At 38.1% G+C, this 60,948-nt stretch overlaps 3 protein-coding genes across 15 annotated transcripts; 1 reads left to right on the forward strand and 2 right to left on the reverse strand.

Moving 5' to 3' along the window:
- Nucleotides 1-6,180: 6,180 nt before the first annotated feature.
- Nucleotides 6,181-13,915, forward strand: LOC105047737 (uncharacterized). 12 transcript variants are annotated; one of them, XR_012141958.1, is made up of 9 exons: nt 6,181-6,339; nt 7,975-8,246; nt 8,334-8,994; nt 9,138-9,337; nt 9,412-9,656; nt 9,734-10,194; nt 10,315-13,081; nt 13,163-13,219; nt 13,329-13,915. XR_012141958.1 is itself a non-coding variant. In XM_029265331.2 (7 exons), the coding sequence occupies exons 2-7, from the start codon at nt 7,975-7,977 to the stop codon at nt 10,546-10,548; spliced, it is 2,073 nt and encodes a 690-aa protein (XP_029121164.2). In that variant the 5' UTR covers nt 6,181-6,339; the 3' UTR covers nt 10,549-13,915. The 12 variants fall into 12 exon arrangements, 4 of the variants coding, with proteins under 4 accessions (XP_029121164.2, XP_073114933.1, XP_029121165.2 ...); XR_003801203.2 differs by having other exon boundaries at nt 10,315-11,486; XR_012141959.1 differs by having other exon boundaries at nt 10,315-13,465; nt 13,555-13,915.
- Nucleotides 13,916-28,253: 14,338 nt separating this feature from the next.
- Nucleotides 28,254-30,825, reverse strand: LOC105047736 (leucine-rich repeat extensin-like protein 4). Its single transcript, XM_073258834.1, has one exon. The coding sequence runs from the start codon at nt 30,776-30,778 to the stop codon at nt 28,652-28,654; it is 2,127 nt and encodes a 708-aa protein (XP_073114935.1). The 5' UTR covers nt 30,779-30,825; the 3' UTR covers nt 28,254-28,651.
- Nucleotides 30,826-43,206: 12,381 nt separating this feature from the next.
- On the reverse strand, nt 43,207-60,243 carry LOC105047735 (coatomer subunit beta'-1). Of its 2 annotated transcripts, none has more exons than XM_010926792.4 (26): nt 60,048-60,243; nt 59,748-59,768; nt 59,546-59,607; nt 59,324-59,378; nt 58,054-58,090; nt 57,652-57,977; nt 57,403-57,534; nt 57,176-57,324; nt 55,662-55,730; nt 55,222-55,372; nt 55,072-55,137; nt 53,321-53,509; nt 52,222-52,362; nt 52,047-52,121; nt 51,776-51,952; nt 51,595-51,686; nt 51,394-51,510; nt 50,798-50,912; nt 50,614-50,685; nt 49,141-49,337; nt 48,909-49,002; nt 48,614-48,720; nt 47,293-47,425; nt 44,505-44,695; nt 43,627-43,678; nt 43,207-43,498 (listed from the first exon to the last, which is right to left on the reverse strand). In XM_010926792.4, the coding sequence occupies exons 1-24, from the start codon at nt 60,048-60,050 to the stop codon at nt 44,549-44,551; spliced, it is 2,727 nt and encodes a 908-aa protein (XP_010925094.1). In that variant the 5' UTR covers nt 60,051-60,243; the 3' UTR covers nt 43,207-43,498; nt 43,627-43,678; nt 44,505-44,548. The 2 variants fall into 2 exon arrangements, with proteins under 2 accessions (XP_010925094.1, XP_010925095.1); XM_010926793.4 differs by having other exon boundaries at nt 43,627-43,739.
- Between the last annotated feature and the right edge of the window lie 705 nt (nt 60,244-60,948).

The following is a 60,948-nucleotide window of genomic DNA, read 5'->3' on the forward strand; positions in this document are numbered from 1 at the left end:
GTTCCACCAAAGAAAGAAGAGAGAAGAAAAAGAATAAAGAAAGATAGAAAGAAGGAAGAAAAAAACAAAAGAAAAAAGAAAAAGAGAGAAAGTTTCTTTCTCTTTTTGTTCTTCTCCATTTCCCTTTCTTCACCATTCTCTCTCCACTTTTTCTCTCTAATTTCTCTCCCTATATTATTTCTCTCTCTTCATAGATTTTTCTCTCAATCTTCTATTGAGGCCTCTTGTAGATCCATATAGCCTCTCTTTTGAACTACAAGATCATGTAATTCTCTTATTAGTACTACAGCTATCTCTATTGTCAGATAAACCAAAGGTCTCTTTTCTTTCAGCTTCTTAATTCGAGCATCCTATAAAGAAGGAAAAGAGAGAATTCCTATTATAGATTTCTCTCAACAACCCTAATTTAAGCATCTCCTAGATTGTTTCTTTTGGATTTTAGTAGTTTAAATATGAATTTATTAATTAAATTTATTCTGCAATTTGCTTTATAATATCGTAATGAGATGTCTTTTATATTTATAAAGAGAATTTTCTATGAGTCTGCAGCAATCATTATAACCCTTAGCTCATGAATCTTAGGTCTAGAGCATGACACAACTAAAGTACAATAAATTATGCAGCAACCTAACCTAGTGGCGTGAGGATTCTTCTAAAGTTTGAGAATACAACCAAGCATCCCATAGATAAGCAGTGCACTGAGTTCAATAATATATTAGGCAACATGATAAATCTGTTGCACAAGATTAGAACAAATCACACCCAATACCTAAATTCAATATCAGCATTTGCATTACGTAGATGACCAATAAACACATGAGAGATTCTACCCTACAACTGATTAACATCCATTCCATGCACATGAACACCGCTAAAGATGAAAAACTAAGTAGGATAGCAAATAAACCACCTTCACATGATTCCAAAAGAAACTCATAAGTAAAGGGGTGTTTGGTTCGCAATCGAATCGGAATGGATTGGAATCAAAATTAGAATGGCCAAATCTTCTGATGCATTTGGTTCGTAACAGGAATAGAAATTAGAATCGAAATTTAAATCTTTAGGAGAGAGTAGCGATTGAGTTTTAGGTAGATCGAATCATTCTCATTCCGCTTCAAAATTGGAATCGAAATCGGAATGAAATTCCTTCCAACCAAATGATTAGAATGGGAGTCATCCATTCCTATTCTGATTTCAAGGCCCAACTCCCCCCAACCACCATCCAGCTGAGTATAATTTGATGACAAAATATAGGTGTAGAGGTCAACACTTGTAGAATCCAGATACTAGCAACTCAATACAAGACCATAATACTGATGTTGAAAACAAATATACAGCCCAGCAAGCGCAACAAATATCCATGTATCTTCAATTGTAATATAATAAGAAAGAGAAATCCTTTGTGCATCGTGAGTGGTGTAGAAAATTCGACGTAGAGTGTATCGTCTCATCCGATTGGTCTATGTAGTCACCGTTTTTCAACGTATATTTAATATTTACAGATCAATTTTTTTATTTAAAAATTTTATATGATAAAAATATCTCTATCTTTTGAAAAAAATTATGACATTCCGTGGCTTAATATAGCCCAAAATGTTATAATATAGCCTCGGATATCATAATATGAGAGAAATTTTTTTGTCCAATCACTTTTCAATATGCATTTAATACCTGCAGGTCGGTTATTTCGTTTGAAAATTTTGAATAACAAAAATATCTATATTCTTTAGAAAAAAAATTATGACATCCTATGCATATTATAGATGCAGGATGTCATAATATACACAGAGAATGTCATAATTTTTCTAAAAGATAGGAGCATTTTCGTCATATAATTTTTAAACGAAAAGACCGATCTACAGATATTAAATACGTATTGAAAAATGATGACTACGTAGACTAATCGGATGAGCCAATGCACTCCGCATTGGATTTTCTACACTGCTTGCCGTGCACAAAAAATTTTGCTAGTAAGACAATCGTAACATGATTACCATATATAAACCAAGAGCTGGACATATTACAGAAGACCACACATAGCACAGCATGGATGTCAACAACACAATAAGAGAAAGAAAAGAACCAGCATCCAGCGGTTCTTTGATAAATATAAGAGTAAGAAAAGAACCAGCATCCAACGGTTGCTCATCTCCTCCGTATAATTGCTATAGACCTGCAGTCAGCTGGCAGAATACCTACAAAGGTTGGATCAAAAACATTCCCCTCTGACCCATTAGAGCACAATTAGACGTGTAATTAGCAACTTCGTTAGCCTCCCAATATGTATGAGAGATAAGGAACAAGCTTCTAGTCATCTTTCGTTATAGAATATCCTTAAGAGGGGCAAATGCTGTTGCTTCAAATGATTAAACTTAGAAATCCAACTATTTACCATTAGTGAATCACCTTCCAATTATATATGCTAAGCGTACAACTCAACCACAGAACATGGAGGCTCAACTCAGCATAAGGGACAGAACAGGACAACAATCTTTTGCTACCAGCTCTTATCACCTTGCCTTTTTATTTATTGAGCAAGTTCATTTATAGCATGAGTAACTCATGATGCTCACTCATTTGATAGCCCTAGCTACACGAAGGAATTTGTGTTTCACATTAGGACATGTTAAGATGTGGCCCTCTTTTGTTTTGATGCTCGTAGAATAGTTTGCTAGCCCACCATCTGCTTCTTATGTAACTCAGTAGCTCTTATTGAATTGATAACATTATGATAACTAGATGCTCACTTTTCTTCTTTACTTCAGTATTTTAATTTTAATTTTTTTTTTTGATATTTACCCATCTAACTTCTAGTATATATCAATTTATTAAAGGTTAATCCATGCACACATGAACGAACCCCCCGATAAAAAAATGCTTTGCTGACTTTTGAAAAGATTTAATAGTATAAGAATTCTTAATTATATTAAAATTCTTTATGATAGTCATATGATAGGGTCAATGGATAGGTGTCCATCTTTTGCATGTTTTCAAGTACAAGCACCATTATCATACAATTATTGAGGATTTTATTAAATTGTGAAATATACGAATCCCTTTGCATTTTCTGAATTTGAAGGTTTTTATTTTTTATTCTCCCAGGTCCTTTCCTTGTCAGAATATAAACTTTTCAATCAATCAGCTGTAGCTTAAGATCTAGTTGGTTTAACACAAAGGCATTGTTCCTGAAGAGCATAACAAGGTGAGGAAAAATCAATAAACTTACAGTATCGTTAAGTATGATAAGAGTGATTTTTTTTTCCTTAAAAAGGGCAATGAACAGCACAATAAGATATAGTTTATGGATATAATTACTCAGTTAACTCCTGCCAGATAAGTTTTTTTTTGGTCCACTTGCAAGTCAAGTTTTTTCAGTAATTCACTTGGCAATGATGCATAGCCACATAATTGTTCACCAGTCTATTGCTTGATGCAATGCATTGATCATTTCTCTCACAAAATTTCAATAAACATGCATTAGCGACTAAGACCAATAAATGTGCATTGGCCAGCGAGTGCACAAGCTAGTTACATCTAGCGTTATTATCAGTGTCGCATGTAATTCATTCACTTGTGATAAATAATTAATTGTAGCGATCCCCCCGCAACAAATATTGGGATGGGATTTTATGATTTGAAAATGGAAATGTAAGTGGGTGAGGGGATTTGCTTCTTTTTAGCTTTTTTCCATTTAGAGAGAGAGAGAGAGAGAGGAGCACATCTCCAGAATCTTACTGAGAGATTGCTTTTTTAGAGTCTTATGGAGGCTTGCCAGGAGAAGGGAGGTTATGTAGTTTAATCTTTGTTTCTACACACACCTATCATGCCAAAGGGAAGCCACTCATTTGATTTTTTTTTTTTCAAAAAGTTTTAGGCTTCCACATCTATCCATGAATGGATTTTGCTACAGTACTTCAAAGGATAGTTTAATCTTTTTATTTTTGATCGTCATATTAAAGATAGATGATTTGGATTTCTCTATTAGTAAACAGTTAGAACAGCAAATATGTATGACTAGTACAATAAATATCTCAAAGATCAGGATTAAACTGAATACCAAATTTTTTTTTCAAAAGCCTTCTCGCTACCCCTCCTCTCTCAAATCATAATTTTTCGACAAAGGTAGATGGTAGAGTTAGAGAAGGCCTGACGAGGAGGAGTGGGGGGGGTGTGCACCGAAGGCTAGAGTTGTTAAAGTGGGCCTAAAATTTGATGGATTGGGTCGGATTAGGCCCAGCCAAGAAATGGGACAGCATATAGCTGGCCCAGCCCAGCCCTTTAAAGACCATGGGCTGGGCCGAGCCAACCTATCAAAATCTTTAAAAAAATGTATAACGGTTATAGGTAACAGTTGTAGGTAATTGCTTTATTTCTGTACATGGATATGTTTGCTTTGTGCAGTAGTTGGATTATGTTTGAGTTATATTCATCTTTCTTTTTATACAAAAAGTCCTATAGCTTAATTAGAAGGGGTTGTACATTGTGATTGGACTCAGAGGCGGCGACAAGGAGGAGGGAGAGGAGGGGAGGCAGAGATCGAGTGTGGGAGGGCGTCGCCGTGGTCGGATCTGAGAGCCCGAAGCTTGGAAGGGGCATGAGATAAGACTGAGAGCGAGAGAGAGAGAGACCCCAAGGGATTAAGGCAGCGCCGATGATGGGGAGGAGGAGGAGGGGGAGGAGAGGCAGAGATCAGGCATGGGATGGCATTGTCACGGCCGGATCTGAGAGCCTGAAGCTTGGGAAGGGGCGTAAAACGAGATCGAGAGCTTGAGAGAGGGAGACACCCCAAGAGATTAAGGCGGCGCCAATAAGAAGGATGGGAAGGAGGGGGAGGAGGGGAGCGGAGATTGAGAGTGGGAGGGCATCACTGCGGGCCACAGTCGGATCTAAGAGCCTGGATGGAGCTTGGAGGGGGCGTGCGCATGAGACGAGATCAAGAGGCGAGAGCTTGAGAGAGACCAAGGGAATAAAGTTTAATAGATCGTGGATTAGGATTCGTGGGATGGATCTCAGGACTCAAGAGTCAAGACTTGGTGCATGGTATTGAGTGCTTGTGGTTTCATTGACCCAACCAGGCTAGCCCAGCCCAACCCACCTCAGCCCTTGGGTTGAGATGGGACGGGCCAAAAAGCTCGATTGTTATTTGGGCTAGTAATATGACAGCCCAGCCCATCCCATTTTCAGGATTGGGTCGGGCCGGCCCTATGGGCCAAGCCTATTTTGACACTTCTACCAAAGGCAGAGGAGAAAGGGTGGAGCAGGGCCAAGGGCAGAGAAAGATGGCGGGAGGAGGAGGTGGGGTTGTGCACAAAGAGCAGATGAGAAGAAGCGGGCCGTCGGGGTCGTCACCAAGGGTAAAGGAAAGAAGAGAGGGGCAGGGGTGCAATGGAGAAAAAGAAAGAAGGGGGGTACATCAGAGAAGAATAAAGAAGAGGGGGACGGGTGCAGCGAAGAAGAAAGAAGAGAAGAGAGGGGGCTGTGGCAAAGAAGAAGAAAGAAGAGAGGATGGGGGATGGGGGGCTACGGCGGAGAAGATAAAAGAAGAGTGGGTGGGGGTGAGGGGAGGCTGGTGTGAGCAGGGAGGCGATGCGATCGCGAGAGAGGGGTACGGTAAGGAGGTGGCACGATCGTCGGTTTGGAGGTTGCGGTGGAGAAGAAGAAAAAAAAAGAAAAATGGGGGTCACTGGCCGAGTCTAGCTGTTCAGGGCATGCTCCCTTGCTTATGTTGACTATGCGATCGTATTCTTGCATTAAAATCAGATGGGGCCATAAATTTTGAGCTCAACGCAAGCTGCACCGGTGCCAGCAATTTGCAAGTTCTCATTAACCTTGATTTTAAATGATCAAGCTTGTTTAAGGCCAGGCTTAGGCTAGGGATGGTCAAGCTCACATGACTGTTTATTGACCTCTTACTCATTGAATCTGATGGATTTGATGATGTGCCGAAGGTTTAAAATCATAGTTAAGAGTTTAACCCTTGAACTTTGCGATATTCAATTTTTTTTTCAGGCTCTTGCGCTATCTTGTTCGGAATACCCATGACGCTGTTCCTGCGGTCCATCCTTTTTGTATTGCCGATTTATCATACATCGTGCTAGACGTCACAGGTGGACGGTTAGGATGGATTGAGAGGTTTCCTCGCTGTTCAGAAATAAACAGCAAGTCTCACTCTCTCTGCCTCCTTATTGCCTCTCCTTTCCGTCGGAGGAGGAACGTGTCAGCCTAGCTCTGCGCTTCTGCCATTAACTGGAACGAGAAACCCTATCTCGCGGCCTTGGCCAATTCCGCGAGAGCTCTCTTCCTCCTCTCCTGTTTCGAGCTCCTTTCCTCTCCCTCCAGGTATATTTGAATCCTTTTCTTGCATTTTCCCTTCCCCCGTTTGTAGGGTTTTCTCCATGCGAAAGGCTTCTTCTTGTCCTCCTCCTTCAATTTAGTGGGATGACTACCGGAAGCGAATCTTGTTGTCTGATTCTTGATTTCTTGCTGAAGGGTTTAATAAGCTTTTTTTTTTTTTTTTGCCCCCTCTTTGTCAAAGTTTCGTGCATGTTGAAAATGGTTTCTTGCAACTTTATTTGATTACGTGCGATGAATTGATTATCAGAGTTCAAGAATTCTTCAATAGCGTTGTTCAAGAATATATCTTTTTAAACCAATTTCCATTCCATTCAAGTTCTCAACCGTTCACAAAGACCAGCAATAACTATAGATAATTTACTAATGAATATACTTATTCATGGACATGCTTAGCTATGAAATTACAAACTCTATATGATTATTGCTATTTGTCTTGATTATATGTTCTCCTTAATCATAATCCCTGCTTTGACTGTTACATTCTTATCGGCCACTGGGCTATGACATGATGGGAATGAAGTGTAAGTGATGTAGAGGCAATTAAATGAACTAATCAAGTATAAAGTATATATCATACTGTACCATCTGAAACAATTTGTCGCAGTGAGTGACCTTGACCTCGTAATTGTAAGCCTCAATTTATTGTATAGTCCAAAAACTTAGCTTTTTCTCCCCTCAATCTTTAGCTCTGTTTCCCACTGAACTAGCTGACTGTTGTATTTGGATTGTTTGGGAAGACATGAAATGCTTTGGAGAATGAGAGAGGGGAGGACTGTTGTGTTGGGAAAGGAGATGTAGATGAAAATTGAAAGATGCCTCAGTCATTATTCTTTTTCCGTTTTGGTTTCCATTCAGATTGATTGGGAGAAGATGGAGAGGTGAAGTAATCTTGAAATAAAACCTAAATAATATTGAAATATTACTAAACTTGTAACATTCCTGTACTCGACTAAGTAAAAGACATTTGTATGCATATGCAGTTTGCTGGGCTGACAATTTGATGCAAATCTATTTATACATTGCATTACATCTTAGTCTGCGCTTACAACACTACTCTATTGACCTAACCTGCCTTACATTGAGTCTGCATTACGAATACAAAGCGATTATTGCAAACTGCAGAAATAATCTCTGAGAAATTGAAATAGAGGTGTTTCATCATATATTTGCTCGCCCACATGAGCCACTTATACTTTAGGTTTTTTCTTCAGCTGGACCACACATGAATTTCCTTTTTGGCATAAGAGATGTGCTCCTATTTATCCTATTTAAAAATTGCTATTTACATTTTCTTTCCGAAAATGTGACTCTGGAAAGTAGGTAGCTATCGAGTGCCCCTTCTTTTGTCTGGAAGCTTTAAGATGTAATCAGTGAGATCCCACAGCTCCTCTCAGCTAAACTTGAATTCTGAACTTGGATGTACAAGATTCTGCAGTGTACCACTACCACCCACCTCCACCACCTCCCCTCCTGTCCCCCAAAAAACCACTTCTTGTGATTGGTAATTGATCCAGGCCATAGTAAAAGATTTAATCTAATCTGAATATTTACAGTAGTCATTCATGGAATACTAGAGAGTTCCAATGCATATGTTTCAATTATCGGGTTTGTTATTTACAGATGCCACGTATGGAGGACATTCTAAATCTTCCTGTTCAAGATCCTCCGCTTTTTGAATTTTCTGCCGCTAATTTGAACTGGATAAAAGTAGATGGAGGTCGCCAGGGTGGTGATGATATTGCTCTGATTCCGTTCTCCCGAGTTGACGATTTTGTCAAAGGTGAATCATCAAATGCAGAATGCCCTGCAAGTTTTCGTATTGAGTCAAGAAGAAAGCGATCTGAAGGAACCGTTACCAAGCCTAGGATTGATGCTTATATCGAATATACTCTGTATGCTTTCAAGAAATTTGTTGTGTATGCATTTTTTATCTCATTGCCTCCAAAATTTTAAATATATGTTTTTAAATCATATTGTAGATATTGGTGCTCTTATGGTCCTGAAGACTATCGTCGTTCTGAGTCTAGCAACAGCGATTGCCCGAATAATAAACCATTATCAGGGAAAGGTAGCAGGCCCGGTAGGCGGCACATGATGAGAGGCTGTCTCTGCCATTTCACTGTTAAGCGCTTGTATGGTCGTCCACTTCTAGCACTCATCATCTATAACCAGCAAAATCATGTCGATAAGACAGGGGCACCCTGTCACGGTCTACTGGATATGGATGCTGTAGGAACCCGAGCTATGTATGCTCCATGGATTTCAGATGGACTGCGGCAAAAAATAATATGTATGCTTTATGTTGGTATGTCTTTAGATAACATCATTCAACATCATGTAGAAATGGTGGAGAGACATGGTGGACCTCGTAATCGTGATGATTTTCTGACAAGAAATGATGTTCGTAACATTGAAAGGGTAATCCTCCATTCTACATACAAACTGCATGCTGATGATGCATTAAGCCTAGACATGTGGGTGCAGCGCCATCAGAAGTATGTTTTTTTCTTCCGAGGCAACTGTGAAATGGAACCATTTGTTTTAGGCATACAAACGGAATGGCAGTTACAGCAGATGCTTCATTATGGGCATAATGGTTGCGTGGCTTTACATTCATCTTTTGGCTTGAAGAAGCTTCGGGTATATGCTTTCTTTTCCATTTCCTATATCTCATTTGGTAAATGTTCCTATATTAATAAAGTAAAGTTTTGTAGGTTATAGCTTGTCACTCCTTTGAATTATATGTATGTGCACTTTCACCTGATACTTTGTCCTTCTTACAGCATCCCTTGCATACATTATTAGTTTTTGACTCATGCCAAAATGCAATTCCTGTTGCATGGGTCATCAATTCTAGTTTTGATGGTCCATATATACATAACTGGATAGATGCCCTTGTTGAGCGAGCACGAGCAAAGCATCATAGATGGAGGCCAAATTCCTTTTTAGTCGATGATCCATCTCTTGATGTTTTCATCATCAGGTACTTCTCCTAAACCTGTTATTATACATTTTGTGTTACTATGCTGACAAATTTGAAACATCATGGGCATGCAGAGAGACATTTCAGTGTCAGGTCTTTTTATGCCTTTGGCATGTACGCCGAGCTTGGTTTAAAGGACTTTTGAAGAAATGCTTCAATTTTGATGTGCAGAAGGAAATATTTAGGCTGCTAGGACACATCTTGTACTGCCCAAAAAGTGGCCAAAATGTCATGGATATAATAGAAGAGTTCATGCAAATATTTATTGATCAGCATGAATTCATGGAGTACTTTAAGAAACGATGGTTGACAAGAATTGGTATCCAACCTTACCTTCATCTGCACTGTATGTTCTTTTTCTGATAGTATGCTTATTACTCCCTTGTCTGTTCTCAGACATGTGGATCGCTGCTGTGGGGACTCTTCCTGTTTCAAAGCAAGAACTTGATGCTGCAATCGAGTCTTACCATTTAAAATTGAAATCGAAACTCTTAAGCGATGTGCATGCCAATTCATGGCATAGAGTCGACTGGTTGGTGCACACGCTAACCACTGAATTTCACTCCATATATTGGTTTCACAAATACACTGAAGAATGTGGTCCTTTAAGGAATCACATGGAGGAGTTTCTTCCAACCAATTCATGGTATCGGGCACTGCAAATTCCAGATCTTGATGTGTTATTGGATGAGGAAGACCTTCACCCATCAAAGGTTGTTTCCCAATCTGATAGGAGCCTAGCATACACAATATGGAATCCTGGTTCAGAATTTTCAATCTGTGATTGCCCTTGGTCGAGGATGGGTAATCTTTGCGAGCATGTGATTAAAGTAGGTATTTTCTGTAGAAATCAGCAGGTATCAAGGCCATCATCAGCATCCCAAATATATCTTTGAACATTAATTAACCTTTTGGAGAATCCTCCAGATTATCTTCTAATTCTTGATCATGCTATTTTTCGTGCTACCTGCATGCAGCATCACCTCAAGGGCTTGGAAGATTTATCCAACGGTGCCCTTCTTCAGCCATCATCTGCTTTAGATGCAAGTGCTTTTTTCCATGAAAATATTTCACCACAAACGAGTATGCCCAGAGAACAGATTTTGGGTACTAGGAGGCAAAGGACTTTGAGCAGACAGTTGAACAATGGGGGCTTACAACTTGATTTTCTGGGGAGGAACACTTGTAAATATTCAGGTTCCAACTGGTAAAATGAGAGAGGTTCTTCAAATATTTAGAGTGCCCAACAAATCAAATATGGTTAACCCCATCATTTTTCAAGCGATCATGGGCCACTGTAAGTTGATTTGAAGGATGTTATTTGAACAGCTTAGGATACAGAAGTGATTCCAACGCGACTTATGGTATGATTAACTATTACTTTTCAGCATGGTTATGGGAATTTGTCTTGCTTGTGATTTCACTGTCGGTGGAGACCTAGAGAAGCATCTTTCACCTGGCAACTTAAAAGTACAAAATTTGGTAATTTTTGCATGACTTGGCCACTGCACATCTAATCTCAGATGATTGGATTGGATCATCACCACATATGGGATTCTTTGGTCAATCAGGAATTCTGGATCATGAAAGTTTAGTTATCTGGAATACAAGAGTCAAGATTCATGTTGCTTTTGGTGTGAATTGCTTCCACAATGAGTGAAGGATTTATGGTGCTTGCAAGGATTGATCCACTTGTCCTGGGATGATCACCACCTGCTGATGAGACCTGGGGATGATTTGAGAAGTGAACAATAGGATTGACTATGCTGCATCAGCCATTATATTTAGCTATAAAAGGGGTGCAAATACCTACTAATGTAACAAAAATTATAATGCTGATGTCGGTACATGAGTAAAATCAGCTACATTAAGGGGATATTAAGACTTGCATCAATTGAACACCAATGAGGGTAAAGGTCAGAATTGTATGTTATGGTCTGTTTTCAATGAACTCAAAACTAGAAGTTGAGCATGTCATATTTACTAATGCTGCTGAAGGATCCTTCAAGCTTGTTAGTCAAGGATCTGTTTCTTTAGTCTGTCCTTTGGTGAGCTCCTGTTCGATTTAGGAAACTGCTTTGTTAGCGTGCCGACTGAAACAATGCTTCAAGCCTAGTTTGTTGATCAAGTTTCTTCTCTGCTTTTTGAGGTGTGGATCTTAACTTTGATTTTGATAATGTATTGATGTTTCTACTGTTATCTGAACTTAGCTGTTGCATGCATATTTTATGTTACAGTGAATCAGGCAAGTTATTATTATATTTAGGCATCAGAATAACATGTACATGGTTATCATTTGCACTTTTTGGCAATAAAAATTTCTAAATTTTGTGCTTTTGAGCCTTTCATGTATCAGCCATGAAGCATCTTGAACATGCTGCTTTGGTGTATATTGTTCTTTTATTGTAATAGTCTCTTTAAATTGGCAACTTTCTATCCAGAGATGAAATTGCATCATGCTACTGCTAGAGACTTTGAATAACCACCAGAACAAGATGTATTCCAGAATCCAGATGATCTCTTTACTGCTTGGTTTATCATATTTCAGCAAATGTTGACGTCACAGTTGACTGGTCCATCCATTGGTATTATAATGTTGAGTATGCAAATTTGAACTTTTCATTGTCATCAAATATCTGACAGTACTGTCTGATTTGGATTACGTCTTCATCAGCCATTTTTATCCTGATGCTGGTGAAACAAAATTTGAGCATATAACTTCAAGAATTATTTGCATTCTTGGTATATTTTGTTGTGTTCTTTGTTCTAAATTGGAAGTTTTAACATCCTTGAACATGCTGAACTGAGTTGCAGATTAAGGTATTATTTTATGCCCATAATCCAGTTGTATGACATTTATGTGAGATCCACCTTTTCTATTTCTTTCAAAGTTATGCACCCATATCATTCGGACAATCATTTGCCAATCCAAAATAGCTTAGTACTTATAACATGGCAATCATTTGGACAACCAAATGCAATTTCAAAACACAACCTCATGGATAAAACATAAATAAAATTTACGTACTGGACACATGCGAGTGCATGCAACCTAGCACATGTGCATGTTGCTGAAGCACAAAATTCTCTGAATTTAGTGAGACATTCTATGTTTGACCATTCTAGAGAACAGGGAGTGCCTGTTTTCTAGAATTACCGGTCAAGACAACATGAGACCAGCCAGACCACATGTGAACCAATTGTATGTACTGACATGAGCTGATATTGGCCCTTGAAATTGGCAGAAAGTCAGAAAGGGGAACATTCTTTAATATCCTTTTTATTCTAATACTTGATGAAAAGAGTGAGAATGAGAAAGAGAAGAACTCAATTTACCCAAGTTCATTTTCATTATAATTTTTAAGAAAGATGCATGCACTTTGCAAGACATGCATTTTTAAATAGTGATCTTGCTAAAGATGAGACTATATCATCAGGATTTGTTGATCAAACATAATTTAAAGCATGTATCGCTACTGCACTGGGTCTGCATTTGTAATTTTCAGCCTATTTTTGCTGGATTTATGTGTTCTCATTGTTTTATAGTAGGAAATTAGCAAAAGTTTGTTTGACGACGACACTCTTACCGAAACTAAATCACCTAACTTAGAAGACTTTTAAGTGAACCAACTAAAGCTCGTTAACTGTGATTGCATTGAACTTGAAGTGCAAGATCCATACCTATGATCTGGCATTAGAGAAACCCTGCTTAGATTTTTCTGCAGAGTTTCAGTTTGCAAAGAGGTGATGTTCTTTCACTAATTACTATTTAAGTAATTAAACTCCTCCTGTTAAGCTGGTTACTTATGGTTTTTTTTTCTTCAGCTTTCTTTCTCAGGCAACCGAACAGATGAAAACCATTTGAAGAAACGAATCCTGATTGTCCGGTTCTATACTGCATTTTTTATGCACATCATGCCTTTGACTTTCTGAGAATCACGTGAAGAGATTAGAGTGGGTTCTAATTTTTGAACTTTGATGACACTGCCAGGTTGGAGACACCAAACTTTGTGGCGCGCTCCAATTCATGTGGTTTCATGGATTTAAGATGAGTGCGGAAATCAAGAAGTTGAAGATTTTTTTGAATGAAAAATTCTACTGCATTTTTCAGGATCAAAACCGCAGAAGGTACGACTGTTTGAGTAAAACTATCAAAAGGGTTTCCCCGTAGCCCTTGGAACTAAGCAAATCTTTCCGTTGCACCTGGAATTTTTTAGCTGGCATTTTCCAATAGGAGTTGCATGTAAATTGTGTTTTCTGTGGGGCGATGAACTGATAAGCACTGTTTTCAAAATTGGGCTGCTCCTGGAAACAAATTTGCTGGCATTGTTGGTCAACTTGGAGAACTTATCATTGAACCGAACTTTGGTACGGGCGGGAGATCCAAAGCTCAAAGTAGTATTATTATGAGAAGGTGATGAACAAATCTCCTTATAATTTCGTTGTTTATTATATGTTCAAATGCTAAGTTGTGTACAGCTAGTAGGAGGGTGCACATCTCCATGATTTGTAATCCCCCGTGTTGATGCATCGTATAATATTTATAAAGCTGACGATGCATGCTCCTTTCTCCAGGTATCTTTTTTTGGCCCAAATCCTATGTTTTAATGCCAGTCACCACGGAAACCAAAAAAAACCCTTAAAAAAAGGTCACAGTCCGGTGATTGCATATCTCAACTCGCCGGTCATAAATTTCAGCAATATATTATATTCATCATGAACCATGTGTTCGATATGAATACCATGTAGACTGCAGTAAGATTCAGCAGCCTTCTTCAAGGTTGAACCTGATTTACTCGTCGAGATTTACGGAAGAATGTTAGCATGCCCCTTTTTCTTTCTAAAAATGGAATATCTTGTATGAACATATGTAGAAAAGTCAGAGGACAAAATATCTCGAAAGAGTTCAGGAGTAATTCATATATATTTTGTGTGAATATATAGAGAACGTTAGCATGCCCTTCCAGTGATTAATGTTTCACCTTCCGTAACTTGACTTTTGTGCACCTCCGAACGTAAGATATGGCCTACGTGATGGAGCGCACGTTGGCCTCGTCCCACAAAAGCGCATCTTTGCTTCTTGGAGTCGGTGGTAGACGAAACTTGTCACTGGGCTTTTGCTTGGACGTTTGGTGCGAGTCCATTGTTTCTTTTTTCTCCCTCCTAACTCGGATGTGCAATAAAAACCATCCAACTCTCGTAGTAATTTAGTGCACCGTCAATGTAGGCTTTGGGTGGAGAGAGGCCATGAGCATGGAATTAACCTTGGCTGACGTCAAAGAATGTAGGCGTCAAGAGTCACCGAGCAGCAGATGTTTCAAGTCGATCACATATGTTAACATTCTTGATGTTTCACGGAATCGTTCCATAGACGTTCAAACATTGCAAGGGCTCTCGCCGAGTACGAGCATAGGTACGTACGTAGTTTTGTGGTGGTGCGGCATGGCACAGGAATGTGCATTCGGATGCAGGAAAGCGTGCGTGGATGCAACGCCGGGCCGATGCTTCTGGATTGCGAGTCGGAGGACGTGCATGCACGGTATGATCGTGCCTACGCGAATCAGACGGCCAATCCAAGATGTTCGCTCCTCTTAGCCAGTAGTAAACGAAAGAAAAGAAAAGAAGAAAAAAACAAAAAAATTGTTATAGTAGTCGTCACACCTTGGTAGAAGCATGCTATGTTGTCCATTTGGCACACTACATGCACGTGACATGGATTTTACTCTTCGTGAGTGGGTTTTTTATATGACCGCACGCCCAGGATTATTTATAGTAAAAATCTCTAAATAATTGCATTTTAACCCTCACTATTCTTGTCGAGAAAGTCTTTTCTTATGTTTCCAGCTAGTTTGATTGAATGCTTTAGCAAGGCAGGTGCTACCAACAAAATTGATAGTTGGATAAGTCAAAAAAACAAAAAAGGGTGCCATTCGATCATGTGGAGGGAACAGGTGGAACAGGACAAGGATTGGGTTTACACAAGTGAAGTTCAAGGAGGTAGAGGCAATATATGTGGTGAATTCGGTCGGCCAGCCTGCAGCTGGGTAAAAATTACCCGCAGTTATAACACAAACTCCGGTTCTGGATCACATGCTGCTGCTACTATCCATCATCTTTGTCCATACTATCATTTTGGAATGCTTCAAGCTTCTCTCTCTCTCTCTCTCTCCCCCCCTTCATAGTATAATACTATCATTAATTTTTTATAATTATAACAATAATATGATAATTCTTATGCTATAATAGTAGCAATTGTATTTGTAGCTTTTGTTATAAACAACCGGACATGAATAATTTTTGCAACTATAATTCTAATTACAACGCATCTAACTTCCAGCTTGTGTTTGAACCATAAAGAATTGAATTGCGGACAAAAAGAAAAGCCCTTTGATATAATAACTTGGTGAAATTAGACAAAGCATTGAAAGATAGAATAATAAATACATAAGCAAATGATATCGCATTTGGGAGGTTCATGCTCAAAGGCTGCCTCAGATTTTGCTACAGATTTTAAGTAATTCAGTTGTCATTGAGACTAACACAAGGTTTTAATATTTCACCACTTCTTTATTGAAGGTGGCCTGTGGAAGCACGTAGCCTCTTGTTTTTTCACCATTCAAAATAGAAGGCGTACCGTATGCAACAACAAATTTTTTAAAAAAAAGAGGACATAGCATTGTTTAAAATTTAAATAGTATTTTTAGAAGAACTAATGGTTATAATGACAGAATGTGCACCTCCATACATCGTAATATATGACACGATCATTTATATAAATTTACGAGGATGTCTATATAATACGTCATCATGATTATTAAGTGAATAAAAATAATATTACTTAACATGTTATTTCATTTGTATGATCCCTTTTATGCCATTACAATGTGAATCATGACCATTCTTTCTCAGAAATTAAAATACTGCACATAAAGTGGTGGAAATTTTGAGCAGTGGCCGTAACATCAGCATCATAGCATTCGTTAAACCATGTGATGGATGAAGGAACATTCCAATAGCTTGCTCGACTGTAATAATTGGCTATCATAGGTATGTAAACCACCAGGTATATTAAATTCACGTTCATACAGTAGGAGAGGCCCGCCACTTTTTGCAACTTTCGGCGAACATGGACATGGTGCTGGATCCACCGTTTGTGGTTGTTGGAGGTTCTCTTCAATTCTGGTCCCAGCGGTCGTCCCACGCCACAGAGATGAAATCGGACTAGTACTGCTTAAGCTTTGAAAGGGGAGTTATGTGCATGACAACTTCATATGTGGATGGTTGCCATCAGTACTGGTGCATATTAATTAAGAGGTTTGACATCCCACGCCAAATTGGATTCTTATGCATGGGGTTCATACGCACCCGAAAGCGTGATGCCGAACTGCTATGTTTCAATAAAAGGAAGAGCGTGTATCTCTCTCAAAAAAATGTAGTGCATGTTGCCAAATAAACCCATACAAAACTTTATGAGCAACACTAACAGACTAATGCATCATTAAAAAAGATTTGCTGCTTAGTATTAAAGCTTAATGGGTGGATTCAAGGACTAGTCTCTGGCGGAGACTATGTTCGAGACAATAGTTATAGTCATTAACGAGATCCAGTTTCAAGTCATTTGAGAAATGTAAATTGTATTTCGGTTATTTTCACCAATGCAAATCATATTTGGCCACGTGTTTATTCTTTCACAGTGTTTCCATTTATAATTGGGACAATTCCCTCATCAGTTGTCTCTATCTACGTCCACAGTGTCTGATCAATCATGATTTCCACCCGCATCAGCTTTTATCAATGCCGTTTTCCATTATTCAAGTAACTTTTCTGTAGTAGCTAAACATAACAGAAATTGGATGAATTAAACTAACTTATTTTTGTTATTCTTTGTAAATTAGCTATTTCTCTCGCTTCTATGGCCTGTTTATGTGAATACCCGATCCAATCTAGCTTGTTTCATCAATTTCAGTCCTACAGCCCACCAATTTTTTTTGAACCGCCGAAACAATCGACTCGTGCGCAAAGCATTTTGCAAAAAAATTTTAGGAAGGCTGATAGGAGAAAGGGAAAAGAACGATCTACCGACAAGTTTCTCAACTGAATGCTACAACACAATCTCTCTCCTATTATAATCTGATAGGGTCCATAACACCCTGGTCCGACAGACAAGCAGCCAAGATATGGGCTTCTTGCCTCCCCAATCTGATATCATGATCTCATTCACCATACATTATGTTGATGTGACAATCTCTTACTGAAACATACAAATCTAGCCGGTTGCATCTGAACCCCCTGTATCATTTTCACCAAGAATTCAAGTTCATAGACTATGAGTAACCTTTATCTCAAGGAAATTGATTAAATGATTCCATAATTACAAACATCTCCAAAATTCGAACAAAATTCGGAACAACGAGGACATTGATTGTCACGCCCCGAACCCAACACCCGGGTCGGATACGTGATGGCCGCACACTCCTTAGAGCAAGCCCTAAAGAATATGCAAGGCCAAAATAAATCATTACAATCTTATCAACCATAATATTTAATTTCAACAGTAATTCATAAAACTTGCATAATAACAATTAACATTCCTTCAATTCTCTGATCAGATACTATGACACTCTATTTATCTTTCTGCTCACCCGTAAATTCAAGCCATAGCCAATCTAAGTCATCCTGCAACTCTGAGAAGAAAAAGAAAGATGAAGGGGTGTGAGCTTTACAGCCCAGTAAGAATTCCCATATCACACTGATATAGTAATATAGTCTGAAAATAAGGATAAGCAATAAAATATAAAATCTCATGTTCAATGTCCAGAATAATGCAAACATTCATAAATTTTCTGTCTTGTCAAAATAGATGCATCATCATATGTTAACCGGTGAAACACTTTTGTTCAACAATTGTTTCATATCTTATCTTTCATTTCTCCTTTCATAATCATATGATTTTAACATTTTCTTTCTGGCTCTGGACTATCCAAGTCTATACCTCAGTCATCATCCGGATCGAATCCACTTTAAAAAGTCTTTCAAGACTGTCCCAGGATGAGCTCCTGGCCGGCTGTCCCACGTACCAAAGCCCGTGAGAGGCTGTCCCAGGCATAAGCTCCTGGCGGGCTGTCCCAGGCATGAGCTCCTGGCCGGCTGATCCACCTGTAAGCCAGTGGGGGCTGTCCCAGGCATAAGCTCCTGGCGGGCTGTCCCAGGCATAAGCTCCTGGCCGGCTGTTCCACATGACAAGGCTAGTCCATACCATATATCTCTTTCTTTTCATTTAATCATTATGTGTTGATTTCATCAATCAATTCTGTCTTGCATTATGATCAATTCAGATATGTCATATCCATATAATCATGCCATCAATCTCTGATACATATATATTGACATAACATACTCATGCTCAAAATTAAATAACAGTATCTCAGATATAATAAATTCATCGATCTCAAATCCGATAATGCAAAACCAACGATGCAAGACCAATAGTAAAATAGCATATATAATAGTGATCATGTACAGGGATTCTTACCTTTACCGGTGACTGATCCAAACACAGAAATCAATGTTCTTCTTTGATTTATGAATTTCTCTAACAAGATATTCCACTCGATATCATATGCAGACAATCATCTTTTCATAACCCTGATCAATATAAAAATCACATATATGGAGAAAATTACCGATAATCGATCTGATAACACAAATCTAGGATCTCTCTTAGGATTAACCAAAATTAGGATTTACCTAAGTATCTGGATCCTCCACTGATCCATAAGACTTCTAGAGAGAGAAAATTCCTGAAGAGAGAGAAAATTCTAGAGAGAGAAAGTAGAGAGAGAAAGTGGAAAGAGAAAGTGGAGAGAGAAACTTTCGTATCCTTCCGATGAGGCATTCATGATCGAGATCATCAGAGGTCCTATCAGGGTAACTCAATATGAATCAAGTGTTACAAATTTCGAATAGGATCGAACTGGGATCAGATCTACTGCACGAATTTCGGAACAACCTCAGATCATCTTATTTTCATCTTCAAGTTTATTCTAGGATTCATGATGCAATCAGAGAGAAAGAAAAGATCCTAGAGAGACAAAATCCGTAAAGAGAGAGAAAAGTCTAGAGAGAGAATCTAGAGAGAGAAAATGTAGAGAGAGAAGGTAGAGAGAGGAGAGAGAAAAGAGAGAGAAAGAAGAGAGAAAGGAGAGAGAGAAAAATTCTCTCCTTCTTCTTCTTATTTTATTTTATTTTTATTTTTATTTTTCTCTTTTTCTTTTCTTTTCTTTTTCTTTTTCCTTTTTCTTTTCTTTTTCTTTTTCCTTTTTCTTTTCTTTTTCTTTTCTTCTTCTTCTTCCTTTCTTCTTTTCTTCCCGCGGGTTCCGTTGGGCCAAAACAGGGGAGGAAAAAGAGGGTGGCTCGGGCTCCGACGACTTGGCCGGAGATCCGGCAACGACGGTCGAGCATGCAAGCTGGCCGGCGGCAGGGTCACCCTCCTTGTTGCCGGCGGCAGAGAAGGAAGAAAATCATAAAAACAAGGAGAAGAGGAAATACCTTGTTCCGGCGGCCAAAAGAGCTCCGGCGACCGGAGAATAACAAGGAGAAGAGGAAATACCTTGTTCCGGCGGCCAAAACAGCTCCGGCGACCTCTTTTCTTCCGATCAACCACCACGGAAAACTCTGAGAAAAATCCCTCAAATCCCCTTGATTTACTTCGAAATTTTTGTTGTAAATTCCTAAAGGAAGGTTGGAGGATCTTATAGTGGAGGTTTCCTACCCTAGCCGGACTCTTTGAGTCCGATTTTGCCGGAAATCGTGAAGGAAGAAGACTCCGGCTAGGAGTCTTCCTCCTTCTCTGTTCTGTTTTTTTTTTTTTTTTTTTTTTTTTTTGTGTTGTTGGGCCATCTGGGCTACAGGCCCAAGTATACGGGTTGCTACAATCTCCCCCCCTTAAAAAATTTCGTCCTCGAAATTAGATTATGTCGTTTGAGATATCTATTTCAAAGTATATATTCTTCATGTCATTCTCAAGCTTACGATAATATCATATATATTATTTATTTCTCATGATCTTGTTATAACAAAATTATTTAAAATTTCAAACTCATCCCTTCTTATTGATTTCTCAACTTTTTGAAGAACTGTAACATTTTAAACTTGTATTAATATACCACCGTTATTTGTCTAATACATTTCACTCGAAATTCATAATTATCTCATACTACCCCTGATAAATAAAGATCAAACATCGAGCACTCTTTACCATCATCGATTTCTTTCTTCACTTGATTTTCCAACAAATTTTATATATAGACTCTCATCTTAAGAAAAATCTCAATCTTCTATATCAGTTCGAGTAACAATATTAAATTTAAAAAAAAATATGAGATCTATGTCAGGACATTCTAAATTTGAACTAATATCAGAACTATCAAGCTATTAATAAACTTGAGATATCTAAACTTTCTTGGCATTATCTATAATGAAGCAACCTACTAACAAAAATTATCCAACTATGATCAGATTAAAATCATTCTTTGTTTACAACTAATGTATTCCATAATATCTTCAGAATTAAAGAATTAATATTTCTAATCAATTTAACCCATCATGCTTCTGCGGCGCACTCTGACCTTAATTTATCAAATTATATAAGTTTATCAGAGATAAAATATCCTTGTATCAATCCAAGATAGATCCAACCTTCAAATTTCATATAAGACTTACGGCAAAATTTTAAGTTTCTTAATCTTTACTACCTTCGGATATAGCATATAAAATTAAATCTTGATTCACTTCCTATGTTTGAAATTATTGTATAAGTTTCATCACTCTTCAAGAATCAAACATGTCTAGAATCAATTGGAGTTAACTTTAGATTTACCTTACAATTATTTAGATAATTTCTAAATCAAACTTTTTTTTTTTAAAAGAATTAATTCTAACTTGACAATTAGAAGAACTCAAGCCAACATCCTTAAGTCGAATCAACTTGATTATTTCTTATAGAACTCCCTTCATCACAACCCTTAATATTAATCAATAAATCTATACAAAATCTTGTCCCTTGTATAAGTCATTCAGAATTTAACACTAACAAGATGTCTTAATTCAAAATAATCCAAACTTTGACTTGAATAATTAATACACTTCACCATCTTCAACAATCACAAGAAAAATAAATAAAATCTAATCCAAAGATAGTAATACGAATTATTAAAGATTTTATCATAACCTGTGTATCATACTCTGACAAAATAAATTTTCTTCTTTAAATTAACAACAATATCAAAATACTTTTGATCCACTTAGAAAAATAAAGTTTTGACTTGAGATTCAATGCTACTTGAAAGATCAAGGAATCATATTCAGAATATGATATTTTGAGTAACCAAAGATTTCATCAAAATGTGTATCTCATATTCTCATAATAAAATTCAAGTATATTTTTCATCTAAGATTGAATTTCATATATGATCCTCTTATAGGTTCAATGCTCAAAAATATTTCTCTCTCATATGATGAAATTTCTTCTTAGACCATACCCTAATTAACTTTCTTTGATAAGTCCAAAATTCATAATGCTCAGACAATTATCACCGAAATAATAAAAAAATATCATGATCTTCAATCATATAAGTTTTACATTCCAAAATCCTCTAGTATACTCAACATAACTTATCAATACCTCCCACTTCATTCCAAGGTCAACTCTTTTCATACTTAGGTCAACCTTGCTAATTGAAATCTAATATGTACTCATCAATTTTATTATAGACATCATATACCACTTATACATAAAGTTTCATCATAGTATTTATTGATTCAAAATCCAAATATTGATTCCTTTCTTTTATGTCAATCATGTTCCTTATGATCATAACCTAGGTTTAAATATCACTAAAGTCATAATTTTAAGTAATTATAATCTTAAGCTTAAATACCACTTAAATCATATTTTCTAATGATCATAACCTAAATTGTAATATCATTCTATTACATCCTTAATGATTATAACCTTAAACTTTGATATTATCTATCATACTCTATTGATTTTAATCTCAAAGTTTTGATATCACTTATATGACAATCCCTAGTGACCTTAAACTTGGGCTCTAGTACTGTTCTGTTATATCCTAATCACTTGTATCATTGTCTCCAAATAAACGTAACCTAACCTCTAAGCTCAGATGCCACTCTGTCATATCCTACTGATCTTACATAAGGTTTTAATATCTCTTTATAATCTCTAGTGATCTTAAACCTAAGCTCTAATATTATTCTATCTCATCCTAATCATTTATATCATAATCTCCAATGATCATAACTTAAGCTCTAATATTACTCTGTAATATTCTAATCACTTATATCATAATCCCCAATGATCATATCCTAAGCTCTGATATTATTCCATCATATCCTATCACGTATATCATAATCCCTAATGATCATAGCCTAAGCTCTGATACCATTCTGTCACGCCCCGAACCCAACACCCGAGTCGGATACGTGATGGCCGCACACTCCTTAGAGCAAGCCCTAAAGAATATGCAAGGCCAAAATAAATCATTACAATCTTATCAACCATAATATTTAATTTCAACAGTAATTCATAAAACTTGCATAATAACAATTAACATTCCTTCAATTCTCTGATCAGATACTATGACACTCTATTTATCTTTCTGCTCACCCGTAAATTCAAGCCATAGCCAATCTAAGTCATCCTGCAACTCTGAGAAGAAAAAGAAAGATGAAGGGGTGTGAGCTTTACAGCCCAGTAAGAATTCCCATATCACACTGATATAGTAATATAGTCTGAAAATAAGGATAAGCAATAAAATATAAAATCTCATGTTCAATGTCCAGAATAATGCAAACATTCATAAATTTTCTGTCTTGTCAAAATAGATGCATCATCATATGTTAACCGGTGAAACACTTTTGTTCAATAATTGTTTCATATCTTATCTTTCATTTCTCCTTTCATAATCATATGATTTTAACATTTTCTTTCTGGCTCTGGACTATCCAAGTCTATACCTCAGTCATCATCCGGATCGAATCCACTTTAAAAAGTCTTTCAAGACTGTCCCAGGATGAGCTCCTGGCCGGCTGTCCCACGTACCAAAGCCCGTGAGAGGCTGTCCCAGGCATAAGCTCCTGGCGGGCTGTCCCAGGCATGAGCTCCTGGCCGGCTGATCCACCTGTAAGCCAGTGGGGGCTGTCCCAGGCATAAGCTCCTGGCGGGCTGTCCCAGGCATAAGCTCCTGGCCGGCTGTTCCACATGACAAGGCTAGTCCATACCATATATCTCTTTCTTTTCATTTAATCATTATGTGTTGATTTCATCAATCAATTCTGTCTTGCATTATGATCAATTCAGATATGTCATATCCATATAATCATGCCATCAATCTCTGATACATATATATTGACATAACATACTCATGCTCAAAATCAAATAACAGTATCTCAGATATAATAAATTCATCGATCTCAAATCCGATAATGCAAAACCAACGATGCAAGACCAATAGTAAAATAGCATATATAATAGTGATCATGTACAGGGATTCTTACCTTTACCGGTGACTGATCCAAACACAGAAATCAATGTTCTTCTTTGATTTATGAATTTCTCTAACAAGATATTCCACTCGATATCATATGCAGACAATCATCTCTTCATAACCCTGATCAATATAAAAATCACATATATGGAGAAAATTACCGATAATCGATCTGATAACACAAATCTAGGATCTCTCTTAGGATTAACCAAAATTAGGATTTACCTAAGTATCTGGATCCTCCACTGATCCATAAGACTTCTAGAGAGAGAAAATTCCTGAAGAGAGAGAAAATTCTAGAGAGAGAAAGTAGAGAGAGAAAGTGGAAAGAGAAAGTGGAGAGAGAAACTTTCGTATCCTTCCGATGAGGCATTCATGATCGAGATCATCAGAGGTCCTATCAGGGTAACTCAATATGAATCAAGTGTTACAAATTTCGAATAGGATCGAACTGGGATCAGATCTACTGCACGAATTTCGGAACAACCTCAGATCATCTTATTTTCATCTTCAAGTTTATTCTAGGATTCATGATGCAATCAGAGAGAAAGAAAAGATCCTAGAGAGACAAAATCCGTAAAGAGAGAGAAAAGTCTAGAGAGAGAATCTAGAGAGAGAAAATGTAGAGAGAGAAGGTAGAGAGAGGAGAGAGAAAAGAGAGAGAAAGAAGAGAGAAAGGAGAGAGAGAAAAATTCTCTCCTTCTTCTTCTTATTTTATTTTATTTTTATTTTTATTTTTCTCTTTTTCTTTTCTTTTCTTTTTCTTTTTCCTTTTTCTTTTCTTTTTCTTTTTCCTTTTTCTTTTCTTTTTCTTTTCTTCTTCTTCTTCCTTTCTTCTTTTCTTCCCGCGGGTTCCGTTGGGCCAAAACAGGGGAGGAAAAAGAGGGTGGCTCGGGCTCCGACGACTTGGCCGGAGATCCGGCAACGACGGCCAAGCATGCAAGCTGGCCAGCGGCAGGGTCACCCTCCTTGTTGCCGGCGGCAGAGAAGGAAGAAAATCATAAAAACAGGGTATCCCTGTTTGAGCCCGAACCGGAAGCCCGAACCGGCACCTCGCCGGCTTCCAAAAACACCGGTGACCGGAGAATAACAAGGAGAAGAGGAAATACCTTGTTCCGGCGGCCAAAACAGCTCCGGCGACCTCTTTTCTTCCGATCAACCACCACGGAAAACTCTGAGAAAAATCCCTCAAATCCCCTTGATTTACTTCGAAATTTTTGTTGTAAATTCCTAAAGGAAGGTTGGAGGATCTTATAGTGGAGGTTTCCTACCCTAGCCGGACTCTTTGAGTCTGATTTTGCCGGAAATCGTGAAGGAAGAAGACTCCGGCTAGGAGTCTTCCTCCTTCTCTGTTCTGTTTTTTTTTTTTTTTTTTTTTTTTTTTTTTTTTTTTTTTTGTTGTTGGGCCATCTGGGTTACAGGCCCAAGTATACGGGTTGCTACATTGATGGCCGTTGAAACAAAGCTAAAAGCCTCAAACGGGTGAAGCCTCCAACTCCCTGGCCTGAGGCACTTTCGGTGGTTGGAATAGGGTTATTCCTTGGTTCCCTAGATATAATCATATAAAACAGTGCGGGCCTCGAGGCAAAAATATTCTTTGGGTACATGGAAAAAATTTCCTTTCGTTCGCATAACAATAACCATAGACCCTACCATATTTACAAACAGGCAAACAAATGCTGTTTCTCTACCCCACACAGTTTTATGTCCGAAGTTCTTTCCAACAATTTCTGTAAGGTCACCATACGAACATGGATAGTACGTGGGAATCCAGACAAGTAAATTGGAGCGGATTCATTGGCTTCTGATGGCGTGGTTGTTATACTGCTCCTTTCTCTCCTCCTGTAGTTAACTGTACAAATGATATTTAATATGTGCAGAACTGCAGATTACTATTTCTGAGGGAATCACCAGCACACTGCTTTAAAAAAACTTAAAAGCAAAGAAATAATAATTGGCATTCTTTTAGAGATTCGAAATATTCTTGCTCTCGCTTCTATGTTCTATACTTGGAAAACCAGAATTATAATAATATGTATTTGAGAATAGGATGGGAAAATAGTGGAGTTCCAGAGCAGTTTATATTGATACGCCTGTACGGAAGATAATTTATTTAAACTTATTTATTGATAAAAGTTTGAAATTTACTTGTTCTTACCACTGAGAGGCTTAGAAGGCGCAGATACTGCTGCATCTACTGGTTGAAAGGTTTGACATGAAGAATTGAGATGCAAAAAGACTACTTTATGGGAGTCCGCAAGCAACCGGACAAGTCTTACTGTTTTAGGAACTTGAGTTTGAAAACGAGTCGCCCATGAAGCAGAATCACAAGATGTAAAATAAGAATAAAATGGAACTATTATGTCTTATTCGTTATACATACATACTTCTTAACAAGGACTTGATGATAAAGAAGATAATGTTTTAGATGAGATTGATCGAGACCATAATTGGCCAAATTCTTTTTAGGAGTGCTGGTAGTGAAGGAAAGGAGAAGAAGAGAGGTGACTCGAAATTAATTATGCACCAAGGAATCAAGACTACATTTAGTGAAACGAAATTTGATGACAAAATTACTGGTTGGTTTGTTTTGTTAACTTATATAAGGCAAGGAGAACAGCAATTAAATATGCAACGAAGAACAAATCATGAATCACAGAAGGCATTAAAAAAAATGATCACGTGGCTTGAGCAAATCAATGGGCGTCAATCCCCTCAGCCTAGTCACATAAGTGCAAAGATCCTAAATTGGTAAAATCTATAACAAAGTTAATCATCGTATTAATGATTCCTACCAACCATTCCGTAAAGCCAGTAGAATTAAAACCAACTTAAGGAAACAAGTTGCACCTAATTGGCACCAAGATGTGATGACTACGAGTTTAGACCAAAAGCTTCCGACAAAGAACTAACCAGAAGGGAAAACTATTAATTGCACATTTAAGATCATTCAATTGCTGGGGCTTGGACATGCATCCTGGGGGTTGCACCAAGTCACGACTGGCTGGCTTGCAGAATTAGGTTTTCTACCATACGGTGGCTTGGCTTCTTGACAGTTTCTGATCCGGAGAAAAAGGTGGCAGAGACACATGCTGGTCTTATGTGCTGTGTGCCCTACACAAAAGAACGGAGTTGGCCACCATCTACCCCCAAAACAAATGGGTGATGAGTGGAACTCCAACTTGAGAGTTTTAACTCATTCCAAGTCAAGAGCTATAGAGATGGATGGCATCCTAAGCCACAAATGGGTAGAAAAAGTTTTCAGCACAGAAACCGTCACATCCAACATGAGACATAAATAGGATCAAAATCTACAAAGAAAGGTTGAAAAAATAGCTTTCAAGGCTATCGCTGTCGATGGAGATGGTGGAGAAGACTATCTTCTGATGATTGAAGTAGTGACAGGAAAGTCCCATGACTTGAAGGTTCAGAAAGAAGATTATGTTCCAACCAATGAATGATTACAGAAACACAAACCTAGACACCCATAAAACTATGGTTTGGTATCAACTCAGATACGTATGAGCCAAGGGCAAACAAAGAGGAATTGAGAAACTCCAGAAAAATTGAACGGTAATGTAGACAACAGTTACCATGAAAAAGGAGCGAAGAAAATAGGGTCTTCTTCTCCCTTCCAAAAGACCTATGAACATGGCTATACCTGAAGACAATCACCATGTTCTTGGTAACAAACTATATTTAGCAAACACAGAACATAGGAGTAGGAAAATAAAGAACAGAAATTACTAACCTCAGACTCAAATGCCGAATCATAACAAGTAGTTCAAAGAACGCAACCCGCTAACATAACATCGTATCCCAAGGATAAGCTCTGGAAACAGAGTCATCTCCCGGGAGGCAATGGAAATTGTTATTATATATTATATTTAGAGGACACACCGGCCTCTCTCCGGGCCCTCGGTCGGGAGATTGAGGCCCGCTGCAAGGGCTGGGTCCGATTCTTTTAGACGTGTGCACGCGTATATGTTTTGTCTCTCTCAGGACTTCTGGGAGTATGCTTTTGATTCGAGACTATTGAGAGTTTGGGAAATTAGAAGTTTTTGTAATTTGAATTTTATCCTCATACTTTTTCCACCATTATGACAACTTGCTTTGATCATCTCCGCTCTAAAACGTAGTAGCCATAGAGCAGACCTTGTAAATCTCAATGTTCTTGTTTCTCTGTGTGCTTGACCATCTTTAGATCTGGTTTGTTTGCATAAGAGAGAACAGATAGAGCCTAATTGAGAAAAGCATTATGAAATAACACAGCAATTGTATCAGAAAAGAAAGCCAAACCGAACACTTACAAGCGATCAAGTGGAAGGCAATTAATTAACACACCAGGATCTAAGAATCCATAAATAATCATATTATGAAATCAAAATAAAAAGAACAGAGTATAATAGGAGGAGATGATACCACAATTGATCTACTTGAATCTCATGCTCTCTATACAACTCTCACTCTCTGATTCCGTCTCTTCATAGCCATTTATTCACAACTCAAATATCCGTAGTAATCCAAATAAATATGGAGAGAAAATTTTCCCCATCGTTGCCATTTCTCTCTCCATGTCTTCAACCATCTCTTCATCACCTCGACGCAAGCTGCTTTGAATACAAAAGCCAGATAAAGCACTCCCTGCCTTCTTGTCTTCTTTCTCCGATGGCGATCGGCAATAGAAAGGAAGATCAACAAAAACCAGCGGCAGGAGGAGGGCGAGAAATAAAATTATCAAAAAGAATCAATAGTAGAAAGGAGGAGGAGGGGGAGATGCATATGAGATTCCAACAACTGGCGGCAATGGGCCCTCATACAGAGAGGGTGGTGGCGGAGAAGATGGCGGCAAGAACTCCCAAGGCTTTGGAGGTGGCGGAGGGGATGGAGAAGGGGGAGGGGGTGCTTCATAATGAAGCGGGGGTAGTGGTGATGGCGAAGGCAGCGGCTCATAGTGAAGTGGTGGTGAAGGCAGTGGAGGAGAAGGAGATAGTGGGGGTTCGTAAGGAACTAGTGCTGGTGAAGGAGAAGCTAGCGGTGATGGTGGCGGCGGAGGCAGCTCCATGCATGGAGGCGGCGGTGGTGGGGAGTTTGGTGGTGGCGGCGGCGGCAAATACAGTGGAGGCGGCGGCGAGTTGGGTGGTGGCGGTGGTGAGTTAGGTGGCGGCGGCGGCGAGTAATGTGGTGGAGGTGGAGAAGCATAAGGTGGTGGAGGATAGAAGTGCGAGGGAGGAGGCGACGGAGGTGGAGGAGAGTTTGGCGGAGGCGGCGGTGGGGGGTGGACGCAGTAGATGGGCGCCGGTGGCGAAGGTTGAGCAGGAGGCGGGGGCGATGGAGGTGGTGGCGACGGCGGCGGCGGAGATGGGGATGGTGGTGGAGGAGACGGCGGGGGTGGGGATGGAGGCGGCGGAGACGGCGGGGGTGGGGATGGAGGGGGCGGAGATGGGGATGGGGGGGGAGGAGATGGCGGGGGTGGGGATGGAGGAGGTGGTGAGGGCGGAGGAGGGGATGGTGGTGGAGGAGACGGCGGTGGTGGGGATGGAGGAGGAGGAGATGGCGGAGGAGGCGGCGGCGAGAGAACCGGGGGAGGAGAATGAAGAAGGACCGGATTTGGCGGTGAGAACACCGGCGGAGGTGGAGGAGGGGATGGCGGCGGCGGCGGAGGGAGGGAGGGGATGAAGGGGGCGCAGCGGAAGGCGGCGCAGTCGATGGGTTGGGACAAGAAGGACTTACACTGGCTGTCCGATCGTTGTGCCGGGCGGCCAGGCAGGCAGTTCTGAAGTTCGTCGAACGATGGCACCCTGAGGCACTGCGGCGGCTCTCCAGTGAAGAAGTTATACGAGTAGGTAAAGTTCTGGAGGCGGGGAAGCAGGCAGATCTGCGCCGGGATCTGACCGGAGAGAAGATTATGAGCCACATCCAGCTGCTCCAAACTCAGCATCCCGGCAATGGAGGTGGGCAGCGGCCCGACGAGCTGGTTGAAACTGACGTCAAAAACAGTGAGGCTTTTGAGCAGGCCGATCTCCGGGGGCAGGCAAGCTGTGAGCCCATTGTTCAGGAAAATGATCTCGTTCAACGTTTTCGACATGTTGCCGATGCTCCGCGGGAGGCAGCCACGGAACCGGTTATTGGCAAAGACCACGACGGAGACCGGCGAGTTGCCCAGGTTCTCCGGTATGTCGAAGACGAAGCGGTTGTTGTTGATGAAAATGGCGTCGAGATCCTTGTCGAAGAGAGCCTTAGGGACGCCGCCCTCGAACTCGTTGTAGCGGAGGTCGAGGTATCTGAGAGAAGGGAGTTGGAGGACGATCTCGGGGAATTTTCCGGCTAAGCGGTTGTTGCTGAGGTCGAGCTCGAAGAGGAGGCGGAGGTGGCCGAAGGTCCGGGGGACGATGCCGCAGAAGCGGTTGGAGTTGATGTGGAGGAGGGCGAGGTCGGAAAGGAGGCCGAGCTCGTCGGGGAGGTAACCGGCGATGTCGCCGTGGTTGAGGTCGATGCCTGCGACGACGGTAAGGTGGGGGTCGGAAGGGAGCGGGGCGCAGTAGACGGAGGTGTAGTTGCAGACATCTGGGCCGACCCAGTTGGCGGTGAGGTTGAGTGGGTCGGAGAAGATAGCGAGCTTCCAGGCCTGGAGGGCAATGTAGGCGTTGCGGAGGCGGGGGTTGGGGAAGACGAAGGTGGGGTCCACAGTCACGTTCTCACCGCACCCGCCGAGCTGGTCTCTGTACGTGAGGAGCTGCCGGCGCCGGATGTAGCCGGCCTCCGCGTCGGTGAGGCCATGGCTGGAGAAGGCGGAGGATAGAGGGAGAATAGAGGAGAGAAATAACACCAGGAGGAGGAGGAGGAGATCCAGTTCTAGTCTATCCTCCTTCATCTCATCCTCCTCCTAAGATGGGTGGGGGGAGAGAGAGAGAGGAGAGAGGGGATTGGGGTTGATGGAGAGGAGTGCTGTGGGGGCTGCTTTGTAAGGGGCTTTTGGAGGAGAGTAAGAGATTTAAAACATCAGGGACAGCTAAACACAGCTCCAATGCCACCATACGAAGAAAGAGTGGAGGTTCTAGAGAAAGAGAGATGGACGGTTCTGATCACTCCTCTCAATCTTTCTACGAAATACGGAAATTTTTCATTATCTACGGCCTTTTTATTCATGCCTATGTTATGCCATATTACTCGCGGCTTTGATGCAAAGGAAAAGGGTGCTCCCTCTCTTTTCTTTTCTTTTTTTTCTTTTTTTCCCGTGGACAACTGAGTTGCAGAGGTGGTTCCGGAAGAAGGTGTGGATCGGAATTAAAGTGATTGGATTCTGCGAGGGACTGTATAGAAAGGAGAGACTTTATTTAGTGGTTTTGAATCTTATTCGTTTCAACCTGGCAAGGCAGGGATTGGAATAACTTGGAGAGAGAAAAGTTTTAGAAAGGAAAAAAAAAAAAGAGAAGGAAGGAATAGATTAATAAGAGGTCCATGTACTGTGCAAGCATTCGCACGGTTAGTGGGAAAACCGTTCAAACGAAACTGGTAATGTTTCTTGTCGATTTTCTTCAGAGTTGAATGCGAAAAATGGAGATTATCAAGGGAAAGAGATTGGGTTCATCTTGCTTGTTTGTTGGTCGTAGCTGTCGGATTGGTCCGTTTGAGGAGTATCGGTTGCCAGATTTTTCACAAATGACTGCCCTTCTCCACGGGGAGACGTTTAAGTTGAAAAAGTTTCAAAGAATGGCTATACATTGGGCCCTATAGAACCGACTTTGGCTCCACTGGAGTTCAAACAGTGAAGCGTGCAACCTTCACCAATCCATTGCCACTTGCTGATCTTATCTTTTCTAGTGGGTTGATCATATGACCTGACCTAGGTAATTATATCTATTGTTGCTGAGCTTCAGACGAGGTCCATAGACAATTGAACTGGAGGTCATTTGAAAGATGAACCAAGGAGCCAACATTTGTAACCACAAGTTTACTTATTGGAGATTATTCAATTAAGGATTCTTTGATAGTTAAATTAGTCAAAATTTAGAAAGCAATCGAAAGAGAGAAAAAATGAAATCCATTGGGTGTTTTCTCAATTTTTTTGAATTCAATTATGATATTAATGGACCTACAATTTGAATAATTATTATACCGTAATGATGCAACGATGGTGAATAATTATTATGTCATAGTGAAAATATCGGTTCATGTTTGCACGAGCAAAAGAAATGTTCCGGAAGGTCCGATTGGAATCGAACAACCACCATTAGTATATGAATTGGTGATAGATGACCAAGATAGCATATTGATTGATGTCAAAGATTGAAAAATTGGTTATCTTTGTAATAATATCTAATCTAAGTTGCATGACCTAATCCCAAGTCAGCAAGAATCAAATGTTGCATGCAGGCAAAGCGGCGAACCAAACAAACGACTAGCGCAAAAGAACTTGATCACTCTTCAAAACTTTGGCTACAATCATAACCAATCCGGTCTAACTTATTTGATCCAAATAAGCTTTGCCCTTCAGTCCATGTCAAATCAAATCTTTGGATCGTAACTGTTTTCTTCGGATAAATGGAATCTAAGCTAAAAGGACTCGAATTTAACAACTGCCTCCAAAAGATTGGTCTGGTATTCTAACTCAAACCTAGCTGAGCCGAAAATATCTCTGATCCAGGTTCAGCTCGAATAAAACCAGGGGTGAATCAATTTGTACGACACCATCTCTCATCAACTTAATGGCCTCAAACTCAGGGCTAATATGGAAATTTCAGCTATGATCATGGTCTCACATGGATTCATGCGGACAGGATGGATAGGTGGTTGGGGCTCCAAGATAACGTTGGGACCCACGGAGCGGGAAGACGACGTTGGCCGGGCCTACACGGCCTCACCTGCGCACTTAAACCGTAGGGGCCGAGCCAGAGAGAGTCTGGCACGCCGCGTCGCCGTGAAACTGAGCCGCCTCCTGCTCCCCGTGCCGGGCGGTGGTTACTGGGGAGAGCTTGCGACCACCTCTTTTAATTTTTAAATCGGTGTAGATATATCAATTGCCGTACACCCCGTTCTTAATGGTCACGCAAAGGGGAGAAAGGATGGTACGTGGTTTTAAAGTCTCGTGCATTGTTGGACCGTGTCCGTGCCGCTATGGAGTAATGATCACTTCCAGCTTTTCAGTCTGCTAGATTTTTACTTCAAATACCAAAAAAAAATAGAGGCTGCCATCCCTCAGCCTCATCCAGGCCTCTAACCCAGTGCCTGGGCAGAAGGAATCACCGCATCAGGTAAATTATGCTTAATCTATTTATTTTTAAAAAAATAAAAATAAAAATAAAAATAAAAAATTAAAGATAAATTTTTAATTTTATTTTTAATTTAAAAATAAATTTTTAAATAAATTTTATATAAAAATAATTATTAATTTTAAATATAAATTATAAATAATTATTTATTTTTGATTAAAATTATCCTTACACTCTTACGTGCTTATATCTTTTAAAATACTACAGTATTACATTATCATAATATAATATTTTTTTACAATAAAATAATATTATATTATGTTAATATAATATTTTTTACAGTAATATAGTATTATTTTATTATATTAATATAATATTTTTTACTATAAGACGATATTATATTATATTAGTGTAGTATTTTTTTATAATAATATATTATTACTTTATTATATTATATTAATACAGTATTTTTTTATATTAAGATAATATTATATTATCATGGTATAGTATTACTTTACAACAATACAGTGTTGCTTTATAATAATGTAGTATAACTCTATAATAGTATAGTATTATTTTACAACAATGCAGTATTGCTTTATAATAGTGTAGTATAATTTTATAATAATATAATATTATTTTATAATAGTATAGTATTATTTTATAATAGTACAGTATTATTTTATAATAATATTGTGTTGCTTTATAACTGTAGGGACAATTGGATTATTTCATGATATTTAGACAGTTATTTTTAAATTATATTTCAAATAAAAAAATATTTAAAATTTAAATAAATAATTATTTTTAAATTTAAATTTAAATAAAACTTTTTATTAAATTATTTAAAAAATTATAAAAAAATAAAAAAAAAATAATTTCAAAGTACGCGGTGTCTACCATATCAGCGTAATTTAGACGTCTATATATAATTATTAGAAAGCTGGGGCGACATGAAGTTTGTTCGCACCTAGTATTGGCCAGAACACCTGATCGCCAAGCTTTCGGAAGATCAGAAACAGGAACATCGTGCGTGAAATGAATGCATCATGATAGTGATGTTCTGCTGCCAAAACGTAGGTCTGCACACTAATTTACTTGCTTACGCGGCAGCACAGGATTAGAAATAAAATAGCAGCTCAAACTTTGTTTTGCTCGAGTACACATAAGTGGCAAGCAGATCACGAGAGCCTTGGAAACTCTTACTCATTCCCTATGATTATACGCGTGACGCCGCAATTTAAAAAAAAAAGCCACCTACGAGCCATATCCAAATATAAGCTCGGAGGACAACTAGAACCCGCATAAACGAGTTCTTGCTCATCAATACACATTTCCATGCATCATGTAGACATGCCCATCTATTTTAGGGATTGCCAGCAAGGGAAGGCTACAAAGCATCTGCAAAATATCAAATACAAAAAAAAAATAAAAATAATAAAGATTAATATAAATTCAAAATTTACATAAAAAATTTTTTGAATCAAAAAAAATCATGATAAAAAATTGATAATATTTTTTTATTATCTTCAATATTAAATATTATAAAATATAAAATTAAAAAAAATTATAAAAATGATAACATATCCCATCAAAATAAATATATCAAAATATTAATGAAATTAGATCGGATCCGTGTCCCTAATAACTCTATACCTATATAGCATCAGATGGTTGTCAATTACTGCCGATCATTATAATTTGTGATCAAACTCCTGATCAAGTGCTTGAAACGAAAAAAAAGAAGAAAAAAAAAAAAAAAAAAGGGAATAGGAGACAGCAAAAGCAGCATTCCGCAGCCCATCTGATCTGTCATCGTGGAGTGAACAAATCGACGCGGTGGGCCCCGTGCCACCTCATCAAAGAGGCCAAGCTGCACCCGACGGGCGCATGCATATATTCAGCGGGAACGACCTACCGCCACGCGTCAGTCGTGGCTCATGAAGGCCTGGGCGTCAATCACTGGGGCCGTCAATGACAGGCGATGAGCTGCCCGGTTCGGTCCAGCCGATAGTTGCTATTCTTACTTTTCCAATGGGAAGAAGCGTCTGTATGAGTTCTTAGTTTTTGCGCACAATGCCACCGGAGAGAGAGAGCTTCATCATCCTGCCGTAGTAAATCCGTCATAAAAGAGAAAAAGAAAAAAAAAAATCGCCGAGACGATGACGCGATTGTACGAGATGAAAAATTGCGAATGCAGAAGCGCACCGTGCCAGCCTCGGTCGGTACGAGTGACGGACCCACCTGGAAGTGTCGACAGCTTTCGCCTGCTGATGAAACAAGGAGGGAAGTCAGAGCCACCGCCAGGCGAAGAGTAAATGCAACCATGTATATGTATGCATGTACATATATAAAGGTTATAAATGGGTTAAACTGATCCTAATCTGATCCAATTGACTCATAAAAATTCAATCTGAATAATTGAATCTGGATCAGATTTGAAAATTAAATCCATTCTAATTTTTGAACCGAATCTAAATTTATTAAATTTTAATCTGATCCAATCAGATCCATTTAAATTTTTAATTTTATACAGATCTTACTTTCAATAATCCGATTTGATTCAAATCCATTATATAATGCAACCTATTATATACTACCATAGGCTTGGAATAAATTATAGCAGATTGCCTATCTATACAATATTATCTTCTTCCCTTTCTATCTCCATAATTAAGTGGCATCCATTGGTTCAAGCTGATAGAATAGTCGATAAATATTATTTTCTTCCTTTTCTACTCCATAAGAAACCTTCCATATCAAACTTACACAATCTTTCCAACTCAAGAAGTTTAGAGATTAGTAGGAAATAGATATTTCAATTCTAATTGTATCTCATAATCGGCTTTCATATGTACGTGAGGTATATCTTGACAGTTTTCTATGTTGTAATTATCACATGTTGATGACCACTCCGAAAATCATTGTATTGCGAATATCATTGGATGGTAAACTTATAAGATCAACTTCAACTCCACTCATGAAAATTGATTGAATAGCTATAGCTGATGTCTGTTGGTTAATTTGACCCATGATCCAATCCAGACCCAATCCGAATCCAAATCAGATTCGTATTTTATGAATTAGGACTAAATTATACATGTATCCAATTCAACCCAAATGATCCATTGGATGAAAAAATTTATTTATGGATCCGATCCGACCCGATCTTCTATTGGGTTGGGTCTGGGTCCAATATTAAGATCCGATCAAAGAATCGGATTTGATCGGAATCACTCATGATCCAATCCGATCCGACTCATTTACATTCCCATATATATATATATATATACCATATATATATATATATATATATATAGAGAGAGAGAGAGAGAGAGAAGCTAATAATATTGTAAACTGAATATTGGCATATGCGGCTAATTATCATCAGTGGACTACTTTATGAATTACCGCATCAACTATTTTTTTTGATTTATTAAATATTTTATTTTTTAATTTCTATATATATATATATATAATAGATTAGTATAATAAATTTTAATTTATTTTTTTAAAAAAATATATATTATGGGTAGAAAATTTTTAGTGTCCAAACTGAAGACACTAGCTAATCTTGATCATGGTTGACCTCGCAATCGACTGTTGATTTATCATTAGTCGTAGATCCATGCATCGGCCATTGACCCCCATCTCAAAAAATCATCAAGCTCGGGCTTCAATCTCTGCTTCAACCAACCTCTGCTTTGATCAATAAATTTAGAAGGGTTGATTAGGAAATCCCACGCATCCTATCAAACCATGCGACTGCTAAGAGCAGCAGCCGTAGATCGAACAAGATAATCACAACTGTCAAATCCTGAAAAATTATATCAAAAATTTTGGAAAAGCACACCTAAAAGAGTCAGGATAGCCTCCAACTCTTTCCTTCTAAGGCTCTCACCTCAATCTATAAATGGAGGTAACCAGGGGATCCCTAAGGCATACAATCTCTCTCTCGTGCGCTCCTTCCCATCTATTCTGTAAGTTTCTGATTTGATCGTTTGAGAGTCTCCATTGATGCCAATCTTGACTAAGGACTTATTTTGTAGATTCGATCGCCATCACCTCACTGATCACTATCCAACTTCAACCAATCCGGCTCAAGCTAGGAATCTGCAGCAATATATTGGTGCCAGAGAAAGGGTCCAGGCCCATTTTTGGGAAGGAGTATAAGATTTGCAACTATGTCATCGCTAAGAATTTCCTCACGATGTTCCAATACCACGATGGATTGGCTAGCCGAAAATCAAATTGAAAATCATGCCCCTGCTCAACTATCGCAGATGCCTTGCAGCCTTCTCAATCGATTGCAGAGGTGGATCGGGACTAGTTTAATACATTGGTTGCCCAGGTACAGACGTTGGCCACAGCAGTTAATGCCATGTAATAAACAAGCCTAGTGTAGAAGGCACCCCAACGGCAACCACCTCAGCCTCCCCCTCAAAGTCCATAGTTGGGAAGGCAGATATGGTTGAGTCGACGTCGGAGTCTCGAGTGAAGGAGACACTCTTCTATCCCTTACTCTAACAAAGGATCTACTCCGAACTGATGTCCATCATGCCATACAGAAGTCTACACAGCCCATGACGTCAACATAGACCGCGAGCTCGAAGAGATGAATCAATGAATTGAGGTGCTGTAGCATTAGGTCGCAGATCGGAATGATCAAACCGACTTCCGCATCGACCCATCTTTTAGTGAGAGAATTATGTAGGAGCCGCTTCCTGCCAACTTCAAAATGTCTCAGTTGAAAAACTATGATGGATCAATCGATCCGATAGATCACTTGGAGAGTTTCAAGACACTCGTGCTCTTTTATAGAGCTAGTAATGAAATTCTACGCCGAGCATTCTCTTCGACTCTTAAAGAGGCAGCTTAGGATTGATATTCGGGCTTGAAGTCAGGCTCTATTCACTTGTTCGACTAGTTGAGCCGATTGTTCGTAAGTCATTTCATTAGCAACAAGAAGCAATGCCAGGAATCTGGTTCCCTGAAGGGTGGACTTTAGAAGAACTCTCTCCTCTTCTCTTTGGAGAAGAAGTATTCGAAGGACTTCATAAAAATATTGGATTAGGTTGAGAAATACGCTTGAGTCAAAGAAGGCTTCGAAAAGCATGGAAACTCGATCGATATTACGATCAAGGAAAAGAAGGAAGACCTCAACTCTCCCCAATCCATAAGATTCCTCAAGGAGTTGGTCACAGTCCAAAACTCCACCCCAACACCAACGATACAGAATCCCTCTTTGGAGCCAACGACCTAAAAGCCTCCGAAGATAGCACCATCCATCACAGAGGCACTTATCTCCACAGAGGAGATGCACTAATTATACCCCTCTGAATATATCTAGGACTCAAGTACTCATGGAGATCAGAGAGCAGCTTCTCAAAATGGAGAGAATGTGATCTTGGTTGGATCAACACAATTGCAATAAGTACTATCTCTACCACCGCAACTACACACAACACTGATGACTGTATCCAACTTCAAGATAAAATCAAGAAGTTCATTAGGCAGGGTCAACTAGATTATTTCATCTAGCGCATAAGGGAGGAGCATGAGGATCCATCGAGGGCACCTCACCAGCTAGAAAAGTCTCAGCAGGAAGAGCTAACGAAAAACTAACTTGCAGCTGGCGTAATCAATGCCATCACTGGGGGGTGCGGTAGATTAGAGATAGGAGAGTCTGCCAAAAGGCAAAAGTCTGAGGAGACTACCATTTTCTTTGATGAGAATGCGAAGAAGGTTCAATTCCTGTATAATGATGCGGTAATTATATTTTTAAATATTATAAACTATGATACACGCTGTATTTTGGTAGATAATAGAAGTTCAGCTGATATTTTATTTTATGATGCATTATCCAAAATGGACATTTTCTTAGATCAATTGGGTAGACTAGATTCCCTCTTGTAGGCTTCATCGAAAACACCATATCGATCGAAGGGATCATTACCTTGCTGGTCATGACTAGTCAGGAGCCCTGACACTCTACTACCCAAATTGATTTCTTTATCGTCAAAGTACCCTAAGCATACAACACGATCCTTGGGCGACTGGGGTTGAATGCCCTCAGAGTCGTGGTGCCAACCTACCATCTGTTGATGATAAGGTTGTAAATGGGTCGGGTTGATTCATGATCCGACCCAATCCGATCTGGTTAGACCTGATCTGAACCCATTTAAAAAACCCATGGAGCCGGGTCGGGTTCAAAAATTAGACCCATTCTCTTTTCCGAATCGGATCTGGATTTTCTGAATTTGGATCCAACCCGATCCGTGGAGACTTTTGGATTAATTTGGATCTTAAGATACATGATTTGACCCAATCCAAATCCAAATATAAGATCCGAACCCAGTTGAGTGACTCACCCAAATAAGGATTTGGGTTTTGGCCAAAATTTTTCAAATCCTTCGGTCTTCCCCATCTGATTCTTAAACTAAAAATCTTCAAAACTAAAAATTTTCAAAATCCTTCGGTTCTTTTATTTTGACTATTGTAATATCTATAACAATTCAAGGAGAAAAGACTGAATGGATTCTTGATAACTTAAATGAATGGCATCTCGATTTCTTCTTCTGGCTTCTTGCTGGGCTCAGTTTTTTAAATCTTCTGATTTATATTTACCGTACCATGAGGTACAAAAGAAAGAGGGCTTCTTAAATTTAACTTTATTTTGTTGACTTTAAAAAATTTCAGAGCATACTCTAATATACATAGATATTGTGTCATCCATAGTATATGCGGTCTCATTTTTAACCATATACAAGTATTCCCCATATATGATATTTTAGATTGGGACAATTATATCATTATATAAAATTCATATTTTTTTTACTTTTCTTCTTTTATGTGGACTTCTGAAATCTTGACCCTTCTCAAAAACTGCTTGTTTCCCTCTGCTATCCAATACAATTAATTATTAGAAGCTATAGTTGGAGGATTGGAGGAAAAAAAAAAAAAGATATTTTTTAGTTGTCATCTAGCATTAGTATTCACTGATGGTAGGTTTCAAATAAATTAAACCCGTAATTTGACTCGATCCGAATTGAATCCGATCCGAATCTGTATTTCATGGTTAGGATCGGATTATATATGGATCCGATCCGATCTGAATGATCCAATAGGTCAATAAATTTGGCTATGGACCCGATCCGATTTAAATCTGATTTTTTATCGAGATGAATATGGATCCAATATCAAGATCCGATCAAGAAATCGAATCGGATCAGGATCACTCAGATCCAGTTCGATCCGACCCATTTGCAGGCCTAGTTGATGAAGTTTCTAACTAAGCAAGGGGTCAGAGAGATCTGAAGAGATCAAACACTAGCTCGGCACTACTACACAGTCGCTCTCTAAGGAGAAAGGTCACTCAACGCTTTTCCTGTCGAGGGGCTAGACACCCGCGACAAACTTATTGAATAACAAGCATAGCTAATGGAGATCTCGTCACAATTTCTTTGAATGATGGGAGCAACGAGCACATGGTTTGGATCAGGTCGAACCTAAGCGAGGTAACCAGAAAATAACTCACCTCCTTTTTATAAAAAAATATAGATATTTTTGCCTGATCGGCTATAGATATACCAGGAATCGATCCTAAAGCCATGATGCATAAGTTGAACGTGGACTTCCTATACTGACCTATCAAAGAAAAGAAACGAAGCTTTGTTCGGAATGCCAGAAAGCTATCTCTGAAGAGGTGGACATATTAATCAACGCTGGCTTCATCAGGGAGATGATCTATCTGGATTGGCTCGTGAATGTGTCCCTACTAGATGGATCGAAATCATATCTCTGAAGGGTGTATTTATATGCACGTCTTAATGATGCAACATTTCTGTTCGTCCAAATGGCACGGACACATTGTTTTGATCAGAGGACTAGGCCAGTGACACGTGTCTTGGGCAATTTTGACTTATTATACTCTCTTCATCTGATCCGATTCTGGCTCAAACTCGGTAGTAAGGGGCATATGTTATAGGCAAAAAATCTCTTATGCTCGAACCGATGACATTGGCTAACTTTGATCGTGGTTGATCCAAGGATCAGCCGCCAACCCATGCATCAACCGCCGACCCCTATCTCCAAAAACCACCATGCTCAGCCATCAATTTTTGCTTCAGCTGACCTTTGCTTTGATTGATAAATTTTGAAGAATTGACTAGGAGATCCTGCATATCCCATCAAATCACACGACTGCTAGGAGCAGCTGGCCATGGATCGAATAAGGCAACCATAACTACCAAATCTTAGGAAATCAGGCTAGAATTTCGGATCAATGCATTCGAAGGAGTCGGATAACCTACAACTCTTCTCTTTTATGGCTCTCATCTCAATCTATAAATGGAGGTAACTAGAGGACCCCCAAGATACATAATCTCTCTCTCGTGCACTCCTTCCTATCTGTTCTGTAAGTTTTGATTTGATTATTGAAGGATCCCGCCGAAGCCAATTCCGATCAGGGTTTGTAGGTTCGATCGTCATCACCTCGTTGATTGCCGTCCAACTTCAGCCAACCTGGCTCAATTCCGGAAACTGTAGCTATAGAGTGTAACAACTAAAGCCATATGTAGGGCTTTAATTGACAACAATAGCCCATTCTAGTGCTAATCAAAATAATAGCAAGCAGGCATGATCTTGGCAATGTCAAAAATGACTATGAAATTCTGGTTGTTTAGCAACAATTGTTTTCCCTGAGCTATGGCTTGTATCGGGATATAACCATATAAGGCAACCTACCATATGTCACGAGATATTACACTACAGAATTATGTACAAATATTAATATACTAATCAATATAATATTAATATACCAGAGTTTATCAGCCGAGATCTCCACCAACATATAATTATTTGCCAAAATTGTCACAGACGATATCAATGGATATTCTGAGATATCTCATACTTCCTTTTCGGCCCAATTTCCATATGAGATCCTGCCTATCACGGCCTTATCAAAATGGCCAAGATTTTCAGACTTAACTGATTTCGTAATCATTTTTATTTTCAAATATTTTTGACTTTTAAATCACAAATTAATGCTGTTAAATAGCTGATAATTTTCCAATTCTGTTGTATCAACTGAGTTGATTCCTTAACTTCCACGAGTTTAGCAGCAAAATTTGAAGTCAGTGAGGATTATTAGTACTGGTTGTCTGAACTTAGGCCCCCACCCCCAAACCTTAATAGAAGGAAGAGGGGCTCTAGATTTCCCGACGCCTGCGCAAGTTCAACTAATATTTTTTTTTTTAGAAAAAGCAATTTCTCTGCTTTATAGTACCTTAACAATGAACATGAAAGATCGGCTCTTGTTGATGCAAGACTTCTTGGTCGATGTCGATGGAGATGCCGTCTCCAACGCAACTACCACCTGGTTTATGCATAAATGCATGGCATTCCATATACAATCAGAGTTCTTTTGCCTCGGAGCTCTCTTGGCGTAAGCAGTGCACAACAAAAAGCTCACACGCTGTATTCTACCAAAAAAAAAAAACTCACACGGTTGTACGGATGGAAATGGACGAGGTCAGGTTTTTACAACTTGGATCCGACAGCACCGCCCTTATTCCGAGCTCAGGCTCTGGGCGAGGCGTTGGCCGAGCCAAGTACCGAACCAAGCCTAGCCCGAACAAGCCCAACACCGAGCCAGCCTGACCTGACAGGCATAAATGTGGCCCAGGTCCTTTTCCGGCACGACATACCCATCCATTTTCGGTCTCATACGCTGTCAATTATCGCCACCAACCGCCTCGCCAACTTAGGATTGCACGTGCACGTTGACCAACTCCTACGTGCCTCACAACGCCATTGGCTTTGTGAAGCTGCCTCTGAATGTGTATGCAACACAAAATGCAAGGTTCTTGAAAGCTGTGGTCAAGATGAAGCTGCTCCCATGTGGTTGTAATGCAAGCTGTATTTAAGTTTCCCCGCTCCATACTTGTGGGGAGCCAAAATACATAAATAAATAAATAAAGAGGCATAATTTTTATGCTTCGAGATAAATAAGTAACCACTTTAAACTGAACCAACACCCAAGTAATCGCCACACTCAAATATGTCGTTACTAAATTGGAACAACCATAAATCACCAGCGCAACAGCTATACCCATATATATGATTGTTGCGGGTCTTGAACAACCAAAAATAACTGCCTGTGGCATTCAATTATACCTCTCATGAATAAAAAATTCAATGACAATGCTCTATCTCTCACTATATTCCTAACCTTTCAATGGTACATGAAGAAGCTTTCTGATAATACACCAATCAGCAAAATAACGATTTATACTGACCAGAAATTTCCGTTTGGCCAAGGACTCGCAATGAATGACGAGATGGTTAAAGGATGTTTACCAACATGGGTTCCTCTTACCAACCTGAACAAAGTAAAAGCTTAAGTCTACATGGACTTTATCAAAGGATAAGGCTCAAAAACATCACATCAATCAATAAAACCTGAGAACAACAAAGAATAAAGCTTTCATTAATAAAGTACTCGGCTCACCAGGAAAAAACAACTGGCTGTCTTGTATGCTCCTTATAAAGTGGAGTAAACTCTACCAATTCATCAAACAAAATGCTGTCAGGCTGGAACGGTAGGTATCCACCAAAACAAAACTTCTCACAGGAAAAGAAATATAAGAGTTTATAAGAGTAAGTCCCCATAATTCTGCATTAGTGTCTTTCAAAAGAAAAAAGAAACATCAGTATCATAGTGACGTGATAACCTTCAAGATGATTTCATCTTATTGCACCATTCCAAAGTATCCACTCAAATAGGCTATTGTATCATGCTGATGACAAATGGAAAAAGTTGATCATGCATAGTTGGGAGAAGGCTGGATGGTAATAGATGAACCATGAAGGGGAAAAACAATCCAGTTAATATTTGACAATAGAGACTGTTCTGTTCCAGCCATATAAATCAGATGCAATAGTGGAAGCCTATTATGTTCCTCCATATTAACACGCCAAAACAAAAACATATGCTTCCAAAATTTACCAAGAAGTGCACATAAAAATCATGATTATTTCAGGCCAAAAGAATATTAAATGAAAATGACAAACTAATTCTGCGATGCTACTCGTCGACAACAATTCAAGAGTAACATCAAATAATAAGGGAGATCAAATATGACCATGCTGTGTTGTATGTCACTTTTTAAATCTAATCAACCACCACGTGCATATCAAGTGGAGAGAGGTTTTGGTTTCTCCTAGAACAATCTTTCATCATCCAGTTGCAGCTTTGACAAGAGGCCCCAATCCGGCCTTTTCATGGGACCCAATTCTTTAATTCTACCCGTACTATAACTAGAGAGCCACAATGCTAGAGAGAGAGAGAGAGAGAGAGCACATTAACAGCAAAGATTGATTGATTACCAGAGGACAAAACTTGGATTTTACACTTGTCAACCCAACTGCTCTTAGGCTGATGGAGTTCGTTCAATGTTTGTAACCGGCTCTTCGTCACCCTCATTCCCATTGATGAGGATTGCACTATCTGTAGAATCATCAGCATCAGCTTCGACAGCTTCTACTTGGCCATCCTCTTCTATATTCTCATCCACCACCTATACATGCATCTCATGAAATTAGACTACAAAGAAGTAAATAATAGAATATGATGAGAACCAAGAGAGAGAGGCATCAAGCAAGTAAAAAGCAAATAAATAGTATTAATAAAACAACATGCTATATAAAATCATGATATAACTAACAGGACCAATGGCAACTATTTGGGTTGGATTTTATGGATCTTTATCGTGCTATTCATCTTCAAATATAGAAGTCAATTCAACTCAACTAAACCTTGATCCCAAACTAGTTCGGGTCAGCTACATGACTCAGTTTCCTTCATTCCGCTCAATTTAGGGTTATACTTTCCGAGGGATGCTAGGATATCAAATTTTTACTACTACATCCCAAGTGATTTTCGGCCCATCACTACCTTTCCTTCCACATGTATCAAAATACTTCATAATAGTGCATCCCTTGGCCTATGTTTCACATGTCTGTACCATCTAAGTTGCCCTTTTCTCAATTTATCCTCAATTGGTACTACCTTCACGGCTTAAACTTTTTTGCAAATAACTTTATTTCTTATTGTCTTTTTTTTTTTTTTTGCATTATCACACATTCATATCAATAATCTCATTTTGACCATACTCATCTTTAGCATATATTATTTTCTAACCACCTAACATTCGCTTAATAGAGCATAGCTAGTCGTATGGCCGTCCTATAAAATTTTTCCTTCAACTTGACCGGTATACCACAATTACATAATATCTTAGTTTCATTTCTCCATTCTATTCAATCTGTTTTAAATCCTATGAATGACATCATCTTCAATCTTCTACTCATGTATGGTCGATCCTAACTACCAAAAACAATCATGGTTAGAATTTTCATAATCCTCAATTTGCACACCACCTTCATCTCTATTTCTAATTTTACCGATATACCAAAAACAACCATGTATTCTGTCTTGACCCTATTTAATCTAAAGGCATCCATAATTCCAACATATGATTAATCTTGATCTTCGTTTTATCTACTAAAACAATATTATCCGCAAATAACATGCACCGAGGAATACCATCCTAAATATGCCTAGTAAGATTATTCATAACTAGCACAAAAACATAAGGACTTAGAATAGGTCCTTGGTGTAAACATATTGCGATTAGAAACTTGCTACCATTACCACCATGAGTTCTCACACTAGTAACCGCTCCATCTATGCCCTAGATCACATTAATATATCTAATGGAAATTCCTTTCTTTTATAACAACAACCATAAAACGTGTCTAAGGACTCTATCATATGCTTTCTCTAAATCAATAAAAATCATATAAAGATCTTGTCCCTTTTCTCTATAACTTTTTCATTAACTTTAAAAGAAAAAAAATAACTTCCATAGTTGACTTTGCTAGCATAAAACTAAATTCATTTCCTGATATTTTTGTGCCACATCTCATCTGTGTTCAATCACCCTCTCCCAAAGTTTCATCATATGGCTCATGAGCTTAATACCACAATAGTTAGAATAATTTTGAATATCACCTTTAAATCTTTAATCATTTCGAAATATGGAAGATGGTGATTAATTTTGTCTTTAGTTAAAGCTTTAGCTGTTGTCAATTTTAATCATGATTCACTACCACAGTACATAACACCCTGCATCGATATCAAACCAGGGCTCCCTATACTAGGTGCACCGACATTATACCAGCATGATATTGACACAAGGTTCGGTGTCAAGACAACAAACCTTGGTTCCAATGCTTATGAATAGATAGCATAAATAAAATAAACGATGTATAAAATCATAACATAACTAACAAGCCCTGTGACAACAATTTGGGTTGGGATTTTATGAATCCTTACTATGTCGTTCATTTTGATATATAGAAGATGGTTATTATTTTTCTATCTTCAGCTAAAGCTTTGGCTATACCAAGTTTCAATGTGATTAGTTGTCCCTAGGCAACATTTTTAGAACTTCCACATAGAGCAAAATGGAAACTTTTTTAAGTTCTTCATAGACAAAACAAAATCTTGCATCTCTGATGCCCCGAGGACCAACATCTCTAGACCATCACAAAAGAAATGCTGAAATTCAGCAAATTGAATGCTGGAAAAGTTTCATAAATAACGAAATAAAGAATATTGGTGATCTTAATATCATTCTAGCTAATTTGCTCATCTCCCAAGTAGAGCAACTAGTTCCTTAACCATCGAACCATGCCCTTTTATGCTAGATGAACTACAAAAAAGAATCATTGCTTAGCATTGAAACATCATTGCATTGACATTCTTTAAACATCATTGCAAATACTAAAATGTGCATTAAAGAACCATGGTCATTGTTTCGGTAACAACAGATATTTTTGTGCCAGAAGGTCCATCAAGGAACCCCTCTTAGATGTGAACCGTGCATCCAACTTATTGAGCGACAACTAATGTGTGTTAAGCAGATATCAGTTTAGAAAGACCACATTAACACATTTTTGTTTTCACATTATTATAAGAATTCTAATTCAGCTAACATCAACACATTTTCACTTTCACCTTACAATAAAAATTCAAATTTACCTAAGTTACAAGATTAGTACACTATGCTGAGGGGCAAAAAAAGGAAAAAAATCCATAAGCAGAACATACCTCATGGCCAGAATCACCATTTGCGAGTGGCAAATTCTCTTCATCGACTCGCATGCTTTTGAATGCTTCCACAAGATTGATATTTGACTTTTCAGCATAGCTTAGATATTCCCTAGCAGGAGGATAATTCCCCCTGTTGTAATGACAGAACCAATCAATACCGAGCAACAGACATTTTCAATAGTTTCCAGAAACTGACCATCTCCCTGAGAATCAGTTTCCATCAACTACACGTACTTTAGACAGAAATTGAAAGAATTGTAGTCCTTATATGGCTCAATTTGATTTTTATTAAAATTCACAGGTGTTATGTACTCTGCTTGCAATTGACAACTCCAAGTGAAAGCATGGATCTGTACATAATGATAATTTTCTAAATACTAATCACTGATACGCATACATGCACAGCATTTTGTCAAACAAAACTAACGGTAATAAGAATTTGGACAACTACCCAGATATGCTTGGATGCTAGAGAGCTTTGTAATTTCTTTACAGATTAAACCATAAACTAAACAAGGACAATAATTATTCAATGAGAATCTTGGATGGGTTTTGTGGGCAACTTGATTTTGAGTTGCCTTTGCCCTGGCTTGTCTCATAGCATGAATGGTCATTCCTTCAACTAACCGAAACCTCAGCAAACAGCTAATAGATTAGCTACAGTTTGGGTTGTACAAGAGACCAAGAATGGAAAATAGGAAATGAAACTAAAATGAGGAAAAAAAAATCCTACCTGAAACAGAATGCAGATGATGCAAGAAATGTGTAAACAGAGGTTATGTTCCTCAAAGTTCAGCAAGCAAATTAGTGAACAGAAAAGCTCTTGGTCCTAGCTATGCCATCTTAAATGCAGATTTGTCACAAGTTCCCTTAAATATGAAATAACATATGTTCCTAAGATAAAACGGCAGAGCTTCAAATTAGAAAAAATGCAACTACAGGTCCAACGAAGCATATGTGCCTAAACAAAATTAACTTCTCTTCTATAATTGCAGCTTCATAAGAATATATTTACTGGTCATCTATAATTGCAGCTTCATAAGAATATATTTACTGGTCACGTAAATAACAAGTTGATACATCTGGTAAAAGAATCAAATGACATAAGTACCTACTGACACAAGATACCTTAAAGCATGGAATTGCTGACCACTATAATTGGTCAGACTCATCTTTAGATGCAAAAGAATGCCTATTGAAGGGATTAGGGTATATTATAAAACAAAAACATGTATACCTAAACTGAACAAGCTAAAGAAACAAATTAGAAGAAAAAGAAATAAAGAAAAGAACAAGCAGTTAACAAGTTAGAAGGCACCTGTGATAAGCAAGGTTAGACTCGATGGTAAGAGCAACCTGCCAGTCCTCAAATAGGTTTGGGTAGTCTTCAGGATCAGCCAAAGACTCAGCAGCTTTCTGATTGACCTTCAGAGAGATGATGATAATTGCAATCAAGAAAACAAATGTAGCAGGTTAAGAAAACCTGTTCACACTAATTCATATATCAAATAAAGAAGGACGAAATATTTAAGCTTTCTAAACCAACATGCGATTTTAGGAACCTATTGCATACAACCAAAAATAACAGCTTGAGAAAGTGAGAAAGAAGGAACCTTGTTCAAATCATTTTTCCAAATTGCAACAATCTCAGAGACTTTGCTTGGCAGGTAGGACCTTGCCATTAATGCTGCTTCAGGAAAACGATTGCTGCAAAAGAATTTACGATAATAGTATAAGATCTGTCTCTATGGTGAATACAGTTTTGTTGAATGTCCAAAATATTAGATCAAAGTACAATGAGATAAGGCACTAGTAATTGAAATACAGAATATAATGCAGCATTACCTCTCCAGCAATAGCTGAAGGCAGTCTTCCAATCTGCCTAGCAAAAAGAGACAAAGGAACGAAACATTGTTCTTTCCTTGCTCTTTAGCAAGAGATGCAAGTTTAGTTATTCCATTGGCATCACCAAGAGCAGAGTAAAGAAGCAATAATCCACTCAAATCCATTGCATGTGACAAACATTCCTCAGCCAGCTCTAACTGCCAAAAAAGTATAGAAAGAATCACCTAAGAATGGAAAATGGAAAATGCAAAATATCAACCTTGTCAACCTGAATAACTATTTAACACGTAAGGACATGATGCACACTAGCAGGGACACCTCCAGCATAAGTTGAGGAAAATCAATATGATAGCAATCTAAGTTATACAATTCAAAATTTTTTGCTACAAAAACAAAAAACTCTGTTTTATCATCATGAAACAAAATCTAGGAAATACAAGTTTCATTTGATGACCAATACTGAGCGGTAATACAGTTTTATCGTGTGGAAATACCAATTCAATCTATTCATTTTGACTGGAAACATGCTTCAATACATGTAAAAGATATAAATAAAGTCAGCTAACCTAAAAATACATCCATTTCCTATTCATACTGCAATTCAATTGGATGGTCAAAAATGATAAGGAAAAAAAGCATTTACGTGATAGTTTGACTTCTTTTGCAGCCATTACTATATGGACGTCAGCAATATTAATTTCCCATAATATGATTCCTTGAGGCTGTCCTGAAGGAAAAACTACCACCAACTGATTAACATTGCTAACATAAGCTCATGCGCACTACATGCACCTCTCATAAAAGGATTACGATCATGTAGTAGAAGGCCTGCTGCCACTCACTGTTTGAATACACACACACGACTTTCAGATAATCATAAACATGACCAAATCACTGACATTACAGGCGGGACACCTTCACATATTGTGGCCTATGGGGCGCCTATTCAGCATGTGGATGACAGCATGCCATTTTACCTTAGGGCAACCAAATCTATTTCTCTGCCTCCAGCTAACATTAGCAGGAAAAATTGTCTGTTTTGAGTGCAGACGTTGAAGGGCTAATGTAAGTTGTGCACATGACTGTATGTCCTGAAATTACACAATATGCTACCCTGCCTCTAGCAAGTTAGAGAAACGATACAAATTCCTTTTAAATTTTTCTGTGCTCGTGGCCGGATATAAAATTACTAGTATTTGCAAAATCATCCATTTAGCAAGTTCTAAACTAATTACTTCATTTCTAGAAAATTCATATTAAATCCTCACTTTCTAAGTTTCTATAATTCGTTCACATACTTGTGCATGTCTTTAGTATCATCCAGACTTCATAACAATACATAGCAAAATAGCTTTACTTTCTGTAATGCCAAAAGCCATCATATTTGAATGAGACACCAACAGATCATATAGAAACCTCCTGTAGCGGCAAAACTCAACAACTGCTAAGAAAATCTCTACAGTTATTGAATACCTTTCCAGTAGACATAGCTAATTGTCCCAACTGTTTCCATTTAGATTCACTTTGCACTTCAAGCGCTATTGCCTGCAAAGCATAGTTATCATTAAATGTGCAACAACAGTTTGCAAGATGGCTTGCTCAAGTGTTGAACCTCGAAATTTTCTACAATGCGGGCATTCAATCATCTACAACATACCTTCGCAACCTCTAACCTCCCAAGCTGAATAGCCAGATCAAATTTGTAATTTGGATCGGTAGCTACTTCCAAAGCATCCTCTAGCATGCCGCGGGACTCCAAGAAATGAGCAACACTGGCAATGTAAATGTTCCAATGGAATCATGGTCCAGAACATGTTTATGAAACTAGAATATTAAAGCAGTAGCAGGAGAAGAAAAGATATACATTCAGGATGATAAAAATAACCGAGGAATGCCTGAAGGAAATTCATGCTATGCCAGAACAAGATCCATATTAAATAACCAAGATATCTTCAAAAGCAAAAACTCATAAGACAGTAGCTAACTAGTTATCTTTTGACTTCATATGAAGACCACACATTACATTCAGCAATATCCCGTTCCTAAAATAAGAAATTGAACACACTACATTGCTTTTCAACTAGCAGTTGATTTACACTTCATGTGGAGATAAAAATTACCATGCCAAAGCATATATTCAACCTTGTAAACAGCCTTTCTTTTTTTTTTTTAAGCAAAAAAAAACTATGTTCTGGTTGATTTTAAGTCTCGGGCAAGTCAACATAAGAAATTATAGAAAAAAAAATCCATTACCTATTATGATGTTCCTTGGGAATTGATAGTAAAATTTCATTTGCATGCTCCAAGTCCCCACGCATCACAAGTGTCTTATACTCAATCAAACTGAGGAGTAAGGTGTACCCCATGACGCTGCAACAGAAAAGATTCACGAGTCAGAGCAATTCATTGCAATGAGGAACAGGAGATCCAAGAAAAACTGTCCAGTAAACTTACTTGAACTCCTTGTCAATAAGATACACCCGACTTTGACTAGCAAGATATCCGAGCAAGTACATAGGCCGGTCCAGGTGGAACATCGTGGTGACCTATAATTAATAGAACAGGAAGTAACCCAACAAAGTAGACCCCAAATTTTAAAAGTATATATGCATGCAAAGAACTTATCGAAATAGACCTCTCCACCAACACAATAGTTTAATCTCCAAGATGAATTATTGTAGATGAAACAATCTCCAACCCACAGTCCTGTCCGGACCCGCTCATTTATTTCATGAAGAAGCTCAAATGCATCCTCGACACCTTGCTCATCCACTGCCTTTCCACTCTCCAGACAAGAAAACACCATGTCTCTCTGTAGAAATACATACTCTTGTATCAACTCATCCCAGACATGCAAGGGTATATGCATGCGTAAGTATAAGAAAGCTTCAAGTCAATGAACTTACATTGTACTTCAGGATGTAAAATGATGTATCACTAGCAATAGAAACTAGGTCACCGCTATCAGCCCAATAAAGATTCTGGAACAGTCAAAGATGAAAATAATGAGTACAAAATTGATGCAGTTGGAAAACAGTAACAAATTACAAAGATAGCTTGCTTGTTAAAGCTTAAACTCACTTTGACATTCACATCAATCCTCCGAATTAATCTGCATTCAGCCCAGTCATAAAAGCAAATAAAATCATTGGAGCATATAGCCAGTAGAGTTCCCCCAAAAATACGTTCTGCTGAGAAGGTAGGGCGTATACTTTTCCTTTCCTGAAATATCAAAATCTTCAAGCACAGTTCCACAGCCCAGAAACAAATATAAAACTGCTGCTTGCAATTCATGAATAAAGAGGTCACAATATTACAATGACAAGCAGATATTTGTGCAAGTATGCATTTATCAGTGACAATAACACCAGAGAGACCATGAAGCACCTAAATGATGATGGATATCCTATCAGAACATGGATTTGTTGGGCCAGAATCACAAATGTGATGCAACACACATCACAATCTGGACATTTTGTCAACTAAGCATTCATCTTCATCCAAAATTGATACTAATATTGTAAATTACATATGTGTGTGGAGGTGTGGAGAATAGGAAACAGAAAAAATGAAATAAATCCAAGTGCAATAGGCAGCATATCTTGAAGAGAAAAAAACTGAACAAACAGACTCGTGAATCCAATTCATGGAGGCAGACTTGCAGATAAAAACCAATGAACAAGATAAAGGAATTGAAATGTTTAGTTCTTGATTTTCCAAAGGTACTGGAAGACAAAAATAGAAATTTTGATTTCATTATATCTCTATAGTAGTTTTTTGCACTGTATTTTACACAAAGATATAGATAATGTCTTGTCTCATGTCTCAGATAAGTTGGTCTCCTGTAAATAGGGGATCCCAACCATCCAATAGAATAGATACGTGATTGACCACCCTCCATCCCCCACCCACACCACCCGAATATATAATAACTCCTCGAACTTCAAGAGAAATAACAGAAGCACAATATTTTTGGTGGGAAGAGGAAACTCAGGCTACGGGTCCCTACAACACATCAAAACACCATATGACAGTCAAGCAGTTTAGAAACAAAGTTTAATTATGCTTAGGCAAAATCTTGCTGCAAAAGCAAATAATAGAAAAGTTGCTAACAGAAGCCAGAAAATTTGGTGGTACACAACATTTACTCATTAAGAGAGAAGCTAGATGGAAGACAAACCTGAAAGTTCTTGCTGAATATCTTAATTCTTGAAGTGCTTTCCCTAACTGCATACTCTCCATCAGATGACCAGACAAATTCCAAGGCAGAGCCAAATGATCTATTTCTCCATGCCAAAGCAGTATATATAATGTATTCTCCTTCTCCACAGACAACAACAAATCTTCCATTGGGATTGTGCTTAAGGCTCTGAATAAAAAAATAAATAAAGAATGAATATTTGTATATTGAATGAAAACAGGAGCAGTTGAAGTGCTGGAGACAGAAACAATGCACCTATTATCTGTTATAAACTGCATCAACAAAAGTAAAGCTAATCAGCAAGTAAACTTTCAGGTCAAAAAGAAAAATTCCTAGTTTCCAAAAATAACCATATTCATTTCAACAAGTGAACCTAACATCTATTGCTACCTCATACTAGAGTTTTTCCAACTAAACTTATATAGGCTTCTTATGGTCTGAACTTTTACTCGAACTATGATGTCTTAACATCTTATAAATTTTTTATTTAAAATATGATATCAACTATGAGACTCTAATTCACTGAAAGACTACATACACAAAGACAATATACTTACCAAGGTCTTAAATTTAAACTGATGGAAATGTACTAGTATGAACAATATACATACTCATTGTAATCACCTGCATCAAGAAACTCTATGCTTGCCTATTGTAAGTCTCATCCACACTGTTCCCTCTTATCAAGCTTTTAGGATGCATTTCACAACATTTGGTGTTAAGGAACGATTTATGTAGGCCAAAGGTCTACATTGCAACCATATCATGTGTAAGTGACAAAAAGAAAGCTACAGAGAAGATTAAAGCATAATTATGAGACTTCTTAGAGTTGCCAATGGTACGTTGGACACTAGATCCCCAACAATGTTATGTTTCTAAATAAGAAACCCCAACTTATTCATTTAGTTTAAAATTCAGTCTATAATCAACCAGACATCCAGATATTTAGCTGACAAAACCATAGATCACCATAATGCTTGCCTCATATGGTAGATTATACAAATGTTCGTGAGACCCAGTAACAAACAAAAATGTCACACTAACTGATAAGTAGTTCAAAATTCAGATATTTGCTGCCTATTTTTCTTCAAATAAAAACTTGATTTACTAGGAGTCCAACTGCAATGTCCATAAAAATAACAGACAAGACTTTCATCTCATAAAAGGGCTTTTCTATTCTTTTAAAGAAAAACAAAACACTACAAGTATAGTGACAAATGAGACAATAAAAGGTAAAACATAGAAACTTCATGGTTGACCAAGCAATTTCTACTCCACTAAGCAAAGAGCCTAAGCAGTTATCACCAAAATTATGGAGTGATGTTTTTTCAAAAAAGAAAAAAAGTCATGTGAGATCAAAGTTTTACAGGGAAGCTTGTAACAAATCTTATCTGTCCAAAATTAACAATATTATTCCACTTAAATATCAATTAAGCTAATTTTAAATTGGTCAATGCCACTCTGTTTTCCAAAAGAACATTTATTTTCCTATTTGATGTTTTCTTCAGAGATAAGCAAAGAGGAACTGAAGCCCCCCAAGATTACAATCTTTTTAAGTAGACACTCCAACTCAGCAAGACCTAACAGGCTCCATGGGAGGTCAGAAAACCAGAGAGACCTACGTTTTTGAGTGCCCCTTTACCTATTTTCTGACTAGTTTAAAAGTCAAGGAAAGAGAATACTACAACGAAAAATGGTGCATGCAACTGCATACTGAAAAGCAGACATACTTGTGGGTAAAGATCACAACTCCCCAACTCCTTCACCGCTAAAGGCAATCTTTCACCATCTGTCACCTGAAAGAGTTAACTGTAAATCTCCTTAACCAACTCTCATAGGATAATACTGAGATTTCTATAGAAAATGTCAGGCTGACTAACCTCAAAGTCTGCACCAACTGTTTTTATGTTTACAGTTTGAATTTCATTATGCTTTGCCCATATGATTTTCCCACTGTTGTCCATACTAGCAACTGGTACTTCACGGCCAATTTTTATCATTACTGTTCCTTCATCGTAACCAATAACAACCCTGCAATTACAATCATCAACACATATAAGCAAGAAAATGGTAATAGCATCACAAAACTATACAAAAACTACCAGGTTTTCGAAACCAATTATAGGACAAAAATTCACTGCATATGGATTTAAAATAGATATAGAAAAAAGTATGATAATGGTGAGTCAGGCTAGATTTTAATGATTTATAATATGTTCACAAACCACTGGTACTAATTTAACCAACAAAATATTTCCATACTCTTGAAACCATAATCAGAATAATCAATCAAACAATAATTAAGATTTGATCCATTTACCTCCTTGATCCTTTCATGTATCCCACTGCCCAAACTCGTTCAAGACCATAATTTAGTGTGTTCTCAAGGCTGAAAAATGATCAGAATCAGAAAGCAACCAAGGTGAAAAAAAGAACATCAATCAGATACATTACCTCTTCGACTAGAAAGCAAGTCTAGCATCAGAACAATTAGTGAACCATAAAAATGTTCTTTGGAAAATATAAACATAAAAAAAATGAATAAATCTAATGTCATAACCCACATATTTCATCTGTATCTACTAAGTTATTTTCAACTTGAAAATACATGACAAACACTACAATTGCTTTCCATCAACATAAAGGTGAAAAGAAAAAGAAAAGTAGCAAATAATAATCCATTGCCAAAGTCATATGTGCCGATAAGATGCATGACTTAAACAGCTGAAATTCCAAACCAACAGACGAGAACTACATAAACCAGTCGAATGATGAAGAAACTAGAGGCCGCTAGGTTCAGCAGTATCATCCATCTCACCAGTTCAACTTAAAAACTCAAAGCCCAGGGAACATATGACTGGGAGGTGGCAGGCATTAAAAAAAATGCTGATGCAAGAAAAGCAGTGAAAGGCAAGTTCCTACTGCTACCTGATGATCCATGAATATAATGTAGCCAATACCTTGATGAGCATCATCCTAGTGTCATTAGCATGGTTAACTTGTCATTTATTCTCTTTCTTCCTTTTTGTTTCCATAGGAAATTGCAACATCAGCAAATCAACATGCTATCTTTGCTAAAGAATGATTTCATAGATTAGCAGTTGACTGTTTCTCTGAGCATATTTTCTCAACAACTGTGTCTCTAGGTCACTGTATGGATATGCATGAAGATTCAAGATCATAGAAGTATTTATCTATTCTTATGAACACACACACACACACACACACACACATATATATCTATATATATATGTATGTATGTACGTATGTGTATGTATGTATGTATGTATGTATGTATGTACATGCATTCATCTACATCGTCAAAAGTTTGGTGATTGTGTTTCAAGTTCAATCTTTGACTTACAGTCCATGCCTTTTGGAGATAAACCCAATTCTCTATTCAGATGTAACTTGTTTCCTCTTTTGAATAGGCTTATTCCATCTAATCTTGGAGGTTAACTAGCATGAGGTTAAACCATGTAATTAATAACATAAGGACTTCCCACCAGCTGGCCTCCTAGATTTCATGGCTGGCCTTTCTCTTCCTCAAAATTGCCTTACCATAGATTAGTAATGAAGCATTGATGTCAAGTTGAGAATGAACAGGAAAATATTTTTAAACTTCTAATAGATCATACATTGATTCAGCAAACCATAGAGATTAAATAAGGCTTATCATCGACAAGAAAAACTATAGAAATAATGTAATGTGTAAAAAAAAGCAATCTCTTTTAGAAGGATTAATTCAAAATTAACAGAAAGCAATACTTTCACGCTAGAAATGCATGATTATTTTTTAGAATGATCATCATTTAGGTAAATAAAAAAACTTACCGATATGTAGTCGCATGCCATATCCTAACAGTTCCATCTTCAGAACCTGTTATTATTATTGGGAGCTCAGGGTGAAAACAGACAGCTGAAACATTGTCTGTATGGGCTTCCAGTGTTTGAACACAACTCTTGGTTTGGTAATCCCAGACCTGATGGCATAAAATCTACCATCAAAAATGCATCTAAACCCAAGATATAGCTCAGCAATGTAGAATTAAATGGCAGACCTTTGCAGTATGGTCATCGGAACCAGTAATTAGATAAGGCCTATCACCACCAGTAAAGTAGTCAACACAATTTACTCCCTTGGAGTGAGCATCTAATGTAAAATTTGGGTCTGGAGAACCAAGATTCCAGATCTGGAATACAAATTTAGCAGAGAGATTAGGCAAACCAAAATACAATGTTGAATGATGGCCAAAAGGTACTATAGACTTCACCAATGAAAACCAAAAGAAAAAAAAATACAGTAAGACCTTTATCGTGCGATCAAGGGAAGCACTTGCGAAAGTATTGGTATCTTTTGGATTAAAAGTGACTTGCATCACAAAATGAGAATGTCCCTCAAAAATCTGAGTACACATCCAACCTTTCTCCCAGTCCCAAAGCTTTATCAACATGTCGTCGGATGATGACAGCACATATGGAAGTGTTGGGTGGACAGCCACACACCTAATGAAATCTGTGTGCGCTTCAAAAACTTTGACCTTGTCCATTGTATTATAATTGTACACCCGTATGAACATATCATCTGCTCCAGCAACAAACCACTGTTTGCGTGCTATAAATTTTGCTGATCGCACTGCAAAGTTATCACGTAAATTTTAAGTGAACTGGAAGCTGCACTGAAAAGTACAGATATGAGAAGACCAACATACCAGCTGATGCGGTCAACTCAAAAGAATTCACCATAGCCTGTAGCAAAAACAATCTTTCAATCAACTTAATCAAAAAATACAACAAAAAATGAAAACTGTTCAATGATTTTTTTTTAAATACTTTTCAAATAATTGATAATGCAAACTTTAAATATATTAACATAAGATATGCGCTAAAATGGTAAAAACAGCAAACTTGGAAGAAATGTAACAGAAGGTACCACAGGAGTAGGCAGGTGGCAATCATATGCACCTAAAACGTTTTCATTTTATACCAAAAAAGGAAAGGCTAGAGCAGGAGGGAAGCCCCCCTGGGGGTGAAGTTAGGATGTCAGAGAATAAGAGAATTTGACAAGTCACTCCTCTATGGCAAAGGAATGGGAGGCACAAGTGGCTGCGGGAGAGTGTTCTGAAGGGTTGGATGTTAAAACTTTGTGATGCTGGCTTCCAACCTTGAGGCTAACCAATTTTGAACTTAGATAACATCAAAAGCTACATATCAGCTAACTCATTGACTTCTTCACATCCCTGTATAATTTTTCTGGAAATCGACAAAGCTTCTCTTGTGAAAGTGATGCATGTGGCCTGTCACCTCAAACAACATGACATTATCAGGATGAGCAATTTCTGCTCGATAAAAGCTAAAAGCCTATAAACTACTCCAACCACCAAAGCCTTTCAAATATTATATTAGAATTTACTGATACCTCTCCTACAGATATTAAGTAAAAAGATTATCTACCAACAACCCATGAACTAATCCAAGGTCAGTTAATTTGATATAGGAACCTAGGTTATGTAAAACATGTTCATGTCAGTCTAAGAAGCACACAAGTAATACATGTATTAATGGTTATTTAACTTCAAAAGAGGTCATACTGATCTATATTTTTAGATCATGCATCTGACTATACTACATGATTTAATATGACATCATATCTGATAATGATTTGTACAATTATTTTAATGCAAAAAAGTTGTGGAGTTGCTTTATTAATAATAATGTTGTCAATGATGATGACAACGAGAGCAGTGAAGAAAAAGAATGATGTTGAACATCAGATAATTAGCAAGCAACATGTCCCTTAAGTGGTTAAAATTGGTCTTAGAATAGGCAGCAACACATAGCTGTTATTAAAATTTTGACTAATTATGAGCAGCAGCAAATTTTCTGTCGTTATGAATCCACCATCTCATGAATTAGAAGATGGATGTTATAGTGGGAGAAACTAATGGAGGAGGAAGAATTTGATCAAGAATAGTGACTTGCCTGTGCTTGGTAGTCCCAGATGTTGACACTTCCAGAGTAAAGACTTGCGAGAATCCTTCAGTAAGAATTATAAAAAAGCAAGATTATCAGTTGGACAACCTATAGATACCTTTTTTAAATCTACAAAAAATGCCAAGCAAGCTGTGTAATTTAAGCCCATTTAAAAATAGATAAAAATTTGCTATATAATCATCAACCACAATTGTGGACACATCAGTTTACCATGGCTCTGTTGGATGCAGATCCACAGATTTTACTCTTTCTGACCTTTGAGCGAGCTTCCTCTGATTCATAGATCACCATAAGCAGATTTAGCAATAAGAAATTCAAGAACTACAGATTCAAGATTCAACTCGAAGATCAACAAATGCATAAGATCCGATTAATTTCTATTTAAGTTTTCACAGGAATCAATAAGAAGTACCTTGATTTCTAGTCTGAGAGGCTGCAACAATCGCCATGGACACAAACAGATCAAGAAAAGAGCACAAAGAAAAGAAAATTCGTCAGCCATCACTCAAACCCTAGATCTCAAGGAAATCCACAGCCATACCAGATCCAAACCCAAAAATACGTACAAGAACTACAGTGCAAGAAATTCGAAGGATTCACGTATAATTCGAACATCTCCTCGACAGTTCCTAAGTCGAAAAGATTTAGACCAGATCTAACCTCTCTTCGAGCAAGAGAGGCGATGTCAGAGACGCGAGTTGAGAGAACGTACCATCTTGGCCTCCGAAGCGCGGGGATACGGGCAAATCCGCGCAGATCACGAAGCCAAAAACCCTAGAAATCTAGGGTTCGATAGGGCCGAGAACGGAGAGAATACGGTAGGGGAGAGATGCGGATCGGCGAAACTTCAACGGAGAAGAAAGGAAGATCGAGGGGGAAGTGCGGGGAGAGGTTTTGGCTTCGGGAGCAAAGAGAGGGAGAATGGGGTGCTTCTGGTCGTCAAATAGATGACTGAGACCAATAAAAGAAAGACACGGGTTTTGCGTAAATTCACGAAACCGCCCATTCTCGAAATTAATGGTCATTGCGCATTCCGAGTGCGGGAAATGGTGATGCTTGAAAGGATTTTGATGTTCCAGGGTTCTGATGGTATAAAGAGACTGCACAAAATTTGCAGCCTCTAAATTAAAATACGGAGAGAAAATTATTTCAGAATTCTTACGCATAATATACATTATTTTTTTGGGCCACTCTTGCTGCAGCCTTCATGCAGAAATATAAAAGGTACTAAATATGTTTATCTATCTAAATTGATTATAAATTATTTTTAAAAACACTTGAGTGATATTATTTTGATTGGCATCGCTGCAAAGCTCACAAGATCAGCGAGAGACCAAGTTGAAGATCAGTTTAAAGACAAGCAGAAGAAAAACTTCCCTATCCACAATCAAAAGCCCATTTACCCGAAATAGGACCCATTTTTTTATATGTAAATATTATAAAAAAATAATTAACTTTCTCATTGATCAATTTATTCACGTTCTTATGCTCTTCAAGATTGGTAAGTTACTTTTTATGGATAATGTTTATCCATGAAATGGGAAGAAAAATTTCACCTACCTAGAGAATAACTAAATCATTTTTTCATCGATTAATAAAATAGATATTTAATT

The sequence above is a fragment of the Elaeis guineensis genome, chromosome 6 (genome assembly GCF_000442705.2).
Source record: "Elaeis guineensis isolate ETL-2024a chromosome 6, EG11, whole genome shotgun sequence".
Taxonomy (NCBI): Eukaryota; Viridiplantae; Streptophyta; class Magnoliopsida; order Arecales; family Arecaceae; genus Elaeis; species Elaeis guineensis.

What these genes read in the sequence shown, in the direction of transcription:
- LOC105047736 (XM_073258834.1), bottom strand. Translation starts at nt 30,778, where the DNA reads ATGAAGGAGGATAGACTAGAACTGGATCTCCTCCTCCTCCTCCTGGTG.
- LOC105047735 (XM_010926792.4), bottom strand. An exon ending in CCCTTGATCGCACGATAAAG is followed by an intron (nt 57,535 to 57,651) that starts GTCTTACTGTAT and finishes TTTGTATTCCAG; the next exon opens with ATCTGGAATCTTGGTTCTCC. An exon ending in GGATTGATGTGAATGTCAAA is followed by an intron (nt 52,122 to 52,221) that starts GTGAGTTTAAGC and finishes TGACTGTTCCAG; the next exon opens with AATCTTTATTGGGCTGATAG.
- LOC105047737 (XM_029265331.2), top strand. Translation starts at nt 7,975, where the DNA reads ATGCCACGTATGGAGGACATTCTAAATCTTCCTGTTCAAGATCCTCCG. An exon ending in GCTTATATCGAATATACTCT is followed by an intron (nt 8,247 to 8,333) that starts GTATGCTTTCAA and finishes ATCATATTGTAG; the next exon opens with ATATTGGTGCTCTTATGGTC. An exon ending in TTTTCTGTAGAAATCAGCAG is followed by an intron (nt 10,195 to 10,314) that starts GTATCAAGGCCA and finishes ACCTGCATGCAG; the next exon opens with CATCACCTCAAGGGCTTGGA.